Source organism: Ambystoma mexicanum, chromosome 3p (genome assembly GCF_040938575.1).
Source record: "Ambystoma mexicanum isolate Mex_15411 chromosome 3p, UKY_AmexF1_1, whole genome shotgun sequence".
NCBI lineage: Eukaryota > Metazoa > Chordata > Amphibia > Caudata > Ambystomatidae > Ambystoma > Ambystoma mexicanum.
In genome coordinates this window covers 582,168,240-582,240,328 of record NC_090925.1, presented here as the reverse complement: position 1 = coordinate 582,240,328, position 72,089 = coordinate 582,168,240, and positions in this window count along the sequence as shown.

Sequence of the window (72,089 nt, the reverse complement as noted above, 5' to 3'; positions counted from 1 at the left end):
CCCAAGCGAAGCGGTACAGTCTGAGAAAGACCACGAGACCGCCGGTGAGGCTGAATGACTATGTATGCTAAGCCAACAGCAGTGGCAGGAGTTTATAGTTGAGCATGTTGCTTATGTTTGTTTTGTTAGGTTATTTTGAAATAAAGGAGGAATGTTATATCCGCCCTACGTCCCGCAGCGCGGTGACGTAGGGCAGCTTAATAAAAGCCCCGCCCCCTGGAGTGGGAGGCAGTTCCGGGCGAAGTGAAACCAGCGTGTGTGTGTTTTCTTTAGCGCTCCTGCCTAGGCCGCGCTCCAGGCCACGCGGCCTCCAGGACCGGAGCCAGCCCCTCGTGCTGGGCCTCCGGGAACACGAACACAACAGCAACCACCTCACGTTTAAAAAACGGAGACACACTACAAATCACAGAGCTACGACGTGAAACGGCCCTTGGATGCTTCCGTTGAACGGTCAAGAAAAATGTGTCGTATTTAACGATTCTCTTTTCTGTCTCGGACTGACGATTTTTCAGGGATTTTTTGCCCCTCTCAAAACATGGAAAAGAAAAATGGAATGTGGGAAATGTATCATGACGCACAAGGCAACCCATCAGAACATTTTAGATGTGAACTGGTCACTCGTCATCAAGGCGCGGAGGTAGTCGAAAGCCGAGCAGACAAGGACAATCTTGGGCGCCTCGGGTTCTTCAGTGAGAGACCCATGTGGCATGAGGAATCCTGTCATCAGATCTCCTTTGGCAAATCTCGACTCAGAATCTATTTTGGTCGTTGGAGTTTTCGAAAAAAAGTTCAAGTGCCTTGAAGTATCAGATTTACTTGCACAAGCTTTTGTTGACGTCTGGTACACATTAAGAGCATGCTGGCAGATCCAGAATGCATTTCTGATTATATTTGATGGGAAGGTCTCATGTAAGTAGGGTGACATGCCGTGCCTGCCTTCATGCTAAAAGCAAAAACATGTTGGGCGGGATTGACAAAGATTTGCACTGGAGCAAATCAGGAGTTACCTGCGTAGGCCAGTCTCATTTGCTCCTGCTAGCTTGCACCGTATTCACAGAACCAACAACTGCAGAAAATCTGGGCCATGTTTGAGATGCTGATGTGCAAATACGACCCACATACATTTGCACACGGGCATCCCAGCAATGCTGCAGGCAGCTCTGGATTTGCCTCATTTTGTGAATCAAGACTGGGGTAGAACGAGCGACTCCCAGGTGCCAATGGACATCTCCTGAATTGGTCCAGTTGCAACCTTTATGAATCTGGCCCATTAAGTTCAGGGTGATGAGAATTTAGCGTTGGGTCGCAAAGAAATAACTTTAGGGCCCGATGGTTCAAAGTGACTTTGCCCTGCTGAAAAGTGACTTTGCACTGCCAACACAAACCTGTACTGCAAAAATGACTGTGCACTGACTTCACTGCGCAGTTCCACGAATCAGAATTTGTGTCGGCAGTGCAAAGTCACTTTGAACCATGCAAAAAATTCCCCGAACCGGGTCCTGAAACTTCCAAATTCAGAAGGAGGACTTCATGCCTGCACATGCATGCACATTGTGCGTACATTGTGATGGACACGGAATTCCATGCATTTACTTTGCAATTTGCGGTAACTGAACGTTACGTCTGCAAATGTATCCTGATTCACAAGAAGCCTACGAAAATTACTTTCACACGGGAAGGAGAAACATTTACTTACACAATTGGCCCTACATGATGTGCAAACTAGCAGGGAAAGTTAATTGCAGGAAATAATGTTGTCTCTGCACATTTGCTCGGGTGCGAAATCTGAATCACAACTGCATGGACACGGGTTACACTGCGAAGAGGGTGTAAAGGAGCAACCTGCATGTGAATGTGTGTAACTAATGTGCATTGCCTATCCTTGGCCACACCTCCAGCCACACTCGTGTTGCATATGTTAATTAGGGGCATATGCACTTGGCTCAACCTGCTCAAATGCAAGGCAGGAACCTGCACCTGGTTGAATTTGTGGAGTTGTTACATCTATAAAAGTTTGTTTTTTTCAGGGCCAGAATACTTATATTGAGGAGGATTTAGGGCCAATCAAAAAGGCATGCGTGTTGTGAAACTGTTTTGAACAATGTATGAAATGGAACAACTAATGGGCATTGGAGTTCATGCTGTGGTCTGACAATTAGAAGAATCATAGTGATGGTTTTTCCGCTGGCTGTTCTTAGTAAAGGCAAATTAAAGGTTTGATGTAATTTATCATGGGCGCATATTTTTCCCAGCTCTCTATCAGAAATGAACTAGAATACAAATGGAGACACACATAGAAATGCTGTAAATCTTAGATCAGAGTTGGTTTGCAAAATTGTCTAATATACTAAGGCGATAGAGGTGCATATGGCAATAACCTCATTGTCTTTGATAACACTGGAGATTCAGAGATTTTAAACAAATCGGGGATATCTTTTGAAACATGCACCTGCCTATAGGTGTGATAAAGTTGATGATCACACTCAAAGGCAGTTAAAATGTCACCTTCGGTCAGTAAGTGGAGCAATTTATAAAACACACTCGTTCGGAATGAACCACCTTGAGGCACTGATCCTCCTTCCTAGCCTCAGACAAGGCAGCAATTCAGAAGAACAGATTTGTTTAGCTTCCTTCTAAAGGAGTAAAAATTAGTATGAAGCTTCAAATCACTAAAGAGGCTTGCCTACCTATGGGCACTCTGGACTCAACCTCCCACCCCACCCCGCCCCGTCTCTCCTCAGTGTTCAATCTACCTGTACACCAAGAGTTTGAAATAACTAGGCCTTGACCCTGCAGCAAAGAGGCTGACTTGGACTATGCCAGGCTCTGAAACCTACAGCTTTTCTTCAGAGGTTTTTGACGATGACTCTCATGATGCTTTATCTTTGTCTATGCTGCATATGGCTGATGGGACTTGTAGTTCAAAACACATGAAGATGCATTGTACTGAATTCCATTCTGGTATTTGTAGTCTTCTATTCAGGATGGGGAAAATAATGTTACAATCCTACTCACTTTGCTTAAAATATTTCTTTACAGAATGTATCTATTGGTTTGAGTGATTTATTATGATTTATGTACTTTTAAGACCACTCCAAAAATGCAGTATTGCTGAAAGCCTTTATGAGGGTGTGGCGAGTAAAATATGAGAAGCCAGATTAGTCATGATGATTCACCTGTGATGTTGAAAGATATGTCACTGGCCTGGAAAGATTGTTTTCTCTGGTCCTGGCCCTGTGCCAGCACAACTTTAAGATACCCACCAAGAGTTTTCTCTGTTGGTGGGCCTTTGGATGTTCCTTATGTACCCCTTAACATATTACCAGAACAACTCAGTTGGATTAGGGGGAGTTTGAACCTAAGTGAACCACTGCTCCACAACAAGGGCATATGCAGAGGAGAGCTGGGTATCATTGTCCTGCACAATGCGTAAATTGCAGGTCCCGTAGGGTACTTCTCCTTCCCATATAGAAACATCACTGTCATGTTTATGATCTCTTTAAAGTAGGTTGTGTCCATTAGGCGCTTAAAATAAATCAGTGGCTCTGCACCCACCGCCACAGACATGTACTTTAGTTGAATCCCTGAATAAGGGCTTGCTTGAAAGGTGTCTTTTCCTCCTAAATGCCTTCCTGCTGATACTTTCAAGGGCAACTGTAGTCTTGTTGGTGAAAAGGACATCCTCAACATCTTCCATTGTCTTCTGTCCAGATCCTGACGTGAGCCAATGGCTTTTTGTTGTTGACATCACAGATCATAGGCCGGAGCCTATAGAACATCCACAAGATATGGTTGTAATAAACTAAATAAACACTATCATTTGATGGGGAAGAGAGGGGGGGGTGGGTGAGGAAAATTGGGTTGAGAAATAATGGGGTGAATGGGGACGGAAAAGTGGGTAGATGCTTGAAGTGAGGGGCAGTTGTTGAGTGGGGTGTGGAAGAGTTGGTAAGTGGGGTGTCTTGGGCTGAAGGTAGAACTTGGACAACTGGACATCTTTGACACATGATTTTTATTAACAAAAGGAAAGAAAATCCCTCAAGTAGCCCTATTGCTACGAAGAGGTGTCGCTGTCTAAGAAGGCAAAGTCTAAAGGTCCTCATCAGGCTATCTTACATGACATAATAGTGTCCTCTGTCCCAAACCTAAGCTTCCTAACTTGCCTTATAACTATCAAAAACAATAACAAAAAATGTTCAGGCTTGATTGGTTGTTAAGTGGTGCGTGACCCCCTCCCAATCTACATGTTTTACAATGTCCTTATCAGGTTCTCCAAGTCTCTGAGGCTTCTTGACACTGTACCAATAAGTGTGAAAAAAAAGTATTTTACAAAGGTAGAGTTAGCCCTCCTGGCTGAGTCTTTATACTTCTCAGGGAAAATGATTTGTAGACTTTTTTTCAGGCATTCCTAATTCTGATAACTGGCAGTTCTCAGGCGTCAAATTCAGAGGGTAACTTGCAGGCCCCTTTCTTATATGCTTGATAAGACTTTTCAATAACCGCAGATGGAGTAGCTCTGATCTTTCCGGAGTGGGTCCCTGCTTCTGTCATTCCTACACAGGCCTACTCCTCCTTTGAATGCCTGGTCTTCAGTCTCTCTATCTCTCCTTGCCTCTTTCTGACTGTGGCCATGATCTACAGGCCACCTGGCCAGATTGCCCTCTTCCTCTCAGAGTGGACTGACCTCTCCTCTTCTCTCCTTACCTCTAGCTCTCAAGTTCTTCTCCTCTGAGACCTCAACATCCTCCTGGATGCTTCTACTCCCTCCTCTGGGCTCTTCTGCAACCTCTGCAACATTCTCTCTCTCCATTCCGCCTTACACACTCCTCCGGACACACCATGGATGTTCTTTGTTCTCACCTCCTCAGTTATCCCCTTCTCTAACTCTCTCACCAGTCCTCTCTCTTGGATTGACCACTTTCTGCTCCACTCTCTCCTGAAACTCTCTGTCCCTCAGGCTAAGCCCACCCAAGCACTGCCACCTACCTTCTTGGTCATTCGGCCCATGAACGTGTGTCCGTGGATGCCTTTGCCTCTACTTTCTCTGCTCCTCCTATGCCTGTGGCAGACTCAAACTCTGACAAAGCCCTCTCTAACTTGCATCTTTCTGTCTCCACCACTCTGGATGTCCTTGCCCCTGACATTAGAATCTGTCTGAAGCCTACCTCCAAGTGCAACTCTTGGTATGACTCCGACTTCGGCGCCCTGAAACGCAAGTTCAGGGTGGCTGAGAGGAAGTGGAAGGCTTCAGCGCATCCTCTGACAAACTGGCCTGCCGCTGGCTCCAAAGGCAATACAGACTCTCTGCCTTGTCCAAGAAGAGAATCCACATCCAAGCCTGCATATCTGCAGCTTCTAACAACACAGCCACATTCTTTAAAATCTTCAAGGAGCTTGCCAATCTTTCTGCAGTCTACACTTCTCCTGTTCCCTCCCAGGCCCTCTGCAGGGCTCTGGCTTCTCACTTCATCACTAAAACTCCGGTTATCCTATCCAATCTCTCCTCCTCCTCGCCTTCTATCTCTCTCGCCCCCCTCTGGCTGACTCTCCATCTCCTCCTCCTTTCTCCTCTTTCTCGCAACAACACCTGAAGATGTTTCTAGACAAGTACGATCTGAACGTGTCATCCAAAAAGGTGCTCCTCTGCTCCTCCAGAACCATCAAGGACCACATTGACACCCTCGCTCCAGCCTTGGCCGATTTTTGCAATCACTCTTTCGTCACTGGATCTTTCCCCTCTATCCTCAATTAATCCTTTGTGCACCCCCTCCTTAAAGAGCCTTCTGCCGATCCTACCTTTCTGGCAAACTATCGCAGGGTCTCTTTCAATCCTTTTCTGGGCAAACCCCTGGAAATGATGCCCATCTCCCAGCTTGTTCTCCACACTGAATCTGTTGGTTGTCTCCATGACCATCAGTCTGGCTTCAGAGCAGCCAGAGGCATGGAAACTGCTCTCCTGAACACCTGTGAAGATCTTCTCACTAATATTGATTCCAGCCATTCTTCTGTCCTCATCCTTCATGACCATTTTTCTTTTCCATGTTCACACCATCCTTATCAATCGACTCTGTGAGAACCAGGGCATCATGGATCAGGACCCTTGAGTGGTTGACCTCATTCCTCATGGACCGATCCTCCTAGGTCCACTTGGGTCCTTTCTCTGAACCACCTCTCTCTCCACATGTTGTGTTCCCCGGGCTCTATCCTCTCACCCTGGCTCTTCAATGTCTACTTGGCCCCTTTTGCCCACCTGATCTCTACCTTCTTCTCTAACTTTTGATCTTATATGGATGACACTCGTCTAACTTTCAGGGTCCCCTCAGCCTCCTCTTCTATCTCGCTCATTTCTGTCTATCCACGATTCAGGATTGGTGCACCTCCAATGATTTCTGCCTTAATGGTAGCGAGACGGAGATCCTTCTCATTGGGACCTCTGCTCCCGCATTCCCTCTCTCACTCTGGCCTCCCTCTTTGGGCCCTCTTCCTTCGCCTTCCTGTGAGGCAAAAACATTGGTGTCATCTTAGACTCTACTCTCTCATCTCTTCTCACATCACAGATCTTGCCAAGAAGGCCCACTACCAGCTGCACCTCCTTAGAGGTATGCTTCCTTTTCTCACTTTCCTCCATTAGCTCACTATCTACAGAGTCCTGGTTCTCTCGAGGCTGGACTACTGCAACAGCCTCTTTCTCAATCTGCTTTCCTCTACTCTCCCTGTTGTAGAGGAAGGAAGTGCCTTAATTGCACTCCCCCCTGCCCTCTCCCTGGCGCTTCCCCTTTCTACCTTCCCCCTGCTCTTTGCATTGTCTCACCTGCATGATCTGAATGACACAAGACCTAGTAAGATCGTGTGTCTTGTCCTCCCTCTGTCTTAACTCCCTTGTCGTGCCTAGAAACACTTGAGTACAGGCGTGTTATAAATTACATATCATATCATATCATATCAATGTACCTCTTCCTTTTCTCAACAGCTTGTGTATGTCTCAGGGTATTTTGAAAGCCCTTTAGGCTCTTCCCTTCAGATCCTCTGTGCGGGCATACTCACACCTAGGTCTTGGGTATATTTACCAGCTAACTCTCTTGGGGTTTTCTCTTGGTTTCTGACCTCTATCTATACCCTCCGATCTTGGGTCTTCTTGCCTGCTCGGGGTGACTAACATCCAGCTTGCGTGTATATTTCGTCTGGATCCTCTCCTCCTCAAGGATTATAACTTGGCATATGTTATCTATCAGCTTCTTTTGATATCAGGGATCTGGATTGTCCTTTCTTGGGTTTACTCGCCTGCTCTTAGTGAATCCAAACCCAGCTTTGGTGTATATTTGTCTGGTCCTCCCTTTTGGAACTTTTCTCTGGTGATCTGTTTTCTATCTGACCCTTTTGGTATAGGGGACATGGGGTCCCCTTCCTTGAGTCTTTGGAATCTCGATCTTATACTTGTTTGTTTGGGGATCCCCCTAGACATGAGGGGTATTGTTTCCCCTTCTGTCTTACTCTGACAAGTATCTTCAACCATCCCCATCCCTCTCTAATTCGCACAACACGGACCTGCTGTTCCATTGTCTTTTCTTAGTGGAGGGGTGGGTGCTCCATCAGTGGTGGTCTCCTCCTTCTTGGGGCGCTCTGTCAGGGATGGACTGGTCTGTAAGGAACTCTGGGGATTTCCCAGTAGGCCTCTGCACCCTGGGCCTCTCTTGTGTGGTAACCTAGTTTATTTCCACATGTTCTCATAAGAGAAAATAGGGTTTGGCTTGCTGAAAATGTGTAATATAGGTCCACTTTGAAAATTATTTCCAAGGCCACTGTTTGTTCCCAGTCCACCCCTGCTCGCAGTCTTTGTTTCTACTTGTCAGGGCCTATTCCCCAGCATGCTGGTCTTCCACTGGCAATGCAGTGGGTTGGCTCTCGTTGAGAGAGCCAGGACCCTTGCTCCTGTGATGCTTAAGGTCTCTGCAGCATTGTGCGGGCCTTCCGCCGATCACATTCTTTGTGTTCCTGCCTCCAGGCAGCATTGTTTCTGTGTGGTAGTGGCATTGTCCGCTCTGCACGTCATACTTTTAGCTGATTGCCTTCATGTAAGCGCTCCTCCTACTCCAGGTAAGGGAATGATTCTTTATATGAAATGTCTTTGGAAGACAGATATAGTACCATTGGCCCTGGGATCGTGGATTAAAGGGGTAAGCTGCACCCATAAGCAAAGGCCGCATTAAGTCAGCATTTCTCACTGTTCCCTTATTATTATTATTATTATTATTATTATTATTATTATTATTATTATTATTATTTTTCCTATATTTATTGAGCACAGACCTAGCTTCGAGAAGCAACAAAGCACTTTACAATCATAGGCGGAAGAACACGGTTAGGGAGCAGAGAAGCAAGGGAGTGAGGATCTAACAAGAGGGGAGGGAGGGCAATTGTCTGCAATGTATCTACAAGTAACCAGGGAAGGAAACAGTGGGGACCAGATCACCCAGTCACAGGTATGGTGGGGAGTGGACAGTGTAAGGACCAGGTGTTAGGGAGGAGCCATTCCTTAAAGAGGAGGGTCTGATGGGCAGGAGGTTCCAGAGTCTTGGGGCGTAGAGAGAGCAGGCCTGTCTTCTGTTTTGTCCCTTCCTGCACCTGCAGAGTTCAAGTCTGCACATGTCCTGGTGTATCATACGCCTCTGGAAATTCTCAGTTTCTCAGTGAGGTAGCTTGGGGACTTTAGGGTGACAGCCTTGTAGATGATGCAGCAGGATTTGAATATGATACAGGCTTGCAGCAGGAGGCAGTGCAGTTTGATGATGGTCTTTACGATGTGGTTGAATTTGCAGAATCCTTTGATGAGTCGTGCTGCAGCATGTAGGACACATCACAGGGGAGCCATACAATAGCAGTAAGGCCTTCCAAAATTGCCAGAATCCAGGTGAGACAGAACCAAGACTTGGACAGCAGTTGTGAAGGTTTTTTCTGCGTTGAAGGGCTTGATTTTCCCATGTATGCTGAGAATACTAGGGGCATGGTAACTAGCAAGATGTTACAGTTTTACTAGATTGTGAGTCGTTGTCCCCAAATGGGGAGTAACATCCAGTGAGATCCAGCTTGATAAAACCCCTAGGGATTGTTTTGCGTCGCGGACTCATCTCCCTAATCTCAAAGGAGACTGCTCCCCTTTGTTTAGAAGGTAAACATTCACTGAATTCATAATAGGGATGAGGTACAGTGGGGCGAGGAAGAGAAGATTGAGGCAGAGTGGGTCAAGGAACAGTGATGTTTGGGGATGAGTTAGAATTAGGTAATTGTCATGCGGAAGTGTGGGTGAGTACAGTGAGCTGACGTAGGGTGAAGACAAATATGGTTAGGTGCAGAGGGGTGTGGTAGATTGGGGAGAAGAAGAGTGTGCAGATTAGAGCGATGTCGAGTGATATGTTGAAGAGATGGGGGAGTGTGGTGAGATAGATTGGAATGAGCTGAAGTGGGGTGAGGTACAGTTGTATGCGGTAGAGTGGGTGAGTAGTGTGAAGAGGTAGAGTGGGATGAGGAAGAGCGGGTGGGACAATATACAGTGGGTGAGATAGAGTGGGATGGGGTACGTTCACGGGATTTGGGTGAGGAAGAGTGAGGTAGCAGGGTTGAGGGAGAGTGGGTCAGTGCAGTGAGGTAGAGTTGGTTGTGGTACCATGGGGTGAAGTGGATTGGATGAGTTGCATCAGGAAGAATGGATTGGTTGGGTGAGGAGTGGGGTCAGGTGAGGTACAGTGTGTCAGTTGAGTGAGGAAGCGTGGGTGTGTGTGTGAGCTGATGAACAGTGGATTAGTTGTATGAGGTGGAGTGGGTTGAGGAAGGGTGCGATCAGGTACATTGGGGTAAGGAAGCGTGGGATCTATGGGATGGGTTAGAGTGGACTATGAAAGAGTGGGTGAGTGGTTTGAGGCTGAGTGGGATGAGCTAGAGTGGGATGAGGAAAGGTGGGTGAGGTACATTAGGTAGGGTAGAGTGTAGTGAGTTATAGTGAGGAAGAGTGGTGTGAGTTGTTTAAGGAATAGTGGGGTGAGCAAGGGTGGGTGAGAAGTGAGGTGGAGTGCAGAGAGGAATAGTAGGGCGTGTGGTTGAAGGGGAGAGAGTGAGTGGGTTGAAGTAGATTTGAGTGAGGAAGAGTTGGTTGAGTCAGAGTGCGGCGAAGTAGAGTGGGGTGATGAAGGGTGTCATAAGTGGGTTGGGTGTTACAGAGTGGTGAGGCAGAGAGGGGGTACATTGGGGCAAGGTATAATTATTGACAGGGATGAGAGTGCAGTGAGTACACGTGGGTTGGTGGATTGAGCTGGGGAGGAGGAGGAAGCATTTTGCGAGGTACAGTGCATTGAGGGGAGTGAGGAAGAGTATTAAGTGGAGAGAAGTAGAGTGGGTGAGGAAGTTTGGAGTGATGTACATTGGGTAGAGGTAGAGTAGTATGAGGAACAATGTGAGAGTCGGGTGAGATGAAGTGGGGTGAGGTACAATGAGGTGAGTGGAGTTAGGATGACTGGGTGTTTGGTGTGTGTCGGGGTAGGGTGGAGGAGATGTGGTGTGAAGAAGAGTGGGCTTTTCACCCTCGCCGTATCTTTCAAACCCTCTCTCAACTTCTCTTGCCCACTACCCCTGACCCCTCAGCCACATCCTCCCTCTCTCCTTCTGACTTTGCTGACTTCTTCTCCTCCAAGATTCTCTCTCTTTGTCAAAACATTAACTGCTCTCCTTCCTACTCCCCCTTCACCTCCCCCCACTCTCCTTCAGCTTGCATGTCTGACTTCTCGCCTGTCTCCCCTTCTGATGTGTTCCTCCTCCTGTCCAAAGCTCATTCTATGTCGGCCCCTACTCACCCTCTCCCCACCCTTCTTATCCCGAAGAGCTACCCTCTTCTCATTCCTTAGTTACCTCCTTTTTCAACATCTGTCTCTCCTCGGTTACTTTCCCCTCCTCTTTCAAGCATGCCACTATTATACCTATTATGAAGAAACCTTCTGCCGATCCCCTTCTTACCTCAAACCTCTCTACTGCCATTCCTCTCTAAATTACTTGAACGCCTAGCCTACTCCCAGCTCTTAGCCTTTGTCACTAACCTTTCCCTCCTTCCCCCCTCTCAATCTGGTTTCCAACCTCCCCCGAAACTGCGCTCACTTATGTTCTCAACTCCCCCTTCTCTGCTCGATACTCTAAACAATCCTCTGTCCTCATTCTCTTCAATCTCTCTGCTGCCTTCTACACCGTCGATTACCCCTTACTTCCCAACACTCTTTCTTCCTTTGGTTTCAAAGACCCTGTTCTGAACTGGCTCTCCTCTTACCTCTTCTCCCGTTCATTTGCTGTCTCCTGGGGCGGTCGTACCTCATCCACCCTCCCCTTGGATTACGCCAAACCCCAAGGTTCGGTTCTTGGCCCTTTCCTATTCTCTCTTTACACCTCCCTCCTTGCCACCATTATCTCTTCCTTCGGTATTTCTCACCATTTCTATGCTGATGACACCCAACTTTTCCTTTCTAACTGCCATTAAAAACTGGATGTCATCCCACTTTCTTTCCCTCAACACTGATAAGACTGAAGTCCTATTCTTCCCCTCCAACACACTTCCCCCTCCCTCTCCTCCACCTTTTATTCACTTTCCCCCCTCTAATCTCCCCATCTCTGCCCATGCTCGCAATCTAGGTATTCACTTTGATTCCTCCCTCTACTTTTCCCACCATATTTCTCTTACCTCTCGCGCCTGTCGCTACCACCTTTTCAACATTTGCAAAGTCCACTCCTCTCTCACCTTCCATGCCACTAAACTTTTATTCTCCTCCCTCATCTTCTCTCGCCTCTTCTATTGCTCCTCTATCCTCTTTGGACTCCCTGCATCTCATCTCGCTCCCCTCAAATCCCTCTACCACTCAGCCATCCGTACCCTCTGTCTCCTTGCTCCTCACGACTCCATTTCCTCTTCGCTTTCTTACCTTGGTTGGCTTCCCTTTCACTCACCACTTAAATTTAATTTCCTCTGTCTCGTCTTTAAATCTCTCCATGATCTCTCTCCCCCTTATCTCTCCTCTCTCCTCTCTTTCTACACCCCTTCCCACTCCCTTCGATGTGCTGATCTCTTCAGTCTCTTCTGTCTCAACGTCCCCCCTTCTCCATGTGCCTCCTCCCATTTCCGCTCCTTTCAACTCCTAGCCCCCCTGCACTGGAACTCTCTACCTCTCTCTATCTTCTCCATCCCCACCTCTTCCTCCTTCTGTGCTTCCTTGAAATCTCTCCTTCTCCATTCCCCACTCTGACACCCTTTACCCCCTCTCATTTCTCTCTCTCTTCCCTCACTTCTTCCCATCCTCACCTCTCCCTACCCCACCTTTTCCCCAACCCTTACCTCTCCCTCCTTACATCTTCACCCTAATGCCCTTTCTATTTCCCTTCTCCTTTCCCTTCCTAACCCCCTCCTTCCCATACTTAACCTCACAGGTTAATTTCTCTACTTACTGTTTTATTGGTTTGTTTCATGTCTTGTAAATTGCTTCTACTGTTATAAATTTCTATGTATCTTGTTATAATGTAAAACGATTTGGATTAAAGCGCTATATAAACACAATAAATACAAATACAATATGGTACAATGTGGTAAGTAGCATGGTGCGAGGATGAGGGGGTGAGTGGGGTGGAGTATGCAGAGTAGCTTGAGGTATAAAATGGGGTGAGGAAGTGTATGATGAGGTATGGTGCGAAAAGGAAGAATGTGGTGAGTTATGTTGATGAAGTGAGTAGTAAGTGGGTTGACAAGTTGTGTCAGGAAGAGTCAATAAGTGGGATGAGGTGGAGTGGGAAGCGGAAAAGTGGAGTGAAGAGTGGGGCAAAGAAGGGTCATTGTGTGAGAGGAATTAGAGTGAGATGAGGAAGAGCAGAGTTAGGTACAGAATGGTGAGGGAAGGGGTGAGGAAAAGTGGGATGAGCATGCTGGGGGTGAGATAGAGTAGGTAGGAGGGGTGAGGTAGTGTGGGCTTAGTAGCATGAGTTCAGTGGGGTGATGCAGAGTCTCATGAGATAGAGTGGGATGAGGTAGAGTGGTTGGGTTAGTGAGGTGAGGTAACGTGTGGTGAGTGGGGTAAGGTGTATTAGGGTGAGACAGAGAAGGTTGACTTGGGTGAGAAAGAGAGGAGGAGTAGGATGAAGTATTATTGAGTAGGAAAGAGTTGGTTTAGGCAAAGTAGGATGAAGTGCAGTGGGGAAAGGAAAGGTGTAATTAATGTATTGGGTCAGGATGGGGTGAGTCAGGGGCATTAAGGGACAATGGGATGAGGAATAACGAGGTGAGTAGGGCGAGGAAGTGTGGGGTTGTGCGTTGAGATGAGGAACTGGAGAAAGAATGTTGCGGGTAAATTTCTTTGAGTGGTTTGAGGAAGAATTTTTGTGTGAGCTAGAGTGGAGTGAGAAAGACTGGATGGTGCACAGTGGGGCATGGTAGAGTGGGATGAGGAGTAATGGAAGATGTGGGTGAGATGAGGTTGTGTAAGGAAGAGTTGAGTGAGGTACAGTTTGGTGAGTGGGTTGAGCAAGAGTGAATCTTTGGTGTGTGGTGGAGTGTGGCAAAGAGAGTACAGGTGGTGGGGAAGAGGAGGAGGTGGGTGAGGAGAGGCCAAGCAAGGCGTGCACCTAACCATTGCCCTGATACAAAATGTTAGTCCATTATCACACATTTCACAGTGACTGATGTGTGTGCCTCTCCCCATGCAGGTGACTCTGGATATCCGCAGCTGGCCTGGCTGATGACCCCTGTGCGTGATCCACAAACACTCCACAACATGTCATATAACCATGCACACAGCAGGACCTGTATGTGCAGTGAGCAGACTTTTGGACTCCTGAAGGCACATTTCTGCTGCCTAGATCGCACAGGCCTATCCCTTATGTACGCTCCGGAAAAAGTAGGCAAGATTGTGCTTGCCTGTGCTATGTTGCACAACATTTTTGTAAGGCAGAATGTACCCCAACCCTCTGATGTGGACATACCACACCCAGAGGATGATGATGCAGTGGCTGAGGCAGGTGCCAGACCAGGCAACGTCAGAGATGACACGAGGGAAGGGAGACTGGCTTGCCAGACACTGATTGACAATTTATTTTGAATCAATTCCCTTGCACAAGCCATGCACCACTGTGTGACTGTCAAATTTGTAAATAAACTCCGCAATGACACAATCAGGAACGTCCTCACATTGGTGCAGTTCAACTGTGTTATTCTAGCCATGTTCTCAAATGATCCCCCTCCCACCACCAACTCCCCAGGACACTATCTCTCTCCTCCCTCCCATAACCAACTCCCCAACATACTATTCCCCCATCCCACCGCCAACACCCCAGCACACTATCTTCCCTGCCCCCTCCCACCACAAACTCCACAGCATGGCCACTCATTGCAATTGACGTCACAACATTTTTTTTTTCTTTGTGTCCTCTTCCCTCCTTTCGACAACCAGTGATCTGGACTGCAGATGTCACAGGGACTGCCACCTTTGGCATGCTCTGCTGGGAGTCCCCTGTTGGTGTGGTGGAACTAAAAGGAATGGAATCAGGCCCCAGGAGCTGTTGACATATCAACTCATTGCTTTAGCGGATTGAATCAGCAAGTGATGAGATGCCTTCTGTCATCTCGTGGACCCTCTGAAATAATGTCGTCAGTGCTGATGTACTGCCAGTCCACCCAGGAGGGTTGCTGGCGTCCTTGAAACACAATGCATTCTTCGATATTGGGATCTGGCCTTCTTAACATATCTTTCGCTGCCTTGTGGAGGCAACAACTGCCTGTAGGGAATATTTCTGGTGTTTACAACCCACCCCTGTCAACCTTTGGTCCGTTGCTCTGCTCCAATATGTTTGCTCTCGCCCCAGAAGCTCTGCTCATAATTGTGTTCCACCTTGCTCAGAGTGTGTCTCTAAGTTCTGCCATTTATCTGTGTGAGGAGAGCTTACTGGAATCAGGTGCATGCACTTGAAGTCAAGTGCCTGACTTTGATTGACCGAATTAGCGGGACACATCCAGTACAATGTACACAAGTTAGTCTTGTTACTCTCAGTCACCATATTTCTTGGCCTAGTGTTGTGCAGAAGGGGGCGGGGGGGGGGGGTTTAGGACATTGAATCCTAACAAATATGAGGGGTTGGATGTACAAAAAAGGAGTGAATACCATGTCTCACCATCAGCTGCCTCACACCCACTCCCCAAATACTCCTCACCCAGGTGATCCTTCCGCTCTGGTACACCCCCAGGGTCTGGATACAAAGGCGATGGCCGTGCCCTGGCCGCCTTAGAGAGAGATCCCCGGGGACTAGCGGGTGAGACACCCTCTGGTTTCTCACAGTACCCTTAGTAAGTCCTCATGTAAAGATACAGGCATGGGTTTGGCAAGAAGTATGGGACAAGGGACATTCCTATGTTACATCATTATTTGGCATGGGATACAAACCTTCAAGTATCATCTCACCATCATTATCAGCATCTTCAAACAGCTGTCCATCTGGTACGCCACTAAGTGGCTGTGCCAGGTCAATACACAAAATTGTGTGTCACTCATCTCCCTCTTTGCCAGGTCTATTTAACACTATTTTGTAGTCAGCAATCGACAACCCCTCCAAACTTAGAGTGATGATGGTACCTAAGGCATGGTCTTGGGGAACTGCTGACCTTAACAAAAATTCAGTTGGCACTTTCCACGGTTTGTTTATAAGTCCTGGAACCCAACTCAACAACACTGTCGCCCCATACATATACAAATCTGCATGCAAAGGTATTCCTCTTGTTGCAACCCTTGTGTTATTGCCAGGACCCTTGCATAACAAATTCCTGGTGTGGAACATACTTCCCCTCCTTCAGTAAATGAGATCATCATATTTAACTTGCTTAGCAGGTCCCTACCTAACAAGTTCACCAGTGTTTCAGATGAGAACAATAACAGTGCTTACACTTCTCTAGTACCTACCTTGGTTGGGAAGTCTTCCATAAATGGAACCAATTTTACTGCCTCAGAGAACAAAGACATGTCCATTACTTTTCCTGATCAGGGGAGGCACCCTTCCGTTATACATGATTTTGTTGCACCTATGTCAACCAAGAAAACTATTGATTTGTTGCCTATCTCCACACCTAACACTTCCTCTTCCGGTTCTGCAGTGAATCACAGGACAGGGCATGTCAGGGCTCGCTGTGAGCTGCCCTAATCTGAATGTGTGTTTGACCCTGGGAAAATGATTGGGTTACTATCCACCACACTCGACCCTTGATACTGCATCAATGTGCCCTGCAGCAAAGAATATTTATCCCATACCTGTGGCGGTGACAGTTGTGTTTGTTGCTGCAAATACACTGGCGTGCTATTGGTCACTTGTGGTTGCATATGCTGTGGTAAGGACATGGTGGTAAATACTGGGGCTGTTGCCCTTGCTGAGGCACTTGCTTGGGGACTGTGCCATACGGGGAACTGGGTGGCACCATGCCATACTATTGTGAATATGTTTTCGAGGCTGCCAGTCTGCTGGGATATGCATGGGGATCATACACATATGCTTGCCTGCTCCTACACAATCACACAAAATGGCCTATTCTCCCACATGTCCAACATGGCCCGGTCCAACAAATCTTGACCCAATCCCTCCTTATTCTCCTCCTCTACCCCTGCATTCACCCCCAAATCCCCCTCTCCTTAGTGGGTAACTTCCTAGAGAAGCTCCCTGCTAACCTTGGCTTGCTAGATTGCCTGGATCCCTTCTGTCCACTCCAGTAGCGTTCTCATTTCCACCAGTGCCATTCTTGGTTCTACCTACCTTACAGGTGGGCCTGTAATCAACGCTCCTTCTATGCTCAATTTCGCTAATTTCTTCTGTACTAACTTCGCTTCAGCCTTCTGCGTGTTATCCACCACTTCCTTCTCTTTCTCCTGACGTTGCATGCAATGGTGCACTATAATTGGCTGAATATCTGCCGATCCCTTAGCATTGATCCCCACTACCATATCCAAATTTTTTTGCACAACTTTTGGAGGCTAAAATAAATGTCTATGCAAATAGGAAGAGCATACTTCTCAGAATTTAAGAGATTAACATTTGATAGAAAATTGTTATAGTCTTATCCCATGGCTCCCCTGACTACGCCTTACACATTTCCTGAATCTGGAGTGTATATTGTGCTGGGTCTTCATATTCTTACATAGTTTGTGCCATAATTGAATGTATGTCTGGTGTGTCAGGATATGCTGCCCTTAAAGCAGCCCACACTTTCGCCCGACAATCTTTAAAATGTGCACCATCATGATCGACATCACCCATTCGTATCTCTGGGTAACCCGCTTTTTTCCAAATATCATCCGCTTGATCACATAACAATGCGGTGAACAAGATTTTCATATCTCCTACCACTAATGTAATGCCTGCGGTCTGTTTCTCAAATTATTTATTTATTTATTTATGTATTTATTAACTGCCAAAAAGCCTGCAGGTGTTATACAAACAAGGAACTGACCATATCCCATCAAAAATATTACTCTTTTTACACACACTGTTTTTTCGTGTGGTGCTCTACGAACAAAGGCTGAAAACTAGTACGCCTATAAAACAATAAATGTTGGACCCAAATGCTCTGGATATCTAATTAATTTGATATCTCAGGCTACCCTGGAGCATCGAGTGTTACTACCTTGGAGCAAAAGAAAATATATAGAAAAAACTGCTGTGATAGCTTAGTGGCTATTTTTAATTGTACAGTTGTTGTTTAACAAATAAACATGATCTCCCAAAGGAGCATTTACAAAAAAATGGTACTTTCAAAAATCGAAACCATGAACATTAAAATGCACAGTGAATTACATCAAATACTATGGAACATACATTCTGGTATTTGACAAGAAATAAACATTTTCAAACAAAATACCATCCACACAATGTGTGATTGAATCCACAGCCTATATGATGAGTTGAAAAAACAAAATGAAGAAAATAAAGCAACAAAGAGAAAAATCCTAACACATCCTGATTTTGTGTGATAGGGCAAAGCAACCAAATGCGACCCCCACCAGAGTCTGATGTATTGGTGGCCTCGGCCAAAGGACCGATTGTAAAGTCCTCAGGTTTGGAGCCCAGGGCATGTGTGGTTCCAAACTAATGCCAGAGGTCAGGTCCTCCTGATGACTTGGAGGGTCAGCTGGTGAGAGTTTATCAAGAGACCAATCCTAGGTCAACGTCGGTGGTTATATTCCTGCTGATTTGAAAAATGGGCCGTATAGCAATTACGTGTCCAATAAGACGTTTCGGCGGGCAGTGAAGGCTACCTTCATCTGGACCTGCGGATGTCGCTCTACATGGGAAAACAGAGCAAAGGAAAGAAATCAGAAAGGGAGAGTGGGTAAGAACAAATCACCCCCAGCATCTCATCAATCTATACATGCCTAACAATGGTAGAGCACGTGAAGCACAAGTATTAAAAAAGGGGAGGGTTCGAGAAAGAAGGAGACATTAAGCTTTAAAAGGTTGCCAAAAGGAGAGAACATTTGGCACCTGTAGGCTGGCATTACCCACCTGAACAGAGAAGAGGGGGAAAGTGGAAAAAAGCTCCAATGGTCAGGGTGACCAAGGAGACGGCCCGTGCCAAATTAGCACAGGTACTGTATGGAACCGTGGTTCCAAAAGGCTGGTGCCTCCGTGGGGTCCCGGAACCAGTCGAGCAGAGGGTGAGTTAGAGACCCGATGTATCAAAGCTGGGAGGCCTATCAAGGGAATACAAGAAACAGAGGAAACAGGATCAGAAAAAACGGAAGCATCTCTAAACTGCATCCGTACAGGTCAAATAATGTGTAGCACCGAAAAATAGCAGAAAGGCAACACTTACTACAGACATGTTGTGATTCGTGTCAGGATCCGGTGTGTGCGTCAATCAGTCAAACCTTGTACTTGCAGGTAAGTGGATCGTTCCAAAGAAGAAATCAAAGTGTAGCTGGAGATCCTACAGCAGGAGCAGACCAAAATGTTGAAGTGAATATGAGGCTGCTGGCGATGGCTATATGAATGCTAACATAATTAAGAAGCAGATTGGAGCAAGTAATGGCTCAAACGATGTATAGACCACATCCATGGAGGGGAAAGGGTCTGTGGTCCCAGGGACTAGGATGGATAAGGAGAGGGAAGGGGCATGTTCACTCAGTAAGGGGGAAAGCAGGGTGACCCCATTAAAGAGGAGAATGCTAGAGCCCTAGCGGTAAGGTGCCTACCCGTCTTCAAGCAGCGTGTTGAATGAAGCCGTCGCTGTGAAGAAATCTCGAAGATGCGCGCCGGTCCGCATCCCGTGTCGCAAGTGAGCAGTGCACAATGAGAAACACTGCTAAAAATGCTGAAGCGCGCGAGATTCGCTTAAATGTAAGGGGAGAGCGCGCATGCGCGGGTATAAAGACACCGGTCCCGTAAGTGCGGGCACCGCGCATGTGCGGGAACAGAACCACTGATCCTGGGAGGGCATGAGCACAGTGGCGAGCTCCTGTATCGGATGAGTGGGCGCATGCGCATGGCACAGTGCCGTAGTGTTCTAGTCGAGCGCATGCGTCCCAAGGGGCAGCGCCCATGCTGGCATACGAGTCAAGCCCGGAATGAAGTGAGGGAGGAAAAGGAAGAAGGGTAGGGGGGGGGGGGGGGGGGGGAGGGGGGGAAGAGAGAAACTAAGACAGCTGCCACGAAATGGTCAGTAGAACAGAAGGTAGCTCCAGTATAAAGCCAACGGGAATCACTGAGAACAGAAGGAGGGTGTGTGCTCAACTGGGTACATGAAACTGGTGAGTGCCTGATGTGAGGAACTGATCAGAGGGCTGGGTCTGTACAAGCAGAATAACAATGTAGTGGAAAATCCACTTTCTTAAAAAACAAGCACCATACATAAAAGAGGCTTCTGGTAATTTAGCAAGGTTTGTATCAGAAATGATCAACATTGTAATGCAAATTCGAAATTACAAAGGAGTCTCACGTTGTCAAGTCACAGTTGATACACATGTTAATGAATTCAATCATGCAATAAGTAACAGTGAACAAGAGGTCGGAGACACATATCAACAACAGCACATGGGTACATTAGGAACCAATCCAAACCAAGAAGAGGGGAGGAGAGGAGTAAGGGAGTGGTGTGGGTCATGCGTGTAGTGGAGTGGCCTCACTGAAGGCCCTGGCCCCATACATCCACACCCTGTATGTCTTGTCACAGAGAATCCAAAAGGACAAGATCAACATTATATATCAACACTAAGGTCTATAATCCACAACATTGGCCTCATTCAGTCCGTGTTTCACGGTATCGAGTTTGAAAACCCACCAGGCTTCCTTGTGGTTCAGTGTATTAGCAGTGTTGGTGTTGCCTTGGACCATATCCACCACCCACCATTTCATGTCATCATGACTATGTTGGTATTCCACATAATGACCAACTAATGGGGATGTGTGAGTTTTACATCTGATCCGTGAGCGATGCTCCACTATTCTTTTGTGCACCGGTCGGCTTGTCTGGCCCACATATTTAAGTCCACATGGGCATTCGATAAGGTAAATCACGTTCTGGCTTTTGCAGTTAGAAAAGTGGCGGAACACCCACTGTTTCCCTGCGATGGCAAAACTTTTGAGTTTGATGGTGAACCTACATATGGAGCAGTTGCCACATGGGTGGTGCCCAGTTAGATTCCGTAGATTCCAGAGTGTGTTTCGTGAGGTAGCGCTGGTAAATCTGGCCTTAGTAAGGTGTTCTTTGAGATTTTTGGAGCGTTTCAAAGCCATTCGGGGGAATGGTTCGTGTTCCAGATTTAATTGGACTAATGGCCAGAATTTTCTGATGGCCTGTTTTATTTGTGTAGTTGCCTGGCAGAAGGTGGTAACACAAGTCATTTTAACCTCCTCTTCTGATCTGGGTTTAGGTTGTAGTAGGACCTCCCGGGGGGTATTCAAGGCTCTCTTGTAGCCTGCAGGTAACAGGGTGCTACAGAACCACACAGGACAATAGGAAAAAGACAGCACAACCATGGGAAAGAAAAGAAAAAGTAGAAGCCAGCGGAGCGCAGTACAAGAGATTTATTCAAACAGGAAGGTTTTCAGTTGTTTCCTAAACTTTTGGTAGTTTGTTTCCAGACGTCTATTTGCTGGAAGTGAGTTCCAGTGCAAGTAGGTCCGAACGATAAAAGGGCGCCAAGGCCTCTTGCTCTTTTGGTTCTAGGTGCGGACAGTAAGCCTCCTGATCCTGAGTGGAGCGGACACTCTGAGGACTACTGTTTCAAATTGTCCTTCAAATATGCTGGAGCATTACTGAACACACATTTATGGGCCACTGACAGTGCCGTAAAGTGGATTTTGGCTGCTTAGCTCATCCAGTGTAGTCTCTGTCTGGCCTGTGTAACATGCTCTCTTCTGGGAATGTCACAAACAACATGCACAGCGTTGTTCTGTAGTATTTGGAGTTTCCTTAGGCTATTGCTATTTCCACTAACCAGAAGAGCGTTACAGTAGTCAATGTGTGGCATAAGAATTGCCCTTACCCGGGAGGTGTGGATGGTTTGGGACAGAAAAGATTTGACATGCCTCAGCACTTTCAGATGTTACTGAGCACTTCATATAATGCCAACCACCTCATCATTTGAGCATAACCAAAAGTCCATATATACGCCCAAAAATTGAACTTTAGTTAGGATTTGTATCTGATTATTCTCAATGGTCAAGTGAGAGTAGTGTTTACACACAGCCACTGTTGGTCCATGCAGCTTTTAACATGATTGTAGATGATTTCTAGCTTGTTGGCATCAGAGGAGTGATTATGACTCAGTTCCAGAAGGAGTTGGATATCGTCCACGTAATTGCAAAAGTGGATTTTGGATGCCGTGAGAAGATCACAGAGGGGCCTGAGGTATAAATTGAAATGGATCAGGGACAGGCAAGCACCCTGGGGAACCCCAAGTTGAATTTGCTTAGTGCTTGAAGAGTCCTCTGCCCAGCTCACACGCGATCTTGTGTTACTCAAGCATCATTCAATCCGGTCTGTGGCCTTATTTAAACAATCTCCGTAGGAGAGGAAACAGTCCAGTCCAGTAGGCGCCCATGATCCACCAAGTCGAAAGCCGTCAACAAGTCCAACAATACAAGTAGACCGGGTTTGCTCTTTTCCATGATGTTCAACATGTGGGTTTGGAGTTCTAGTAAAGCACTTTCTGTGCCATTATAGAATCGGTAGCCATACTGTTTGGGATGAAAGATTTTGGCTTTTTCTAAATGTTGCTGCAACTCGAGGGTGGCCAGTTTGTCAATAACCTTTAATAGAAACAGTGAGTTTGTGATTGGGCATAGATTGCTCAGATCTTTTTGTCATAGACCAGGTTTTTTAAGCAGAGGCATAGCCGCCACCTGTTTGAGACAGTCCGGTATGTTGCTGTTGACAAAACAAACCAGAAAGGGATGTGTATCAAGTGTATATATCCACCTGCCCACTCCTGCTGCGAGTGATAGCAGCGCCTTCATCACATTGTTTCTATCCATGTGTGGCTTTATCCATGTTCTGGGACCTTTATGTAACAATAGAATCTACGTTCCCACCTGCTTAGGCAGTAGCTTTCTCTCCCCTTGCTTCCCCATTACCACCACCATGTGACCAGGATGCGCTCTGATTCTTGGAACCCACAAACTCGCTATGTCACCCACAGTGGCATTTCTTTCCCCTGCTCCTCATTTGTTCCCCATTCCTCTTCTTTTGCTACTGCTGCATCTGTGTCTGACCTAACTGACTCGTAATCTAAACTGTCTGCATGTTATAATGCCCCTTGATCCGTCTCATTGTTGCTGCCATCATCCTTCATCTCAACATGTATGTCCTTAATCATGGTACTGTCATATACAAAAACTATATTCAGCCACATGGTCTTTCACAGTTCAAACTCTCCCAATGAACTCATTCTACTCACACCCTCTGCCCGTTGTTTTCTTCTGCAAAGGTGCGCTTACATCCATGTATTCTCCCATGTTCCTCTGATGCGCGGTTCTGTCAATGGCCTGCAAAACTGGGAGCAGCACCCCGCTCCAAAGTGCAAGCACGCCTTCCGGCAACATGGCACATGTGAACCTCTCCAATTCATGTACAGGGTACTGGTCACTGCAGATGGGCGCTGCACCTCAGGATGTGTGGCTGGGACACCCCGAACGCCACGGAGAGTCTGGCATCATGTTGGGGTCACCAATTTGTAAAGAGAATAACAACCTAAAACCCAAACGATAAAACTAATCCAAGAGACTAAAAGATCATTGCACCAATTTGCAAGGCACAACAAGATGTATTATGTGTAAACAGGTCTCAGATGGTCCCGTAAAACCAAACTGACATAGAGCTTATCACGCCCCAAGAAGTTAGAGGTTATATAGAGGAAAACCGCAAATTCTGCATACATAGGTTACAATATTATCCCCCACCCTCATTTGCTTCCATCTATCTAACATGCTAATGATCCGCTCTAGACCCAGGATCAATTGACCACACCTTATCTAAGCCCATTCCCCTATACATGTTGTCTACTACATGGTCATTGTTGAATCCAGGAATGGGATTAGTTACTAAAATACTGACACACTAATAAACCATCACCATCACGTGATGTGCACTACTCTGATCCCGACATGTTCAAAGTAAACTGGTGAGGCCAACTCTGCTTTGATAAGACAATAGGGCTTCTCATTATCCCAGACACCACAGAACACAGAAGATGCACCCCCAACCTTGTACTGAACTTATTGGAATCACCTCTGCTCCTCCTTTCCCAAATTGTGGAACATTCCATACACGGCTCCCCCTTATCTACCTCAGACCCCATGGGCCCAGTAATGAGACCAGGGCTACACTCTTGGGTCTGAATTTCAGGGATTTTTTTGTTTTAGCCGTGTGTCTGCTTGTAATTCAAATGGGATGACGTCTCATTGGGGAGGACAGCAGTGCGCTAAATCTTCACCTGGCCTGTTGGCATCACAAAACCTTGTGCCCTGTTCTCATGAATTGGACCTTCAAAGGGTGCATACCTACCTGCCCTTCCTTCAACTAAAATTCCATTCCCACCACATTCAGAAACTTCAGCTGGATACAATAAACATTTATCGTTGTACCATGGGTGCCTCTCACCTCAGCTTCTCTCCCTTGGGGATTGAAAGGGGATTTGCCTTGGGACTGAGCTAAACATCAGGGCCTTTGTACTGCTTATCGTGTGAAATTACTAAGCGTTCAATATGGCAGCACTATGACCAAGTTAACAAGCTGACTTCACTCTTACCACAGTACCTTCCTTACTCCAACTTCCACCTACTTTTATCTCTTTCCTTGCACCACACTAAATGAAATAAACTACCACATCTCCTGATAAATTGACGCAGTGCTCTACGTAATTCTCTGCTATGTGTCTGGTCAAGATACCCCAGACTCCACATTCCTGCTCTACTCTCATTATCCTTTGTTTTGTAATCCCATTCAATCGGTCAGTCTGGGTATACTTGTATTTTGTGAGAGGAGGAGCTCTACCCATTGATGTTCACACCATCATGTTCATGCTCTTTGGCAGGGTATTCATGCAACATCTCAGGATCATCTGACTCAAACAAAAAAGTACAGGCAGAAAAACCATGATAGGAACCAATCATTTTATGGCTTTTCCAACCACAATGGAGCCACAAGAACATTGAATTGAACCAGTCATCCACATTTACTTCTGCTTCTTATTCCATGGCAATCCTCAAATTATGAAGAGCCTCTATCGCATGGGTCTGGAACCCATTATCAGCGACATTTGGGGGATGCACATGCACCAAGACAGAACAATTTTCTTGCACACTCTCCTTTCCATAGCCATGAGCAAATCCAGAACATATCTGTTCTGGAGAGTTATGAGTCTGATTGCCCGTAACTCTGTTTTTATAGAATTAAGATCCTACTCCGTTTGGTTTGCCAACTGGAGCATCTCCAACCTGGTAATCTGAATCCTTTTAGCATTGGCTGCTGTCTGAATACGTGGCACCAGGAGGGAGGAAAAATTAATTTGGTTTTGCTGATTTATTTAAACTGGTCTGGGATTGCCTTCAGTTTATTACATGCTTCTTTGGACTGATAACTGCCCGTTTAGATTCACTTTTGAAATTTAGCAGAGAATGTAGGGCATATGTTAAAGTGGAACCTAAATGGTGTAATCTATGTGGTGAATGGAACCATGGGGAAATTGGTTGCATTTGTCAGTTCTCCTCAGAGTACACATACAGAATATATTTTGGTTAAGTTTGATTATGAAGAGGAACCTCACTTGATTTGTCGCAGTTCTGCATGCTTCATGATTTTTAAAAATATGTTGTGAAAAATATCCAATGTGCTCTGCATATGCAATGACTGTGCATGGATCACATGGTCTGACTTTAGAATCTGCACTGATAGACATACGGTACACAGTGTTCTAAGAAGGAATGCCATATGTGGCACTGTCATGAGTAAAAAATAAAGGATTGTTTTTAATAAACATTGACCAGAGAAAAATGACAGCTGATATTACATGTATTAAAGAATACAATAGGTTATGTGTACTATATGTTCCTCATGTTGGTTTATTACCAACTCCTGTAGGACTTATTTCAGCAACAAAACTAAGCAACAGGTAAATGCACACTCAAACAAAATGGTTATTGTACATTCTGTAAAGGAAGGCAATCTAACAGTTTTGGAAAGTAAAATATATTTGAAATGCTTCCACTGTAGATTTGCTAATGAAACAGGAGGTGAAAGCCACTCAAATGCAGCTTTGTGTATGTTGTTTCAAATCACACCTGTTGGATATATTTTCTGGAGGAGATGCACCTAATCTTGTGTCATTTTTGTTATTGTGGTAAAGTGTGATATATTTTGGGCACAATTCATGGAATCCAGCGCAGATGCAGCGCAAGCTCCTCGGGCAGAGAGGGAGAGTGAGCTGCGCGTGCACCAGGCACAGCGCCAAGCAGCATTTTCTTGCACCGTGTATTCATGGCTTTCCCGAGCCATTATCAGCCGTGACGCAGTGAACATCCAGCAGTGCCAGTTACACCCCCAACACCGCCCTTTGCACAGGAAAAAGCCAGTGAAATGTTCAATATGGTGCAAATGCACCACGCTATCCTTGGGCCAGCACACATCCCCCCTTCATCATAATCGCGTGAGAAATCAGAGCGTACCCCGCTCGCAGCGGTCAAATCGCATGAAAATGGCCTCATGTACAACCGTGACATCCCGTACCCTACTCGCGCCAGTCAAACCGCACGAAAAGGGCCTCACGTACCCCTGCGAAATTGTGTACCCCTCTCGTGCCAGTCAAATTGCGTGAAAAGGGCCTTGCGTACCCCCGTAAAATTGAATAGCCCGCTTGCACCAGCCAAATTGCATGGGAAGGGCTGCGCGTGTGATGATGGGTGTTGGGGGTCCCATGTGGCGTGGAATGCCTGTGGATCATGGGTGTTGGGCAGTCCCCTGTGGTGTGGGCTGCTAGCGGAGCATGGTCACGGGTAATGGGGGGTCCCTTGTGGTGTGGGTAGCCTGCAGGGTATGGCCACAGGTGATGGGCTGCCTGCAGGGCATGGTCATGGGTGTTGGGCGTTCCCCTGTTGTGTGGACTGCCTGAGGGGCATGGTCACGGGTGATGGGGGTCCCCTGTGGTGTGGGCTGCCTGCAGGGTATGGCCACGGGTGATGGACTGTCTGTGGGGCATGGTCTCAAGTCTTAGGGGGTCCCTTGTGGTGTGGGCTGCCTGCGGGGTATGGCCACGGGTGACGAGCTGTCTGCAGGGCATGGTCACGGGTGTTGGGGGTTCCCCCTGTGGTGTGGGCTGCCTGCGAGGCATGGTCACAGGTGATGGGGTCCCCTGTGGTGTGGGCTGCCTGCGGGCATGGTCATGGGTGATGGGCTGCCTGCAGGGTATGGTCACGGGTTTTGGGGGGTCCCTTGTGTTGGCTGCCTGTGGGGTATGGCCACGGGTGATGGGCTGCCTGAAGGGCCTGGTCACAGGTGTTGGGGCTTCCCCTGTGGTGTGGGCTACCTGCAGGGCATGGTCACGGGTGTTGGGGGTTCCCCTGTGGTGTGGGCTGCCTGCGGGTCATGGTCACAGGTGATGGGGGTCCCTTGTGGTGTGGGCTGCCTGCGGGGTATGATCACGTGTGATGGGGGTCCCCTGTGGTGTGGGCTGCCTGTGGGGTATGGCCACAGGTGATGGGCGGTCCCCTGTGGTGTGGGCTGCCTGCGGGTCATGGTCACGGGTGATGGGGGGTCCCTTGTGGTGTGGGCTACCTGCGGGTATGGCCACGGGTGCTGTACTGCCTGTGGGGTATGGTCACGGGTCTTATGGGGTCCCTTGTGGTGTGGCCTGCCTCACGGGGTGTTCGCGGCTGCGACTCATGTCCTCCCACCCCCACCATTGACAGCAACCTGCAGGCAGGCCCTGATTCATGTCACCCCACCATTGACGGAAACCTGCAGGCAGGCCCGACTCATTTCCCCCTACCCCCACCATTGACGGCAACCTGCAGGCAGGCCCCGATTCATGTCACCCCACCATTGAGGGAAACCTGCAGGCAGGCCCCGACTCATTTCCCCCCAGCCCCACCATTGACGGCAACCTGCAGGCAGGCCCCAACTCATGTCCCCCCCACCAAACACATTGTCCCAACATATAATTATGTAGCAAATGTCCACCCAAATGCCACCACACGCTGCCCCCTCCCCAATGCAACTCAACACCCATCCATTGGCCCCACACCCCAGTGCATGCCCCGTGGCATGGGAATCACAAATGCATACATGCATGCACCCAAAGACATGACCAACATTGTTCCACAGTAGTGACACATGACAGAGCCAATGGCGACTGATACATACATCAAACCATAGAGAGCATTTGAATGAATGAAAATTTATTAAAATTTGATAAACACACCAAATGAAAAATTAAACATGAAAATGAAAATGAAATGAATGCAAATGAAAATGAAATACACATCAAAAAGGAATCCGAAAATCCAAAAAAATGCAAATCCAGAAAGTGGTCCATGTCCAAAGTCAGTCCTCCTGTTCCAAATGTAAATAAATTTAAAAAAAAAACAATAATCCATGGTGAAAATAAAAAGAAAAAAAAAGCAACGAAGTCCAACTATATATTATAGATGAAGGGTCAATGATTCCAAAAGTCAAAACACGATATCCCAAAAACTCTATAAAAAAGAAACTATGTACAAATTGTGGAGCAAAGTCCATGGACTCCAAATAATAAATAAATAAAGGAAACCTAACACTACAGAACTACATACAAGGGCAGCGGGCTAGTCCTACGGCTCACCGATGTTACCAAGAGTCTGGGCCAGGGCATCTTCAAACTCTGTCAATATCCCAGAGGCAGGACTCAGCTCTATCCTCAAAGGCTTGCAGGGACTCTGTCATGCTCCTCTCCAACTCCATGCGAGTCTCTTCGAGCAACAACGCCCGCCTCTCTGCCTGACGCATGCAGATCTCTGCCCTGGCCATGGTGAGTCGTGCCCTCTGTGACCGCCGCCACTCTGCATCTATTCGCTGTGCCATCCGCTGCCACAGGGAAGACACACTTGTTCCTAGGTCCTCCTGTCCGTCGGCCGATGCCTGCCCACGTGATGTTGTTGGACCCGATTCCTGATGCTGCCTACGTCGAGCCTGCTGCTGCTTTGAAGCCATGTGCCTGTGCCACAGAACTGCCTCCGGGTTGATGACACCCCCGGGGCAGTCGTGCACGTGCCCTGCTCGAAAGTGCCTGCACAACCTCCATTGCCAGTGGTCCTGTTGCTGGGGTGATCACCTCCGCTGAACCTCCGACTCTTGTCTGTGGCAGGGATGTGATCTCCACTGGCCACGGTGGCAGGGACAGGTCCACAGGGGTTCCTGGTGGCATCTGGGCCGGATGACGGTGGGAGGACGACTGCGGCATAGTGGAGGAAGAGAATGAGGGGGTCGCAGCAGGGCCCAGCACATGTAGCAAACCCGCAACAATGAGCTGTGCTAGCCAGTTCAGGATGGCACAGACCTCTTTGTGATGATGTGCATGCACCTGCCAGGAAGCACACACATCATCATGAATGACGGCTGTGCGCATCGAGACACCGACTAGCATGGGCTCAACCCTGTCATGGATTGCCAGGTCCACAGGTAGAGGAGGGTCAGTTGATGTGGACCCATCTTCTACCTGCAGAACGGCTTGGACTGAGGCATGCCTGCAGGTACCCACTGATACAGTCGCAGGATCAGGGACAGGATTAGGCACAGGCCCCTCCATGGTGACATGTGCTGCCTCCTGCCCCTGCTCCTGGACTGCACCATTTGCACCTGTGGTATCACCCCCTCCAGGCCCCATTTGCTGGTCTGATGCGAATTCCTCCTCCCCCTCGCCCACCACCGACCTGGATGCCTCTGCACCATCTTCAGCACTGGATTTCCCCTGTGTGGGCTCATCTGTCCCATCCACTGCTGAGGAGCCCACCTCCAACCTCACCTTCTTGGGCCTCCCCTCAGCAGCTGCGGCCATAGGCGCGGACGCGGCACCAGTCCCCTCGCTCCCGGAAGATGTTGTTACCTGTGAGGGTGACTGGGCCTTGTGTCTCCGCCTGGTGGAGGCATCCCCACCGCTTTGCTCCACAGCGCCGTCTCCGCCCTCTTCCTCCATCAGCGCTGTAGATAGGGAGACACTGAACACAAGCATCAGGGTACTGAGCAAATGTCTGCTAGACACAAAGCAAATGCACATGAGTGGCACTGTCAAACGTCATAACCATCATCACCCTCCACAACACACGGGTCAATGCAAGCAACACACATGCACAAACAAGCATGACACGTGCAACAGACATTCGCATCCATGTCCAAGGCACTGCAGGAACATCAGAAGGGGGATTGACCCTCACATGCATCATGATACATGCACATCACATGCACGCACACCACCGGACAGTCATGCATCTGGCCATGTCTACCTCCCATCACAGTGCACTCATGGACAACTGGGCCGCATCAGTCAATTCACACATCGTGATGGTCAAGTATCCACAGCCTTTTTCAGTCACACACTCACTACTCAAACACACGCACATGTACACCATGCATGTCCATGAAGGTGACATAAGCATCCATGTCTCACACCCCAAACATGGCCAAGTCCAGAATAAGGCATGCAAACATGTGTGCATCATCACATGCTGGTGCACATCATGCATTGCAACACAGACACCATTGATGTGGAACACGCTTGACTTGACTCACATGCAGCACTGTCATGGCCCTGCACACAGACATCCATACATGGGGCATGGCAGACATAAGTCCAAAGTGCACACTCCAGCCACACCTCAACATGCACTACGCTGGACAAGAACACATGGATATTTACCACTCAACTCCAGACGGAGCTGCAACTGTAGGACCTGGCGGTAAAGCATTGGGTGTATGCGCTCCAGGACCCTCATCTGGTTGTTGCTCAACTGGCCCCAGTGCCCCTCTTCATCATCAGCCGTGACAAGGCGCCCGGCCTTGTTGAGGGTCCTGGACCTGAAGTTCCTTTCTTGTCGAGACGGGATGTTGAGAAGAGGGCATCATAATGCCCCAGGACTTGCTCCACCAGGATGCCAACTTCATTGGGACTGAAGCTGGCAGCCCTCTGCCTCTTTGCCGGGGGTTTGCCACTAGCCCCAGATGTTGCTTGGTCTGACATGCCAACCCCAGAGGCAGGTGTGGGTGGGCAAGTGGGTCCTGGGGCTGGGCTCTGGAACAATGGTACAGCAGTCGGGAGTCTTCTGTGTCATCAGAGGTGGTCTCAGCAACAGGATTCCTGGCAATGGCTTCTGTGCAGGCACCAAATTGCAGCGCAAGTAGGCAACAGGCATACTGTGTGGGCTGGCCGCAGCAGATGGCTTGTAGGAGCCAACTCGGGGTGCTGGGTGGCAGTTAAATGGCCTTGTGGGTAGGAGTGTGGTCTTCCATGTGTTGCCGCGTGGCCAGCTTGATGAAGAGTGACTCCGCACATGCAAAAACAGCACATTAGCATGGAATTCGAGGAAAGGCCCTTAGCGCATAATCGCGTAAGTGGTGAGCATGGGAGTTTCTTCGGTACAGGTTAAAGGTCTGTGTAGGACACCAGTTCACTGTACGTGCTTTTGGTGGGAACCGACGCGTGTGATTCTTCTTCTTGTTGCTACACACGTGATATCGATATCTTCACTACGATTACAGTGTGTACTTCTTGTTTTGGTTGGGGAGTTGCCTACACGTGTGTTTTTCTTTTTCATTCAAGGCAGACGGTGAGTCGTGCATGCTTTGTTTCCACTGTGGGTGCCCCTGTGTGTCACGTACCTCATTTTCGAATTCAGGGCCTGCGTACGCATGTGTTGTGTTCCTGGGTGCCACAGCGTACTGCAGGATGTTTATTCCACGCACGTGGGCTAGCGAGGGGTCGCAAGCACGTTTTTCTTTGTTTTTGGGGTGCCTGAGCATTGTGTGACCCGTCATTTTTCCCCAGGGGTCACAGAAAGCCTCGCAGGAGCACAGGGGTATGTTTACCATCACGTACCCTGCCCCCTTTACCCCAATTGCCCAGGACAACTGTTGTGTGCACCTCCCATTCGCACTACTCCATCAGTGCCATGGTTGGGAGGCCACCAAGTGGTAAGGTCAGCAAAGCTGGGTGACCTCCCAGAGGTGGCCGTGGTGGGGCACATGGCCCGGGTGGCCAGGGAGTACAGGGAGGCCAAGCTGGCCGTGGTAGGGGATGTGGGCAGGGTGGTCCACGAGGGCAGGATGTCCAGGCACATGCTGGGACAGCTATGCCCCCCCCAGCAGGTCAGGGTGATGCAGCTGCTGGGACATCCCCAGCGCCCGTCTGACCCGACAGGCAGTGTCATCTGCTGTCATGAGCCCCCAGGTTGTGGAAGCTGCAGGTGCAGCTGTGGCTTCCACCACCCAGGCTCGGGGTCAGCCACCACGGGCTGTATTAGCACAGGCATAGGAAGACTCCCAGGCATATTTCCGTGTCGGGGAGGCCAAGGCACGTGTGGCTAAGGTTCCTGTGACCAAATCACGTTTATATGGGGCAGTGGAGACATCTGCTGCCCCGAGCAGCCAGGTGGTGGAAGCTGCACGGGCAGACGCAGCCGACACCACCCCGGCTGTGAGTCAGCCAGCCAGGACTGTGTTGGTCATGGCTCTTGGCACCGAGGCAGTTGTGGTGCTGGGTCCTGGCAACAGCACCCAGCAGCCAATCCCTCCAGTCAGACCTTCTGTTACCTTACCATTGCCTGCTCCCATTGGCCAGTCCACCTGCACTCCTGCCCCTACTGACCTGAGTGGCAGAAGCCACTCGGGGCCTGCACCACCTACCAAGAGGAGGAAGCATGTTCCTGCGCTAGAGGTTGGGACCCCAGATATGGCTCAGTCCTCCAGCACCTCAAGGAAGAAGCGTTTCAATGAGGTGGAACTGGATGCACTTGTGGGCTACGTGTCGAGACACGACCACAAAATGCTGGTGACGGCAGGGTGCACCACTACGCCTGCCAACGTAAGGCCCACTGGCAGTGCATCATGGAACGTGCAGCGCAATGGGATTTGGGAAGCGCACGGCTGATGATTGCTATAAGTGTCCGGGGCCGAGCAAAATGAACAAGCAGGCTTCTAGTTATGCCTCTACTCTGGTGACAGCAGTGGGGCGCCACCAGAGGATGATGAACTCACTACGCACGGGGAAATCGCTGCAGGCTTTATCGATTAGGGTCGGACCCAAGGAGTGGGAGACATGATGGATTATGATGCAATGTCCGGTGAGTGTTGATGCGTGTGTGCCCAGCCCATGTGTGTTTTGATTGGGTGATGTGTTGTGATTGACTGCCAGTTCAGGCTATGTAGCCGTGACTGCAATGTGTGACCCATGCGATGCTTGACTGATACGTTCTTGTTGTGATTTAGTCTGCATGCAGGCCATGTGCTGCACACACAGCCAATTCTCATCATCATGCCTGCACCCTCCTTACTTGCCAAACACTTGGCAGCCTCTCTTGTCCATATCCTTGCTCCCAGACATGTTTGCAGATAGCCTGTGACGATCTTCCAATCAACACTTGGCCTATGTCATCACATGAGTGACGTCTCTGTGAGGTCACCCTGCATGCTGGTCCCCTGAAGGGGCATGCTTCCTTGCTGCTCTGTCCCCCAGCAGCTCACTGTCTCCATGGTACTGGTGATTCACATGTTGGACTACTGCACCGGCATGTCCCCAAATTCTGTGTATATGCACACTTCCTTCTGCTACTCTGCCAGACCTGTACTGTGTGGTACATTATTTTTCCTTGATGCAGGGTGTCTCACTTAGACTGTGCAGATGTCACAGGCTCACAGTGGGCATGAGTGTTAATTCATGGACCATGTGCATTCCCAGTAAGCCCCTATGGGTCTGTGTCAAGCTAGTCATTCTACTCCATCTCCGGTAGGTCATCCATCTCATGGTATTTGGTTATCCTTCTCATGCTCACTCAGGGTCAGTTCCTCATCATGCCCATATTTTGGCTGTCCTCGTCTGTGTTGAGCGGAAGCCTCCCTCTGGTAAAGCCTCCCTGCCTCTATGCCACTGGTGTTGTGTCTTCTCCGTGTCTGGGTGAACATGTGATGATTCCTCATGTGTTGTGCTGTGTGTCCTACTCTCATCTGCTGTAGTCTCAGATGACTGAGATGATACAATTGACACATGCCCAGACTGTCTGCTACAACAGAGTGCTCTGATCCACCATCCTGAGCCATGCTCTGCCTCCCAGCCATTCCCCGAACTTGGCGGGGGGGGGGGGTTACTGTATCCCTGCAACCCACTGCCAACACTTGGCACATGATGACTGCACTTGCCCTTACACTGCCATCATGACACGACATTGACATTTGTGATTATATTGATGGTTGGGGCTGTACACATGTACTGCAATGCACCCACACACTTCTGAGCCCTGTTTCACCTTTCTACATGTCTATTCACTTGTGTGATGTCAAAGTGACCTAGCATTAATGTATCCATGTGCCTTCCTTCACTGTACTGCAACACACTAGCGTTGTTGCATCCTGTGACACATGTGTCTTTTTTGTCATAGTGATTTGCATGTATTGCATGGTGACATGGATTTTACATTTGTCACAGACAGTACTCTTTAACTTCCATCTGGTGCTGGTTGACATTTCTGCATTGGCTATGTTACGTGACATGTTTTTGTTAGCATCTGTCATTTTTGTGTTAGGTCTATGACAGACAGAAGCTTGTGTGTGATGCACTTGCTATGCAACATGCAGTACATGTTTTGGCTTCACATTTGACATGCATCCATGTCTGCTTTCAGGGTCCCCTTCCATTTCATAGACACTGCTTGCATGCTGGAGTTTGTGTCATGTGTGACATGGCTGCTTCATATGTTGGCTGTAAACATTGTAATGCCTATGTGTGTGGTATATGCTGTAGACATGTGTGCTCATGTGTTCTTTTCTTTTTTGCAGGTGATGAAGCACTGGGAGCAGAGGAGGAGGAGGAGGAGATGGCAGAGAGGGCGGAGGGTTCAGGGCACCAACCAGGCACCAGTGGAGAGCGTGGTGTGGTATCCCATGAGCATCCATTGGTGCTCCAGACCATCCTGTCCAGGGTGAGCTCTGGGTACACCTCTGAGAATCTCTTTGCCTCTGATGCTGAATCAGATATTGATCCATCCATGTCGTTTCAGGTGAGTGATTCTGCAGTGGATGCTGTTCTGCCTGACACAGCTGCAGTAGGGGTATACCCCTCAATGGGCCAGTCAGTGTTGGTATGTCCACCTGTGGTGGTTACGGATGCAGGGTCATGCTCCACACCGGTTGCTCCTGTTCCTGGGGCAGCAGATCAATGGAGGAATGCAGTTCTGCAGCCACAGGGAGCGGCAGCACAGCAAGGACCAGGTCTCCTTGGGCCCAACAGGTGTGCTGTCTGGCAACACAGTGTCCGTGCACCACCGGGGAACACTGTGTGGGAGAATTCCATTTATGCCATTGCACAGCAACAAGGGGCAGCATGTGAGATGATGGCTCAGGGCATGGAACGTGTGGCCGATTCCATTCTCCCCCTGAAAGGCAGGAGGAGCTCCAGCTGCAGGCAACGCGGTCCACGTGCCGCTCACACAGGCCCTGAGGGAAGAGAACATCTCCCTCAGAACTACTCTGGCTAGACTTTTGATGAGCCAGGGTACACAGGTGGAACAGCCGATGGAGCAGCTGGAACGCACCATCTCAGCTGAACTCCATGCTAGCCATGAGGCAGAACTCTGTGCTACATGTGAGACCTTGCAGGAGGAACTCTGTGCTACACGTGAGGTGCTGCATGGGACCACCGTGCCATCTTCCTGCAGGACCAGGCTTACCAGACCCTCATGCTTGCTATCATGGAGGGGCATGCTGGGGATATGCGTGGGCAGGCATCCTTACCACGCACACCTCCTGATATTCAACCAGAGGGTGACAACAGCAACGACTGATCTCTCACTATGGCCTAGCCGTGCAGACCATGAGCCAATGGAGGATTTTTTTTTTTATCTCAACATAAACGCATGTGTGTGTTGATGAGGTGCACCCTGCACCTCCTCCCTCCTTGGAGAGTGTGTGATCGGAACGGGTACCGCAGGCTCTTTAATTTTTATTATTTTTTTGGGCAGGTGCAGGGAGTTCCACCCCACAACCCCCGCTCACTATACTGTGTAGTGTAGTGAGCAGGGTGTTGTGGGGGACACCCACGCAGCACCCACATCTGTTTTTTTCTTTTGTAATTACCTGAAATGCATGCACCAAAGGTTCTAACTCTGGGTGTTTGAACCTTTGGTGGCATGCATTTACATCCTTTTAGTATAGGTCGGACATTTTTGGTTGGTCAATTCGTCAGATTCCGTGTCAGAGGGAATTGCCTCTGGCCTGTTTCCATTTCACGGCGCACTTTGTGAAAGTTGTGTCATGTGTTGTGCATTTGTTTCGGAGTTTTCACATTGCATGCCATGACATGATGTGTCGGGCGGGTGACATGGGGTTTGGGAGGGTTTAGGTGACATATCAGGATTTGGATGTGCTGTTTTGCATGGGGTGGTGGATTATGCACCTTACATGTGTGCGTTTTGGTCACACAGGAATGTATTTTCTTTAAGTAGCTAGGGATGCACACAATGTAGCACTTCCAAGGACACATGTTGGGACATTCCCAGGGTGGTAAGGTTGTGACAGTTGTCTGTCCATTTGTCATCATCAATTGTCACCTGGAATGTGCCAGGCCTGTGTATACTCTGCAGGGGTGGGATTTTAGGTGAAAAATGCGGCCACAAGCTGGGTACGGGCTGCCTCGCCACATGCCCTTTGCCCTCCCATTAGCAGCGGACATGCGTGTGGTTGGTGATGTGGGGGCACCATCATGTTCATTGGTACGCCCCGCCATGTTGCTCGGTTGTGCAGGACACATGCTGCCACAATGATCCTGCACACTACCTTAGGTGCATATAGTAGCTGTCCACCAGAGCGGTCAAGGGAGCAGAAACGTGACATGAGCATTCCGAATGTGTGCTCCGCTATGACCCTGGTTGCAATATGGGCTGTGTTGTATCTTACCTGGGGTGGTGTAGTGGGGTTCCGTATTGGCGTCATCATGTAGGTGCTCAGAGGGTAGGCACTGGCCCCTGGGGAGTTGAGTATGGTTGTCATTAGTTGGGTTTGTCTATTTGTCTGTGTATGACATGCATGCATGTGCACAGGCATTTATACTCACCAATGAGCCATGAGTTGCCATGCCTCCCATCTTCCAGGTCCCGGTTTAGGGCTGACATTCTGAATATGAAACTGAATATAAAACTGTCATGTGTGCACCCTGGATAGTTTGCATAGACAGAGGTGATGATTTCCCTTGGCATTGCATATAACCTGCACGTTGATGGAATGCCAGTGCTTGCGGTTGTGATGGATGTGCTCAGTTGCCTTAGGTGGACCTAGGGCCACATGTGTGCAATCAATGGCACAGAGCACTTTGGGGAAGTGTGCCACCCCGTAAAAGTCTTGGACCACGGCCTGCCTTTCTGTGGGTGCTCTGGGCATGTATATGTGCCTGCGGACTGATGGGCATGAAGTCATGATTGCCAATGCCTGGTTTAGGCAGCGTGACTGCGTGGGCTGTGAGACGCCCCCAACTATAGCAGTTGTCCGCTGAAATTACCCAGTGGCCAAAAAATGCAGGACATTGAGCACCTTTTCCAATCGGCTCAGTGCTTGAGAGCACAGGGTGGGTGATATTAAGTCATCCTCACTCAGTGACCTGGTCTAGAATGATATGAGGTGGAAACCTACACCTGGCATAGACCTGGTCATCAGGCATCCCAAAAAGGCTGGTCCTGGGTAGAGAAATGCAGGGCCTGGCTATCCTCCTCCTCCTGCGGTATCTCACGATCACTGCTGCGAGAAATGGTACTTTCATCTTAGCTGTATATGCTTGTTTGTTGTTTGTGTGCACTTTTATGCTGCACGGGGCGGTTATTGCAGCTTTTGCCTGGTGTACGTGTTTCCGGCTTTGCAAGTTTTTTGGCACGTACAGGTTTGCCCTGTTGGATTCCATGAATACGTGTTACTAGCGCACGTGTGGGCGTTGCGAGGATTTCGCAGCTGTACTTCCCCCGGAACGCCCACATTTTTGCGTGTGGTTCCCCATTCCATGTTTTCCGCCCCCTTTTTAGGTGTGTGCACTGGACGGTGTCCGGCTTCTCTGGGAGTCTCGCGCAGGGCTTCTGTGTTGTCGCAATGACATGTGGAAGCCGGGCGGATTTGGCGCAGGTCGAGGGTAATCCACACGCAATGTGTTCTATGAATAGGGAAACGACGCTTGCATGCGTTTCGCACGCATGCACTGCGATTTTCATGCTTGTGCCCCCATTTTTGGTGAACATTTATTCCATGAATTACCCTCTTTATTGTGGTAATGCTCCCCTACGAATATACCCTAACACCTGTCCTTTTTCTGGGGTCTTTTCACAATGATAGCTACTAGACTTATTACACTTATATGTGACAGTATCACTTTTTTCTTTACAACTTATCTACAATGCTGAGCTGTGCCCAAACAGGCAAACTGCAAACATTTTATATGGTACACGGGTGATTGAACACACACACATGCTATACATTTCTAAACTCAATTACTAGGAGAACTGACAGCTCACTTCAGATTTTACCACCTGTGGTAAAATGAATTACCACCTATAATAAACAAGGCTAGTCCCTTTGAACTCTCAGTATCTGTGCTAATGATTGCAGACGTGCAATAAAATCCAACTCAAGATATTCATTTCCTGATTGTTTTATGTACAATAATATTTAGAGTTATTCAGATAAAAAATGTCATGCGGTATAAGCCTTGTGTACAAAAGAAAACATGGAAGATTATGTTACATTACACAGTTCGCACTCATCAAGAGGCTCCCTCTGTCTATGCTTACCAATGTCCTTGTACACAAACAAAATTGGCAGCAGATGCAGTTTGAGACAGAGAACAGAAAAAAATACAACAGCAACGCAATACTTTTTTTATGAACTTCCAAAACTGTGTTTGTTTCAAACATTAATGAACATTATACATGAAAGCAATCTGCTGACCCTGACTAGCTATTAAAGCTGCATCCATGCAGCCAAACCTCACTTATGACCCAGATTCACTATAGAAGATGTTGAGGTTCCTGCAGTGCTAGCTCTGAAAAACTCTTGTCTCTTGGTTTGCCACCAATAAGAAATATCACAACCTCATCAGCTCTTCAGCACTAACGCAGGCTGGCAAAAGCGTCTCAGACTACCTGTCACAGACCAGCACCCGGGCAGCCCACAAGAAGGATAAGATTTGATTGCCAGTGGATCCCTGCTTCCCAGTGATTGCTGCACTTCTCCTTGCCAGTCAGCCTGCCTGTCTAAAATCACACCCTCTTGCTGCTACTTTTAAAAGCTACTACTGTTACTAAAAATAAAGGACCTGCCTCTCTACCTGAACATGCCCCCATCACCCAACCTGCTCAGTATTTTTCCAACACCTGCTAAACTATAAATGTATCATCTCTTCCTTTTGTTTCCTACAAAAACACAATGGTCTTTTTGTGATGCTGGAAATGCATCGGAGGGACAGGGCCTCCGCATCCTTGTCGTTTACTGCTTTTTATCGTGTGTTCTGTCGTGTTTCCCGTGCAGGAGTTCAAATGGGACTCCTGGCGGTGTAGCTCGCTCTTTTGGTTTGGTGTACAGACCCATGGGATACCCTTATGGCACCCATGGGTGAGGGTACAACCCTATGCCCCTAGTGTATGGTTTTAGGAACCTGTGTCTGGCTCACAGAGTAGGGTATGGGCTGTTGGCAGCTCCATGCTGAATTTGACAGGTGCTCTGAGTATCCTCCATTTTGGGATACCCAGGCCCTGCCATTGGAATCAGTTGATTCCTGATAGGAAACAAGATGGCCTTTGTGGCCTCTTGCTTTCTATTGCCTATTACCTTGTTTTCCCAAATTCCTGGGAACCCCTGACTCCGTCCCTTCCCCCGACAGGCTGTTGGGTGGAAGTTCCATTTATGGTGTTGTTGTGAAGTCCACGCCTTCCCAGTGACTGTATGTTGTGGGTACACCATGTGGGTGGGACCTGGGTGAATGGAGTGTGTGACGAATACACATTCTGTGTTGTGGGTGTCTAATATCCGGTGTTTGACACAATGGGCCTGATCAGGACTTTGGCGGTAACCCTTAAATCCGGCGGTAGCGCCATTACCGCTGGATTTAAGGGTCCGCCAAATCAGGACCTCAGCGGATTTCACCCCAGCTCTGAGCTGGGGGGAAATCCGCTGAAAATTTGCGCTATTACGGCCAATCTGCCGGCGGTAAGAGCGCGAAAATTCCCCATTGAGCCCAATGGGGAATGGGGCATTCCCGAATGGGCTCAATGGGGAATGGGGATTAACATTACCGCCAAACTCGTGATCCGGCGCTATTAGCGCCAGGGATTTCGGCGGTAGGCCTAATACCACCAGCGGTAATACCGCCGGCGTTACCGCCAAAGTCGTGATCAGGCCCAATGACTGAGACAGCCCTGCCGGAAACTGGTATGAATGCAGTGTGGAGTGTTGAATGGCTGGGTACTTGTCCCAATACACATAACTTGTTGTGAGTGTCTGGAGAGGAGCGAATGGCCTGAATGCACTATGCACCTGATTGGATGCCTGCCTGCATAAATGCCCCTCTGACCGATTGGTTACCTGAGTGTGACCCAGCAGAATGAATGGGAGATCAACTAGTATATCTGGGGGCCTCTCACTGCTAGAATTCATGTTCAGAAGCTGAAGAGTAACTGCTGGACAAGAAGAATTGCTGTTGCTCTCCTTCACAATCTGAAAGCTGCTGCGTCTGCAAGGACTGACCCGGAGAGGACCTGGCAAGGCGCCCTCTTCCCGAGCTACGAGGGACCATCGTGCACCAGCTGATCTTTGCCAAAGCTCCTTGGTAGACAGACCTACGACAGGCTGCCGACCAGAGACAGGGGCTGCCGCGGAATCCCAAAGAGAAGCGCCCGGACTGTTGTCCGCCACTGTCGACGACCTCCGTCGCCGATGGAGCGCCGTGCTCCCATTTGCCTAAGTACTTCATTGTATCCACGAACGCTCTCATCTGCATCGCCACCCGCTTTATCCTGCTGGAGAAGGCCCGACCATCGACGCACCGAAGAGCATCCGCCGGTGGGTTTCCCACCACCTAAAGACCACAGAGAAGCCGACGACTCAACGCCCTTGCTGTGCCACAGTTCTTCATCATCTCTTTGCGGTCCAGAACTATCGTCACCGTGGTGTCCCTCACGCCTCTTCCTTGTAGGACGCCAACGCTCCACCATCGACGAGCACCTCTAGGAATGAAGCTGACACTTCACCACCGTAGTTCACCCTGTTCTCCATCAGACGTTCGATGACCTGTGACTCCTGCCTTAAAGGGAGGGCACTCAAGAAGGGCCGTCGATTCCCCGTCAGCAAACGCTACGCTCCAGGTACATTGGGGCTGTAGAACTATTGTAGAGAGAAATAAGACTCGTAGAACAATATACGGACTGGGCTTGAGATACATCTTTGCTTTACAGGTTGCCCAGGTGGGGGGATCTCCACACAGAACTGTGCCTAGTTGGTAGAGGCCAGTATTCTGCCAATTGTTCAACCACCTTGCTTTCCTTTCTCTCTCTACTGCTGGTTTCCTCTTTATTGATCTGTGTGACATTTTGACAGTATAGTTGATGCACTTTAATGGGATCTGATAATATTTGTGATACCACTTTAGAACTGTATATATTTACCATTGTTGATTTTCTGAGCACAAAATGAGTTATTGTGATAGTGTACATAACCTTGAATAATAATTATATAAAGACTGTGTTTTAACTAATACAGTGTGTGGACATTCCTTTGTGAGGGCTTGGGGACTACACTGTACTTAAGAACCAGCCTGTATCACCTCCTGAGAAGCTAGGCCTTGATTGCTCGGCCATAGCTACCGAATAGAGAATCTTGGCTGGGGTCCTCTGTGCCTCTTCTCTACCATATAGAGAGCAGAAGTACAGACACCCCCCTCCAATCTTTACGCTTTTTAACAGTGCATACTTTATCTTCGCAGTGTGTGCCATGCTGAACGTTTAATGAAACCACCCAGCTCATAACTCATTGCATGAAGGCATTTAAAAACAATTTCCAATTTATTCCATCTGGACCAATTTGCACTCCATGTTAAGGATAGGGATTTCTGTTTGTTTTAAGGGAGATTAAGTCAGTATGTTAATAAATATTAGTTATTACATTTGGTGCAAATTCAGTCACATGGAACATTTTCTTGAAATGAACTAATTTAGCACATGCTCACTTCAATGATGTGTGCATTTCCATCTGATGCATGCGCTGTTCATTTATGATGTTTGCATTTTCTACATGAAACCACTAGATATGTATGAACCCCTTTACTTCACTATCCGCAGTTACCCCTACACACCACTCATAATGTCAATTCAACATGTAGTAGCTGTAGAAACTGGAAAAGAGAATGTTTCTGAAAACTAGCTGTTCCCGGCATAACATACGCCATTCTAGAATATCTTCAAGGTCAATATTGGTCGGTAATTCATAGGATCATTTCTGTCCCCCTTTTTAAATATTTCTGTGACGTATTAATGGTCAGTGAAAAAGCTAAACATATCAGATGGAATGAGAGGTATTTGTGGTATAACAACAGTATCTAATTTGCATCAATCACACAAGTCTCTAGAATGTGTCTTTGCAGACATGGGATTTTCAACATTGTTCCATTGCAGAGTTCTTGCGATGGCATAGGATTGCCTTGCAGCATAATTACAGCACCTACTTTCAGTTTTAGCTCGTAAGGAGGTATTTGTCCTACAGCATTTCACTCTTTACAGACTGAAACCTTGATCCAGTAATTAACTGTTCATTGATACTGGAACCGCTGTGCCCTGTATGAAAAGAAGTTGGGGTGGGAATAAGAAATTCTGAAGGTTCTCTGATAATGGACGCTGAATGAGACCGTACTTGAACAGCACCTACTTTCAGTTTTAGCTCGTGAGGAGGCATTTGTCCTACAGCATTTCAGTCTTTAGAGACTGAAACATTGATCCGGTAATAAACTGTTCATTGACACTTGAACCGCTGCGCCCTGTGTGAAGAGAAGTAGGAATGGAAAGAAGAAATTCCAAATGTTCTCTGATAACGGAAGCTGAATGTAACCATACGTGCGTAGTAGCATAATTACGGCACCTACTTTCAGTTTTTGCATTCATCCTACATTGTTTCATTGTTTCACTCTTTAGAAACTGAAACGTTGGGCTGGTAATTAACTGTTCATTGACACTGAAATCTCCAAGCCCTGTGTGAAGAGAAGTGGGGGTGGAAAGAAGTAACTTCTGATTATTTGCGATAGTTAAAGGTGAAGGTGACTGCGCATAACCGTGCTAATTCTGTTTGTTGAAATGGTAGCTCTTGTTGAAGTTGGTGCACTTTGCCATTTGGACAGCAGAGGGCAACCTAACACTGACAAATTGCATACATATGTTGAAATTATAGCTGTTGTTGAAGTGGGTGCACTTTGCCATTTGGACAGCAGAGGGTAACCTAAAAATGATAAATTGCATCAGCTGAGTACGGAAACACAGCTACGCGTTTTTATATTTAGATACTCCACAAGATGCTCAAGAATATTTTGTGAGTATTTTTGAGGAGTTAGTGAACAATGTCATAAACAAGAAATGAGTGTTGGTTCTCTGTAACAAGTTTTTATATCTTCCTGTACTTGAGCAGACAAGTGTAAATTATTCTGATCTGGTAATACAAGCTTATCATGATATGATATGTAGTCAGTCAAGTTGTTATGTGCAATCAACACTTCAAAATCTAGCACATATTAGTACCTTTTAGTGATGTTACAGAGATATTCAATAGATGGAAGGACGAATAAAACTCCCATTTTAAACTTTAAAAATGCTCAGATATTGATTAGCAACAACACTTTTAAAATGTCTGCAATTATCTTTCATGAGTGTGCATCCATTGATAGTCGTCATTTCACGAAATTAGTGCACAGAGAAGTTTATTGGCTTGTGTGCAATGTGGGATATATTGACGCACTCAACGCATTGCCCCACATCACTAAGCTGCATTTGTGTAAGAGGCAGCAACCTGGCTGCGCTGGCTCCTGTGCACACCAGGACCTCAAAACTGCATTTTGGCAGCAACAGAAAAATGGCTGCATCATCATGCCACCCACATTTCAGGCGGGGTGGAACCGGGGACACACTGAAGGGGCATGCCAGTGTGTTCTGAGACAAATATATGGAATCAAGTGAACCGGCAGCATTCCATTGCTGCAAAAGCCAAAATTTCCACTTCAGAATGAAACATTTTCACCCTTTCAAAATGCTGTTTTGCTGCTAATTCCACCTGTCATTCTGAAACCACTGTCAGTAAAAAAGGCCTAGTCAAACCAACTCTCACAGAAATCAAAAGCAACTTAATTTTTCACTCGCACAGGAACACACGTTTATTTCTTGACAAAATGTATCCAGGCACAGCAGTTCAAAGAGACGTTTTACTCTCTGAGCCAGGTCAAGGATAAATGTATCTATGCTTTAGATAATAGTCCTGCTGCAAGGAAAATGACTCCAGCTGCCAAGACAGTGGCAATGTGAGGAGCTTGAAACCGAATTAAGGAAAGAAATGATAGCAGTTTTTAACACATGTGTACAAATGGGCTGTGCTGACTGAAGAGAAAAAAATGACCTGTTTAAAACTCAATTGTTAATGAAAGCCTGCTTACTTAGCCATGTAGAGGAGTTATGTTAGTGGTGATAATACACACATAGGATATCTTCTGTCATAGGTTTGTTTAATTCAAGACCCAAAGTAGGAAATTAAACAGTTTAAAACACATAGGCTGGATTTGCAAACTCTCAGGAAAACCTGTTATTCTAGTTGCCAGCCCTCAAACTCCTCCAAGGAAGGAAGATACACCCTAAATCCAGGCCACGGAGGCACATTCCTGGGGACAATTCGCAAGTATGTATGCATAAAATTGTGGAATTTTAGGCCAGGTCTTTAATGTGTAAAATGACCAAAATGTGTCAGAAAGGCGAAACAAGGTCGCACAGACTCGAGGTTTGGACTAATCTGTGCTGCACATTATATGTAACATGTGTGTATAATTTGCAAAGAGATTTCAAGTAAAGAAATGTTGGTTTTTTCACATAATCAGATTTTAAGTAAAGTAAATGTGGTAACTGTTGGGACATTGTAAACGTTACCTCATAAACCTGACATCATCCCCTTAGAAATACAACCAGCAGAGAGCAAGGCGGAGATTACTACCCTTGCCCAATCCTATTGTTAGGGGTGTGTGTAGTAAAGCCTGCCCTTGTCATATACTGTAATGATGTCACCTGGCATTATAAATAAGAGCCCCAGACAACACACTGTTCCTGTATTCATCTTACATGTATTCATCTAGAGTCCAGATCCCAACCACAAGATCAAACCTTGCTGATCTTGTTTCAGCTAGGCCTCAATTCTAAAATAATCCCCATAATCAAGGGAAACACTGTGGTGTTTTGGGAAGCATCCTGAACTAACCTGGCTTGCCACTCAGTGCATGCTGCTGCCATCCTGCTCTCCTGATGCCCTATCTTATCCAGTAACCAGAAGTGCTACCCAGTAACCAGTCCATGCCCAGCTGTTCCATGCCCGCTGATTTTGTCTGGCCATCCTTTGTTAGACCAGATTTGTGTGGCGACCAAGATCTGACTGTCCAAAATCCAAACTAAAGTGGATTGTATCAATAGGAACCATAGACCCATAGAAAACCTTGCCTTGCTTTGTTCCATCCCAATCTCTAAGTCAATCCTTATCCGGATAATTGTAATATCGTCAAAATCATTCTTGCTACCCTGCTTTGACTTCTTGTGCTAGCGCCAACATCTTTAATAATCTTGCCTTGTAAAATCCTGAACTATTAAACTTGTTTCGAGTGATCGGACTGGGTCCGCCAGGGCAGGCACAAAAGTGCTAGGTTTGAACTCGCGAGTCAACCCCGGGGTTTACTGTTTCTCAATCTGGTAGCCTAGCCTGAATGCCCTAGTGTAGAGTAAAACTGCACTTGTCAAAATTGATTTCTGTTCCTTTTTCGCACCTTCATTTTCTCAAGAACGCACCTCACTAGATCTTGCATAACTCATTCAATTTAACAGCTAGAGACCTCATTTCACTTTCACTTACCACATTTCACCTGTTTTTATTAAAAACCATTTTGTTAAATTCAGACGGGATTTGCAAAAGTGTTAATTTTACCACGTGTCATTTTGATTATAAACTGTTGTCAATCTTCCATTCAATTTCGAATTGTATGGTTTTGCTCAATCCATTGCTTGTGATTGCTAGTATCTTTCCAGTGTTGCTCCAGTAAAGAATTGTGTTTGTTTCAAGAGTTTTTGACACATTCATTCATTTATTCATCCATTTCCGAGTGTCATTTTCGCATTGCCAGGGTTTAAAATCTGTTTTTTCTCTTTTGTTTGGGGAGTGATGGTCAAATTTAAATGATGTTTCTTGTCTGCCGTTCCTGATTACCCGCTGATTCTGTTCATCCATTTAAAATTGATTATTTGTGGGTCGAGGGAACATTGCAGGGGGAAATTCTAACTGAAGTGCTATCTTACCTAAAATCAAAAAGTGCTCCTATTCCCTGGTGTTTTGTAGTTGTGCCAATAGAAGGTTAAACTAAGTGCATTGCTTACTTTCCTGTTGTTCTTATCACCCCATTGGTGATTGCTGCCCCATATTAAAAATTGTATGATTTCTTTTCATTTTCAAATAATTAAATAAATAAATATTACATTTTATCAACCAGCCTGGTTCATGGTCCATTTTGACCCAGGGTATTTGAAAAAGGGGTGTGATATGAGTGGTGCATCATCTCATTATTGAATCTAATCTAACATAAGCATTTCAATTGCGCGCTGTATACTGGGCTGAGACTAAGGTGTGCGTCGCCCGATTGAAATCCTTAACAGCATTGACTCTACACTATCACAGAAACTAAATTGCCTAAAGGCTTAAAGAATGCCTACTTAATATTATTAGAACCTCGTAACACATTGCATCACCTATAAGCTTCTAACATTGGCCAACAAATGCTGGAATCTTAAGGGAAACAGTTATCTCATAGACCGCCTAAAGGCGTGCCAGCCCATACGCACCCTACGGTCCAAAGATCAATCCAGGCTCATACAATCTAATTTGGCGGTACCAGTTTTGATGTCCAGGCCCCTTTAGCCTGCAATGCTCTTCCCTTGAGAAAGAGTCAGACAAAGAATTTTGAAAAAACGATCAAGACCCACCTGTTTAACCTTAAACTAGGCTAACTGCCCCCATTGGCTGACCTTTCTCTCCCCCCAGTAAGCCACACAACTTTGTTGTCTGTTTGTTTCTGTTACTTGTGAGTCCTACGGGTGTGTGGTGCATTATAAAAATAAACAAAAAAATATTAAAAAAATGAAAACTATTTTTGTATATCTGCAATGACAGTGTAAATACACATTAAGTAGAGCTAAAAAGGAGAAATGTGTAATGGTATAAATATTGTGGTCACTGCCCATGGCCACAGGCTATACCTCAGTCGCCAAAGATATATCACTATTTTTTTTACATATATTATGACACTTTTCAAAAGATAAAACCTGGCACATTTGCAAAAACAATGCTTTCAGGTCCTTGTCAATGCTCCTTGCATGGGTTTGCTGCAAATCTGTCCATGATTTATGTTTTGAAAAGTGTCAAAATGTACATACAAAAAATAGTCATATAAATTAGACTTGAAAAAGTCCAATCAGACTTTGCACTAACATTCAAGGTTGGGTCTATAATCTTTCTGAAAAAATGTGTGCAGATTTGTCAAACAGAAACAAAGTTATAAGCCATCTAATAATGTTTAGACCCCCTCTCGTTGTGCTCCCTCTTGATAATATTCCACCAAACTTTGCAAAAACAAACACATCTAGGTCTACAATCAGTTTGCAAACTTTTGTGCAGATTCGTCAAATGGCACCACATGTATAAGCCTTTCAAATATGTGAGACCCCCCTTCTAATTTTGGCCTTTCTTGATGAAACAGTACCAAACTTTGCAGACCCATTGAATGTCAGGTCTAGAATGATGTTGCAAAAAATGTCATGCAGTTTCATTGAGTGGCGCCAAAGTTACAAGCCTTTCAAAATCTGCTTTTACTGACCCTGTTATGCTGAAATACACAGACCTTGGAGTAGATAAAATACCAGATGTTTGGCTTTTTATGGCCCTATCTCATCCCATCCCCATGACACCTCACATCGCCACAGATTTAATTTGTCTGACTAGTACAATGTTGTGTTATTTAATGTTTTTACTGCGATGTCTGCAGACTACGGGCGGACACATTCTATGGGCAGTCACATTTCACACTTTTCAAAAAATAAAACATTTGCAGATTTGCTGCAAACTCATGCAAGGAGCATTGGCAAGGACCCAAACGCATGGTTTTGCAAATGTATCAGGTTTTATCTTTGGAAAATTGTCATAATATAGCTAAAAACAATATTATATATATCTTTGGCGACTGAGGTATAGCCTGCGGCCATGGGCAGTGGCCACATTATTTAGGTACTGGCCATGACCACGAGGCACCGGCAATGGTGTTAAAGTGGACATGGCCACCAGTGACCAGCTATGTGGTAAGTTTTTTCAAAATCGGGATATGTTTGAATGGGAAAATTAACTCTGCTTGTGGCTGCAGCCACATGATTGCAGCAGACATTCAGGAGGAGCATCAAAAAGGATCTCAAAGCATGGGTTTGCTAATCTATCCTGTGTTTTACTTTTTCTAAAGTGTCAAAATGCAAGTACAAAAAAAAATTGTGATATAACTTTGGTGCCTGGGCAATGGGCTTGGCCCTGAGCAAGGACAAATGTGTTCTGTGATTTGTTTATTGGGTCGTGCGGCATGGACAAAGCCCTAGGTATGATAGGGAATAAAGATTTCCCATTAAAACGTTTTTACATTTGTATGGGAGGATAGGTCTGTAGGACCCCCCTCCCATGCATTGCCCACATATGTGAGGCTCATGACTCGTCGGCGGCCCCCCATGCACCTCGGCCCGGGAGGCAGGGCGGCTGCGGATCGACATGTGAGGCGCACGGCCAGTAGACTGGCCTAACATAGACACCATTTTATAATAAGCAAGACTCAATTTTAAGTGTGCTGAACCCAGGCCCATGCAGAATAGCCAGCGTACTAAGCTGCATCTTGGCCCCTACTTGGCCGCACACAGCGAGGCCTGCACTTCCCCCAGCCTCCACCCCATGGCAGATCCGCTGAAATCCCACTCTCACGAGCAACTAGACATGAACAAGTAACAGAACAAACACTATCATTTACCTTCCGCAGTACATCATTGCCCTAGGAGTGACCGGACTTGTAGTTGGAGTCTGGAAAAGAACAAAAACCATCCCTCTCAAACATACCCCGACCCCACGCCTAACCCCTGCATGAGTAATATATGGTGTCCTTGACCCCCCTGCCCAGTTCCCTAGATGAAGTGTTAACCGTACATACTAAACCCTCGAGACTCTCAGCCTTATTCCTGTTGTTAAAGAATGTGTAGTAATTAAGGTTAAATTTACAATACATACTACTTATATTAAAGCGAAGTGACCCCGCACCTCCTCAAATGCCTTCATGTTCCAAGGCTCAGTGTATAACTACTCGAATATCCACTCTGTGCCAACCAATGTTTGCTGCTATTGTAAAAAGCGTAATTGAAAAAGCAATATATAAAATGCATGTGTATGATGTAATGAAATATGTCGTATTGCATGTAAGATAATTGAAATATTAGATTAACATGTTGCTTTCATGCTCCTGAGTATATGACCCAACCTGACACTACCTCATGTTTGTTATTCATTCGCCTTTCTCATGAATTGCAAGTATTAGACCGTCTAACGTTATGTACTGCATGTGATATTGAAAAATCTCCATTGTCATGAACTTAGTAATGTAAACATATGTAAACGGTAGAAATGTGTACTGTCCCTAATGCTCCCAGCTTTAGCATGCGTCCCCTCCAATGGTATATTGTGCAGCCCCGTGAATAGACAGTTGCTCAGAGTTACAAGGCCATCTCCCCCTCCTCCCGACCAGGCTTGCAGGGGTTCGCTGGTGTTCGAGCAGCACAGTCTCACCTCCCCACATTCCTGCTGGACCCGCTTCAAGTATTTACCTCCCCCATGGCGGAGACCGCCATGGCCAGGCCAAATGAATTATGAGTTACCTGGTCCTAAATCACACCGCCTTTGAGGTGCCGGCTAGGTGCCCCCTCTGACCCAATGGTATCCCAGTTCGCCCCAAATCCAACAGACCACAAAAGGCAGTTATCCGTCCTTGTGCAAACATCCCCCAGAGTCATCATTTACTGCATCAAACAGAGTAAAATGATGAAGATAGCCTGCCCCATGCCCCATGATAAGACACCTGACCCACGAGACTGGACCCCTTGCTACTGACAACTTTATGATGATGTATGGAAACAGCCTCGTATTGCATATTGTTTTCCTGTGTCCCCACCCAGGTATTAGATTAACATGTTAGAGGTTTTAAATAACAACTTGGTATAGATGAGTGTGATGAATGGGTATGAAAGGCCACAAGGGCAAGTTTCTAGAACCACCATGGCGAATCTCCATTGACAGCCAGCTCCCAAGAGCTCCACCCCGATGAGCCCAGCTGACCCAAGCACGTCGTGATGCCACCACGGGGAACTCCTCCAATCATGGAGCACCAAACCTATATTCTACATAGTAGCTAGACATCGCCATTCAATCCCCAAGACTGTGTGGCCCCTATAGCTTACCTCATGCATGACGTGTATTTGTAATATAACTGATTGTCTTTGCGATTGTCAGACAGAGCGCTCTCGGAGTTAGCAGAGTCCTTTGCATGCCTTATTTGATTTAGATAAAAACCTTTTAACTTCACCAGCACTTGGTTGTGGTCTCATTCCCTCCTGGGGTGTGTCCTTTATTGCCTCTCAGTAAGGGGGGTTTTCTGCCTGATTGGGGGACGCTTACTTTCACATTTCTGACACTTATGGTGCACAAGTAAATAAATCAAAGCAAATTAAGCCGCTAAATGGTCATCAGAAACGCTTTGTCTTTCAAAAAGCCTGCCTATTCCATCCTACTGAACAATTATGACAAAATGTTCTGAGTTAAAGTCACAGTTCTCTTTTACAAGGCCATCCTGAAATTCCAATGAAACTCACAGACTGCAAGGAAGCATTCATTGCTGAATAATGTGGTGAGCTATGTTATCAGATGTGAAGTATGCATATACCTCATCGTACAAGACAACCCCATCAGGACACCAGCTTCCATTACCAGTGGCATCAAAACCTTAGCATATAGTAACTAGGGACCTTATAGTGGAGTTGCCATGTGATCAGGAATATTACACCATCTTGGGGGTTCTAGATGTCCTGACCATTTGTTAAAATCAAAGAAACACTGCCAGTCAGATAGCAACTCCTGCTTTCGGCCATAGTTTAAGACATGTGAAAAAGCTCCCTGCCTGACCTTGAGTAACCACATGTGCGTGTTCGGGGTCCACCCGGTCTAAGTTGATACTGGATACAAATATATGGGGATACCCAGATCATCAAAACTGGCTCTCCAATCTGTGACTCGGGGCAGTCATATGAACACTTACACCCACACATTCTCTAGACACCGAGTGACAAAAGGGTAAGAAAGGGGGGAGAAGGAACCGTGAAGATGCCCTTTCTCATCAGGTTGACTGCCACAGATAGCCATTACCGCTCTCGGTCAGATCTAGACACTCATCTTAGTGAATTGAGCCAGGTACCACTGCATAACCCTGCCATTGATATATGTAGGTCTTGAGCACTACATAAGGGAAGTATTTGGTCAGTAAACAGAGTACATTTCCTGAAGGTTAGGTGGTACTTTAAGTAATCCAAACATTCCAACTTGATTATGGCTTAATTCTTCTCTCATATTTATAATGGTCTACTGGTGAACACAATTGGTTGTTCTACCCTGTCCCTATTTAGTGAGAGGATTGCCCCCAATACAATTCTTGAAGCATCTGTTTGGATTGTAAAGAGTTCATTCGAAGGCCCTCTCCATACTATCATTCAACTGGATCCTGGTAAGTTTTGATAATTTGTGATGGTGCAGGAAATACAAAAGACTTGTTCGCAACATATGACAACAACAGAGAACACACATAACTTGATGCATTGTGTGTTGGCCTTTAATCTCAGCCCCTGAAAATAAGGCAGGGCAGGACCTCCCACTACCTCCATGGTCGTCAACTGTAGCTTTCCAGGCAGACTCCCTGACACCCTTGTTCAGAAGCAGGGACATCACCCACAACGTGAGCGCAGGTATCACCTGAAGAAGGTCTTCTAATAGCACATTAGGACCCCAGCAGTGACTTAATGGCCACGTGCCATGGGGACAGTGCTAGTGCTGAAAACGTTAGGTTAGTAACTAAAATGGGGCACTATATAGCACATAGTGGTACATTTAATTTTCACAATTACAATAACACAGGCAGTTGTTGCATTGTAGCTGTGCTTTCTTTTTTGCCGGCTCTGCAGCATATAACATTGTATTTCTTGCATGCCTTACACCTCACAGAAAGGACACTGTATATTAGTTTTTCAATTGGCACATTGCTCACAGAGGACACAGTACATCACCTCATGTCTGTGAATGACACGCAGCACCCTGCATGGCATCACACTTATTATACTTCCCATGCATGGCATGATTGGGCGAAATACATGGTGCATGGCACCCCACAAGCACCACACTTCACAGAAAACACATAGCACATTGCATAGCACACCTGCCCACATTCAAACGCATGGCACTACATTTTTGAGTTACATGAGAGCTGGATTGATGGTGCATGTCACGCACAATTACACACTCATCATTTGACACAAATAAATGTACAGCTAACCAAGGTATACATGTTTTCCCTCTGTACTTTTTAGAGAACATGGTGTGAAACACATAGCACTGCATTACTGTGCTTTGTGCCTGCAGTGATATTAGATATAAGGAACAAGAGCTTTGCCATTTGTCAGTAGGCCTCAGCCAAAGGTGCAGAGCTGACATTATAGTGTATTAGGCCATAGTTGTTAGAGGGGAACACTTGATTAAATGTTGTCCTGTGCTGCAAACAGGCTGAGGGCTCAAGGACAGGTGGGGAGGGGTATGAGGTAGTTGCCAGTTTATTATTGTAATGCAAGCTTTTCTCAAGGGTCGAAAGCTGAGTCCCAGGCAGCAGATGGTGCATCATCAGATAGGAGAAGAATACATAAAGTTTTTGAAGGCCACGGTGAGGGGTGGGATTGGTTCTCATGCATCAATAGAGTGAAATGGGCTGACTGATATGGGGGAATTAGCAGAAATGATGGTCCATGTCATGTTTTTACTTGAAGGCCATTCACAGCAGGGAGGTCATTAGAGGATGGTGTACCAGGATTGGCAACATGTATCAATGGCGTCCCTGGTGCTTGTTTCCCCGATCGCATTGGGGCTTGCCCTGGCACCTACAGGCACACGGAAGTGCCATTCTTCATCGCGGGCGCCTATTGGAAACAGCGCTTCACGGGTGAAGGCCATGTGATCCGGATAGCAGTCATGTGACCAGGAAACTACACAAAATGCGGTCAAGTAACCAGAAGGGCAGTCACGTGACCCGGAAGAACGGCATACAAGAGGTCCATCCTTCTCTTTCAGTGCTTCTCAGCTGTTCCTATGGCGTGTAGCTATTCTTGTGCTTCCTGTGTTATTGACTTTGACCCTCTGGATTTCAGACCCCGTTCTTCTCTTGGATTACGTTTTGGATTTGTCCCCTGGATCTCTGTTGGACTGCCTACTGGAATTGACTAGACCTCTGGATTGTGCTATTTTGGATTGCCCTTGGTTTTGCCCTTTGGATCTGGTTACTTGTGGACTGGCTTAACTGAACTGCTCAGACCTCTGGATTGTTTTCCTGGACTGCCTTGTTCACTACCCCTTTGGCTGAGGTCATTTGCATCTGGAACTAAGTACTGCTTCTCTTGTGATACTCCCTGACCCCCCACGACCCCATTGGACCCTACTTCATTGAGGTTCTTTTTCCTCCTATAAGCCAACTCACCACATCTTCAGGGGGAACAGTTAGGTTCCAAGCTGTCATTGGTCATCCCTAAGGAGAAGAAAAGAAAAAGAAAAAGAAGAAGAAGAAGAAGAAGAAGAAGAAGAAGAAGAAGAAGAAGAAGAAGAAGAAGAAGAAGAACAACAACAACAACAAGAGGAACTAGTGCATTGTATGTAGGTGTTTTTTGCCTATCTACTTATGCTTACTTGCAGATACCCTGTACCTGCCTGCTAACCTTGTGTTTTCCTTAAAGCCATCCGGGACCCGGCGTTCTCTGTTCCTGCCACCTATGGCCCCCATACCCGGTCAGCAAGTTAATTGCTCTTCTCTGACTGGTACTTGGGGACGGAGGTATAATAATCCACGTGGACCTCAGATCCTGACAAATTAAAACCAAGCCCTTTATCAAACTATTCCCTGAGAGGGGATTGATGCATTTTTGCTGAACGGGAGGTTGGGGGGTGGGGTTGAGATCATGTTGGCTGGCTTGCGTCCTTTCTTGTGACGAAAAGGCAACTGCTAGTAGTTTTTGAGCAATGCATAGGGTTCTTTAGGGGACTGGTGACCAACAGCCAATGATAATGTTAGGATGACATTTTTTAGTTCATCTTCCCGTCAGTGATGTGTGGATACATTTTGTGTTTTTTCCTGTAAGTGGTGCACTCCTTCTTTGAGTTCTGTGGACTAATTTATTTTACTTTCTGGACTTGTTCTGGGAACGCCCCTAGCTCAACACTCTGAACGCAAAGAAGCCTTCAAAATCATCTATTTCACCAATCCTGCTCCTGTTTTAGACACCGTTTTAGGCATGGCTTGCCCAACACGGACAGTGCTTAGACTGGTAACACTATTAGCATAATTGTAGCTAGCCTAGCAAGTGAAAATACTGTTTGGTGTTAGATTACTGCCATCTAGCATGAAGGTGTCCAATTATATAAGGACAAAAGTAGACACAAGTTTAGTGTTATTCAATACCACTAGAAACTTTACAAACAAGAAGTGTAGGCAACTCAGCAAGAGATAGATTAATTCCTTCAACTATCCACATTGACAGAGTAGGAGCAATCAATGTGTAGTTCCTTGGGGACTCTGGAGGAAGTTCAGACATCAGTGACTGTTTTCTCTTGTTTTAAGATAGTAGAGCAACACAGAAATGTGCTTGTTGTCTACTCCAATTATTGGTTAATGTTATCACTGAAATTTGGGAAAGCAGATACACCCATCACTCCTAGGATAATGCCAACATTGTTTTATTTAATTTGAGGAATAGGAGGTTAGTGTCTTCCTGCAGACCTGTTTTCTTTTAGAACACTGACAACAATGTTTTGGTATGGTTTTTGCCAATAAAATATCGAGGGTTTTAAGCAAAGTTATGCATAGAAACCAGTATAATTTCATCCCAGGCTATAGTACTAAGGAGCAAACAAATTTTGCAGTGATACTAATTAATCTTTTTACCAAGATCACGTCCACCGTTTGGAACATGTATTGGTCCTGAAAGGGAAAATGACAGGGTGGAGTGGAATTTATTATGGTCCAGCATGGACATTATGGTTTCCTTTTAGTGAGCCCTCTGAAACCACGAAGGGCTTTGGTATATGGCAATATACACTGCACTAGTTCCTCTTGTTGTTGTTGTTCTTCTTCTTCTTCTTCTGCTTCTTCTTTTTCTTTTTCTTTTTCTTCTTCTTCAGAAGAAATCTATTATCCCTTTGATATCCCTAGGGTCAGGAGGCGTAGTCTACGCCTCTGACCCTGGCATTCTATTCCTAGCCTATTTTAATGTGCCTGTGAATATTAGAACACCTATTTGGTCTTGATACAATCACAGCATTACAACTGCCAATTATCATTTTCATTTTCAATCCTAATTTGATATAACATCATTTAGGCATGACAATCAATAGAACGTGTGCAGCATAAAACATGCTGAACAGTGGTTGAAATAATAACCATAGCAGTACAAGTACAAATAAACATGAACTTATTTATTTATTTTATTTATTTATAACATGCCGGGACAAAGCCCGAACCAGTCTGTGTTCATTGAAACATACACGATACTCACTCCCTACAGCCATACATGGAGACCCAGATCTCCTTCTTCCAATGTGCAGGCCTGCATCATCAACATCATTTATTTGATCAGCATGCCAAAGTGAGAAAAAAAACCTAATGCCAGCATGCAAAGAGGGCAGCACATTATGCCATCCGAAACACGTGGGGGAGTGTATCAGGGCTTAAGTGTGCTAGAGTGTTTCATTGCAAATGAATCATCATTTGATTAATGCATCAGAAATGTGCTCTACAGATAGAGTGACTTTCCTCCATTTAACAGTGTGACTACATAACTGAAGGCACTCAAGGTAGACTCGGGATGTATGGATCCTAGAGGAAACAGCCACCCTCATTCATAGCCACACCGTCTTTTTTTGAGCTCCTGATCAGAGCTCACTTCAGCAAATGACCAAACATGATAACTTCTGGTGTCTACCCAATTAAACAATGACAAGCATGTACAGTTCTCAAAGAAAACACGTGTACAGTTGCCATGCTTTTTGAATTCACAACCATTAGAGACACTAGTTTGAGAGCCGACCGAAAGAAAAATGCTTCCTTTGAGATAACGGGGCTCATTATGAGTTTCCCAATATCCAACCGGTAATTTCGGCGGGATACCGGGAAACTACTGTACCGTCTTCACCACCCGATATCCCGGGATTACTGAGATATTGTGGGCATAGGACTTCATGGGATCGGTTTGCTGAAATCACCAGCACTGTTAGTATCACTGACAGTGATTCAGGCATTTACCTGCTGGTAGGGGTCTGATCTACCGGCAGGTCAAGCCTGCCGGTAGATCAGAGCCCTTACCGGCAGACTCAGAGTTAGCTGGTCCGGAATGGTGCCGGTATTCATTGTTGCTGGCACATTATTTCCAGACCGGCCACCTCATAATGTGGGCCTTGTGTAACCACTTTTTAAATATATGTTTCCATCAACCAGAGCCAGCACAACCTGGTGGTCCTGGTTTGCTGATCAAGAAAGCCAACGAGCAACCTTAATGGTAGCCCACAACATTTGGTTCCTTGGAAGACCCTAAAGGAACGCATGCACTTAAAATAATTTCATCCACACTAAGAATTGGTGGGGAGAAATAGTCATGCAAGACAAACTCATCCTTCAGGGACACAGACGAACGTGGATTTTCGTCCTCATACTGGCCATAGAAACTTCTTCCCACCTATCACTCAGCAGGGGAACCTGCCAACAAGAATAAGAATGATGTGACTAGACACTCAAAATGTAAGGCTGCCTCAATCCCCTATCACCCTCAAAATAGGTCTAATTAATACTGAGTTGGCCATCAAACATACCCTGAGGGTTCCCTATTATTATGAAGGGCGATGCATGTTCTGGGTTTGACGAATTTATGGATTTCTGCCCATGCAGCCTCTTCATACATGGACAAGCTTCCACCACATAATTGTACATACGAAACAGAGAGATCAAAAGCATACGTAGACAGTTGTTTACACAAACAGGCACACGTGCACTTAAATCTCTGGACTCGTCTACTCTGGATTTGAACACCAGATCAAACTCTCATCCACTAGTCTTATGAAAAGTAAATACCATACCACTTTGCTGGAAGTAACTGTCAACATGCACTGTTTAATCTATCACTATCTGGAACATGCCTCCTGTTGTGTGACTTCAGCCTTTGTGCCTACAGACAGGATAACAAGCAAGTCACAGTGAAGGTTTCAACTCATAGGGCAAAGCATACACTGTGCCTGGTTCTCGCCTGTTGTTCTTTTAATAAGATCGACCAGTCTGTGTTCATTGAAACATACACGATACTCACTCCCTACAGCCATACATGGAGACCCAGATCTCCTTCTTCCAATGTGCAGGCCTGCATCATCAACATCATTTATTTGATCAGCATGCCAAAGTGAGAAAAAAAACCTAATGCCAGCATGCAAAGAGGGCAGAACATTATGCCATCCGAAACACATGGGGGAGTGTATCAGGGCTTAAGTGTGCTAGAGTGTATCATTGCAAATGAATCATCATTTGATTAATGCTTCAGAAATGTGCTCTACAGATAGAGTGACTTTCTTCCATTTAACAGTGTGACTACATAACTGAAGGCACTCAAGGTAGACTCAGGATGTATGGATCCTAGAGGAAACAGCCACCCTCATTCATAGCCACACCGTCTTTTTTGAGCTCCTGATCAGAGCTCACTTCAGCAAATGACCAAACATGATAACTTCTGGTGTCTACCCAATTAAACAATGACAAGCATGTACAATTCTCAAAGAAAACACGTGTACAGTTGCCATGCTTTTTGAATTCACAACCATTAGAGACACTAGTTTGAGAGCCGACCGAAAGAAAAATGCTTCCTTTGAGATAACGGGGCTCATTATGAGTTTCCCAAAATCCAACCGGTAATTTCGGCGGGATACCGGGAAACTACTGTACCGTCTTCACCACCCGATATCCTGGGATTACTGAGATATTGCGGGCATAGGACTTCATGGGATCGGGTTGCTGAAATCACCAGCACTGTTAGTATCACTGACAGTGATTCAGGCATTTACCTGCTGGTAGGGGTCTGATCTACCGGCAGATCAAGCCTGCCGGTAGATCAGAGCCCTTACCGGCAGACTCAGAGTTAGCTGGTCCGGAATGGTGCCGGTATTCATTGTTGCTGGCACATTATTTCCAGACCGGCCACCTCATAATGTGGGCCTTGTGTAACCACTTTTTAAATATATGTTTCCATCAACCAGAGCCAGCACAACCTGGTGGTCCTGGTTTGCTGATCAAGAAAGCCAACGAGCAACCTTAATGGTAGCCCACAACATTTGGTTCCTTGGAAGACCCTAAAGGAACGCATGCACTTAAAATAATTTCATCCACACTAAGAATTGGTGGGGAGAAATAGTCATGCAAGACAAACTCATCCTTCAGGGACACAGACGAACGTGGATTTTCGTCCTCATACTGGCCATAGAAACTTCTTCCCACCTATCACTCAGCAGGGGAACCTGCCAACAAGAATAAGAATGATGTGACTAGACACTCAAAATGTAAGGCTGCCTCAATCCCCTATCACCCTCAAAATAGGTCTAATTAATACTGAGTTGGCCATCAAACATACCCTGAGGGTTCCCTATTATTATGAAGGGCGATGCATGTTCTGGGTTTGACGAATTTATGGATTTCTGCCCATGCAGCCTCTTCATACATGGACAAGCTTCCACCACATAATTGTACATACGAAACAGAGAGATCAAAAGCATACGTAGACAGTTGTTTACACAAACAGGCACACGTGCACTTAAATCTCTGGACTCGTCTACTCTGGATTTGAACACCAGATCAAACTCTCATCCACTAGTCTTATGAAAAGTAAATACCATACCACTTTGCTGGAAGTAACTGTCAACATGCACTGTTTAATCTATCACTATCTGGAACATGCCTCCTGTTGTGTGACTTCAGCCTTTGTGCCTACAGACAGGATAACAAGCAAGTCACAGTGAAGGTTTCAACTCATAGGGCAAAGCATACACTGTGCCTGGTTCTCGCCTGTTGTTCTTTTAATAAGATCGACCAGTCTGTGTTCATTGAAACATACACGATACTCACTCCCTACAGCCATACATGGAGACCCAGATCTCCTTCTTCCAATGTGCAGGCCTGCATCATCAACATCATTTATTTGATCAGCATGCCAAAGTGAGAAAAAAAACCTAATGCCAGCATGCAAAGAGGGCAGAACATTATGCCATCCGAAACACATGGGGGAGTGTATCAGGGCTTAAGTGTGCTAGAGTGTATCATTGCAAATGAATCATCATTTGATTAATGCTTCAGAAATGTGCTCTACAGATAGAGTGACTTTCTTCCATTTAACAGTGTGACTACATAACTGAAGGCACTCAAGGTAGACTCAGGATGTATGGATCCTAGAGGAAACAGCCACCCTCATTCATAGCCACACCGTCTTTTTTGAGCTCCTGATCAGAGCTCACTTCAGCAAATGACCAAACATGATAACTTCTGGTGTCTACCCAATTAAACAATGACAAGCATGTACAATTCTCAAAGAAAACACGTGTACAGTTGCCATGCTTTTTGAATTCACAACCATTAGAGACACTAGTTTGAGAGCCGACCGAAAGAAAAATGCTTCCTTTGAGATAACGGGGCTCATTATGAGTTTCCCAAAATCCAACCGGTAATTTCGGCGGGATACCGGGAAACTACTGTACCGTCTTCACCACCCGATATCCTGGGATTACTGAGATATTGCGGGCATAGGACTTCATGGGATCGGGTTGCTGAAATCACCAGCACTGTTAGTATCACTGACAGTGATTCAGGCATTTACCTGCTGGTAGGGGTCTGATCTACCGGCAGATCAAGCCTGCCGGTAGATCAGAGCCCTTACCGGCAGACTCAGAGTTAGCTGGTCCGGAATGGTGCCGGTATTCATTGTTGCTGGCACATTATTTCCAGACCGGCCACCTCATAATGTGGGCCTTGTGTAACCACTTTTTAAATATATGTTTCCATCAACCAGAGCCAGCACAACCTGGTGGTCCTGGTTTGCTGATCAAGAAAGCCAACGAGCAACCTTAATGGTAGCCCACAACATTTGGTTCCTTGGAAGACCCTAAAGGAACGCATGCACTTAAAATAATTTCATCCACACTAAGATTTGGTGGGGAGAAATAGTCATGCAAGACAAACTCATCCTTCAGGGACACAGACGAACGTGGATTTTCGTCCTCATACTGGCCATAGAAACTTCTTCCCACCTATCACTCAGCAGAGGAACCTGCCAACAAGAATAAGAATGATGTGACTAGACACTCAAAATGTAAGGCTGCCTCAATCCCCTATCACCCTCAAAATAGGTCTAATTAATACTGAGTTGGCCATCAAACATACCCTGAGGGGTCCCTATTATTATGCAGGGCGATGCATGTTCTGGATTTGAAGAATTTATGGATTTCTGCCCATGCAGCCTCTTCATACATGGACAAGCTTCCACCACATAATTGTAAATACGAAACAGAGAGATGAAAAGCATACGTAGACAGTTGTTTACACAAACAGGCACACGTGCACTTAAATCTCTGGACTCGTCTACTCTGGATTTGAACACCAGATCAAACTCTCATCCACTAGTCTTATGAAAAATAAATACCATACCACTTTGCTGGAAGTAACTGTCAACATGCACTGTTTAATCTATCACTATCTGGAACATGCCTCCTGTTGTGTGACTTCAGCCTTTGTGCCTACAGACAGGATAACAAGCAAGTCACAGTGAAGGTTTCAACTCATAGGGCAAAGCATACACTGTGCCTGGTTCTCGCCTGTTGTTCTTTTGATAAGATCGACCAGTCTGTGTTCATTGAAACATACACGATACTCACTCCCTACAGCCATACATGGAGACCCAGTTCTCCTTCTTCCAATGTGCAGGCCTGCATCATCAACATCATTTATTTGATCAGCATGCCAAAGTGAGAAAAAAACCTAATGCCAGCATGCAAAGAGGGCAGCACATTATGCCATCCGAAACACGTGGGGGAGTGTATCAGGGCTTAAGTGTGCTAGAGTGCATCATTGCAAATGAATCATCATTTGATGAATTCATCAGAAATGTGCTCTACAGATAGAGTGACTTTCTTCCATTTAACAGTGTGACTACATAACTGAAGGCACTGAAGGACTCATCAAACAATATCTTCCTCTCGTGTGGAGTGGAATCTTCGAAACGTGCAACTCTATTCAAAGCAAACACAATACAGCTCCTTTCTTGGGACAAACTACCGGCAATACAAGCTACACTAAATTAGTTTGACTCAGTTAGCTACCGGTCGACGGGAGTAAAATGCCAAACTCTTACATAAATGAACAAATGGAGTTAGACAGGGCCAGAGGCAAAACAATCAATGCTGATGGATACGTGTTAACAGGCCTTCCAGAATGCTGCATTTTCGAAAAGTTCCTTCTTTCTTTTTTGTTTGTTTGTTTTTTTCCTTTCTTTCCATAAACAACATATTTTGGCATCACTGTTTAAACTCAGAGAGTATTCGAGTCTTGACTGCCCTAAACAACATCTGGCTTAGGATAGAGGAAATACTGGGCATCAAGATATGAATATGTTGTGCATATCACAACCTTAAACTTTGCCTATGCCAAGGAACATTGAAGTCCGTGGCTATGGGTATACTGTAATGTTCTGATACTCCGAATAGTGTTTTAATCTATGTCATCCCTCTACTCCTTGTTAGCCAAGGTGGCATACTTTGGACATGTTTTAGGTTTCAGGTAAGATTGTTATTGTTATTTTATTTCGAATTCCCTATTTTTTTTCGAAAAGTAGATATTTATTGCTATTTTATGGTGCTGTAATTATCCTATGTTATGTTATAGTATTTGATTTTTGAATTATTCTTTGTTTAATTATTACTTGTTATGTGTAAAGTTTATTAACTAAACTGTAACACATTAAATAAATAAATAAACAACATTCTACAAAATACTGTAAAAATACATACTTTCACGAGGGAGAATGTTTAATTTCTGGTAATTTTCTAAAGGATATCTCTGATCTTGCGATGCTATATCTGCAAGTGATAGCAGGGCATGAATTTGGTGAGCATGGATATTATTCATCATGAACGTCTGAAGTAATTACAGCTGATTATTTTAATGATGCAGCACCATTAGGCAAAGTAGATTTCCTATGCATGTAGTTACAGTGTAAATTATGTTTAATTCGTCTTTGCAACCTGCTGCCTATTAAGTTAAAAGGGGGTCGGTGGATTAAGATAATGATTTCTGATTTACTGCAAAATACAGCCTATAGCAATTTAAAAGATTGCCACTTCCTATTGCTCATGGAAGCATTACTAAATTAGTGAAGTCAATTATTCATGGGTAGCACAGTTAAAATTGTTGTTTGCTAACAACATGTAGGGCTGTGTACCACAAAAAGGTATTTATAAATGATTTGTTGAACAACAAATAGGTCAGTTTGGATGCATATTATTTATAAACCATTCAATTAGTATCCTTAACAATTGATTTGGTATCATGTTAATGTCAGTAAGTCTGCATACTGCCTGTCATTAACGTGGGAGTGCCTTGAGGTATTAGGAACCTTTCTAGTTCAGGTTTGGGAAACATTCCGCCTGATGAGGCCAACGCATTCATGGTTATACATCGCCGTGAGGTAGTGCACGTGTGCTGTTGCTTTGTTTCGGGGAACATGCTTTTCCTTCGCGACTAAAGGCACTTCCGTCACAGGTTTGGAAAATGTTCGAACTCAGGGTGTGTGGATTAGTCCATGGGCGACTTGGTGGGGTCCTAGATTTTTGTAAGAGACCAGAACATCCAGATCACATTCATCCAGTAGAGCTCATGCTCTGAGAGGTGATTTCCAAGGATCCTACTGATGTTGAAAGCTTCTCACACTACACATGCATTTCCCTAATGGGCTGGCGAAGGGTGCACTTTTGAGGTGGGAGAAATTCGAGGGTACTTGGCCATCCCATCAATTTGCAGCTGCCAGGTCCCTTTCATGGCATTGAGCAGCAGCATTTTGTCAATTCGTATTTACAGTTGGGAGCTGAAACTTTTCAGTTTATTCGCCACAAAGGGCTTTAGTGGCCCACCATGAGGGAATGTGAAAAAAAGGATAAAGTATGCTAAAAAAGTATACCTAGGCGAACCATTTTAGTTTGTACAGTATTCGTAAAGCTAAACTAGGAACAGCCAAGAGATATTACACCTTTGCTTTTTGTGGTAACGTGGACCGAGGGAAGGCTATACTCTCATAAGGGATGAGAATGTGATCCAGTTGCAACCCAAACAGCAAAGCATAACAGTCAAAAATAAAGGGAATGTCCAATCAAGGTTCTATAAATTAATTAAACACATCACCGTACAAATAAATATAAAAACACTATATATACCCATCCATGCAAGTGAACATCAGAGAAATGCGGAAGATAGAAAGATGCAGCACTCTACATAAAGAAATGGCTGAAAAGGTGTTGCGGTTTATTACGAGGTCACACCCAACTTATGAAGTTCCTTTCTCCACAATTAATGTGGCGCACAAGAAAGCACTTTGAGTTTTGTTTGGTTCACTTTGGTAAGTCCTCCAACCCATCTCGCACCCAACCCCTACTAGTACCCAGAGTCACAATGGACTAGGAACCAGGCCGGTGTGTATTCAATATATATATGGCTCGTTATTAGAACATCTGGCTCAATTTATTGACAAAACGCTGTTTCCCTTTGTATCAGCGTTGCCATCCTACCTGAGGGATACTAAGGATTTTTTACAACATATTACTAACACTGCTTGGGAAGAGGGTCTTATTCTGGCAACACTGGATGTGGTTTCACTATACACTTCTATTGACCACACAGTCGGAATTAATGCATGCAAACACTATTTGGACACTCGTTCACTTAATCACTTTGGACACAGCTCTATGATTTTGGATATGCTTTCGTTCTGTCTGAGTAACAATGTGGTTCTGTTTGATGGGTCTTTTTTTCGTCAAGTCAGAGGCACTGCCATGGGCAGTACATTTGCCCCAGTCTATGCTAATCTCACGATGGGGTGGTGGGAGTCTACTTTTTTATCTGACTTACTTTTGTCTAGTTTTCCCACCCAGATTGTTTCTTGGTGGCTGTACAATGATGATGTTTTTATAATTTGGAAGGGCTTGGAAAGCGATTGGCTATTCTTTGTCAAGAGTATTAACACCAACAAGGCCAATATCAGCTTTACGGAATGCCACAGTCACATTGAAATCATCTATCTGGATGTCATTGTCATGCTTGATAGCTCAGGTACTCATACCTCCACAAGAAACCCTCCAGTACTGGTCTGCCCAGTCATGCTAACAGCTGTCTCCCTCCTTCGTGTAAAAAGAGCATTCCTTGTGGTGAATTCATCCGTTTCTGTCGAAAACTGTACTAATATTACTTGCTTTGATCACCATTGTGCGTTGGCAGCTGTTGACTTTTTGAAACAAGGGTATGACAAAAAACTATCAAAATGGCCTATATTAAGGCACGTGGAATGTCAACAGATAAACTTCTGTATGACATTAATTCTGTCAAATCTATCATCAATGACAAACCCAGATTGATTATCTCGTTTGACACTGCCTCTAATAACATCTGCAAAATTGTTGAGAAACATTGGCGTATTCTTACTCTAAACAATGTTTTAGCCCTATATTGTCTAAACGTCACACTATGACATATAAACGTGTACCATCTCTTAGAGATAAACTTGTCTCTAGTGTTTTGTCCCCAGCAGAAAAAAATTCTTCTGCGACGACTTGGCTTTCCGCATCATCCATGGGTTTTACCAAATGCATGAAATGCAAAGCTTGTGCACATGCCACTGTGTTGAAATCATTCATACATCCTGTTACTAAAATCAATCAGAGGATAAGATACTCGATTAACTGTGACACCACTTTTGTAGTGTATGTTCTCTCTTGCCCCTGCATGAGATGGTATATTAGGAGTATGACATGCAAACTTAAACTGAGAATTCTTCAGCATCTCAGAGCGGTCAAGAACTCTGATCCTGCGTACCCCATGGCCAAACATTTTAAACAGGAACATGAGAATAATTTCAATTTGCTTACCTTCTTTGCAGTGGCACATGTGCTTACTCACCCCAGGGGTGGGGATTGTGTTCTCAAACTGAGACAACTTGAAACAAGATTCATCTTGGACTTTGATACCAAGCATCCAAAGGGTCACAATGTAGCTGAGGAACTGTATACATTTTTGGGCACTTAGCTCCATTTCTGTGTGTTCCTCTCTATGCCTGGTTTAGATTTTTCCCTCTTCTTGTCTCGTTCCCTTTTGATTATGTTTATTAATGACATTATTATTTTGTTCCTTGATGGATATTTTTGGCTTTGGGTATGATTATTTCATGTCTCATTTCTCTATATTATTTTTTCTTCTTTATGATTTGGCTGCTTACTTTTGCTATCTGTGGGGGAGTGGCATTTATCTCTTGCTTTGCCCTAGCTTGCAGTCCTTTACTCTCTATCTCCTGGTGGTCTGTCCTGCCTGCCTCATGTAATGGACCTTTGTATCTGCTTGATGTCATTTTATCTTGGTCTTCATATTCATAGGTGTCTACATGACTATAGGGTTTTGATAATTGCCATTATGGCATTTTATTGTCAGAATTGTTCCAGCTGGTTTGCACTTGCACTTTATTCTGGCCTGGATAATTTGAGGCCTTGATGACATACCGTTGTTCTGCTGCTACTCATGCACCTTACTTTTGGGACATCGCCTGTACTTGTATTATGTATTATATACCATATGCCTTGGTTCCATTTTACAGAGCAGCTACTGCCATGTCATCTGCTCTGGTTGGATATTCTACAATGGAATGAATAATTGCTTTATTTTATACTATGAGGAATTTACCATTTTTACTATTACCATTTGGTTTTGTTACCTTCCATACAACCGTTTGTTTAATCAACTGTTTAGATTTTTAGTATCTTTGTTATAGGACTTGCTATGTTTTTCTTGTCTTATGCTTGGGTATGGTCTGTTTCTATGTTGCCTCTGCATTTTGGGTCATTATTGTATTGCCCCCAATGGCAGTGATGTCATCTCCATTCCTGCACTAGCACTTTAGCTCTTTGCACATTTTCATAATCTTTGTGACCTTGCTACTTATCTGCTGTTGTATTTTTATTCGGTTGTTATGATTTGCCCATCTTCATTGTTCTCCCCGTATGTTTTTTAAACTGCTGCACATTTATGTGCCCATTTTAATATTTAATATTTGCAATTTTTCCACTTAGCTATTTTTCAACAGGTAGCATTTATTTACTGTGTGCATGTTTGTTAGAGATTTGGGGGCTACACTGCAATATTCGATTTTATACCTGCTTTTGTTGATTATAACGTATTTGTGGTATTCTGATGTTCATTTTGACATTATTGGTATGCAGATCTTTTTATGCTGTGTTTCTTCCAAATTTAGCAGTATAACACACTATGCGCTAATTTTGCCTTTCTGTCCTCCGATTTCATGTTTGGACAGGCTGGACCCCAATCTCCCTTGCACACAATGCTCCCGTTTCCATGCCAATATGGCTGCCACTGGTTCCATCCCATGCTATGGCTGTTCAAGAGGATGACTGACAGAGTTGTAGGACTGTTTGTTTTGAATGCATTTATGCCGAGCAACCCACTTCCCCCCACGTGTGAAATGTGTTGTGTTGCAGGTCGTACACCACGGCGTCCTGCCTCCGTCTGTCTATGTGCTGCTGCGCTTTGCTACTTGTGTTCAATTTTTGTATCTTTTATCATTAAAAACATCCATATTCATTACACAGTTTTTTTTCCTTTGTCCGTACTGTGGAGTTTATATTTGGCCTGCGGGAGTGGGGTTCCCTTTTACTCCTTTTTTTTTGTATATATATATATATTGATTCATGTCGACCAAATGTCGCAAATAGATTAAAATCAGTCACCAATGCTGTGGCAACACAAGAACAAAATTACTTCCATAAAGGCACCAACACAGGGATATGCAGACACAATGTATTCCTTTGAACTCACCCACCAATACAGCAAAAAATCAATTCAAGACACACAGTGGTTTCTGATGTAAAACACAATGGGCCTCATTACGAGGTTGGAGATAAGGGAAAAACGATGCCGGTAATCTTTTAACGCTCCGGGCTATTCTGACCTGTCATCCTGCTATTAGCGGCACTGTAAATAATGGTGCCTCTAATAGCGGCATGGGCACGCTACCCTTAATGCCGGCAATACCGGAATGGCGTAAAGAGGAGGACATCACAAATCAGGCGTACATGCAAATACCGGCATGAAGAAGGCGCTAAAAGTGGATACCGGCATGCCGACAATACCAGCATCGCGAACCACCCGTAAACTGCCATGTGCAGTGTTCTCAACTGTCACAGGTGCACACAATCAGCACAGGTGGAGTCAATGTAGACTTGGCCAGCACAAAAGGAGCACACCACACCCACAGCAAAATTATTCCAATACTTGTAGCAATTCTGGGGCTGGAGGACATGCTTGCATTGCTACAACAGCAACAACAACAACAACAACAGCCAGCACAGAGGAGACGCAGGAGGAGAAGGAGGGTGAGACAGGCACAGCATGCCCCACCAGCCCAGGCAGTTGTACCACACCGGCAGCCCCCAATCCCTCGCATCAGAGCCAGCCCATTCAACCTAACCCTTGAGCAGATCCACTCCCTCTACCGTCTGGACCGGGATACCATCACCACCATTGTGGACATGATACACAACGACATCGCCAGCCTCGTAGACATCCTACCGCCATACCCCCTCTACTGAAGGTGGTGTCTGTGCTCCACTTCCTGGCCACAGGCACCTACCAGCACACGGTAGGGCAGATGAATGGCATAACACAACCATTATTCTCACGCACGCTGAACCAAGTGCTCAATGCCCTCCTGAAGCACACAAGTGACCACATATCCCAACCACGGACCTCCCAGGAGATCTCCAACACCAAAATTGACTTCCATTCACTGGCAGACATCCCAAATTGCATCGATGCCCTCGAATGCACCCATGTTGAATTGGTGGTCCAACATGCCATGGAGGTAGTGTACCGCAACCGTAAGATATACCACACCATCAACGTGCAAATGGTATGTGACTCAAACAAGATCATTACACATTGTTGTGCCCAATATCCCGGATCAAACCATGATTCAATGGTCTTGCGGAACTCCACAATACCACGCTACATGGAGCGACATGCAGGACAACGTTCCTGGCTACTTGGTGAGTTGCAGGGCAAGCACATGGCAGTGTGATGGGGGGAGATGCATACTTCACCTGGGTGAGATTTGGGGGGAGAGATGCATACTTCACCGGGGCGAGATTTGGGGGGGAGATGCATATTTAACCTGGGTGGTATTAGTTGAGAGACTGAACAATGCCCATACTGTAATACACTGTGACCCAAGCCAGCCCAGACTGAACCTGACACCAGAAACCAATATGCACGACGTAAGCTGCACAACAATAACAACAAGCCAGTACAGCACCCATACCATATCCATCCACATGTACACTGCACTTGATCAGACCGTACCCTCTGCAACACAATGCAGCAACATGCTGTCAGTATGCCCAATGTAAATGACCGCTGAACAGCATCACAACGGACATGCGTCCATGAGTGAGTACAAAGGAATCACATGAAGCCAATACACAGAATGTCTCTGGCACACCACCACAGCAGTGCAGCATGCCAGCATGAGGACATCAAGCGTGGAATGGCAGATCATTAAGAGTCTGTTTCCAACTGTGACAGGATCAAAGCATACGATAAACTACACATCACCTAGATCATGGCAACAACTGCCAAAAGGTCTTTGTTGAGTCAATACCATGTTAGCCTGGTAACAGGCAGTCTTTAATCTGACTAATTAGAATGGGAGCGGTTTTGACACCGCAGGATACATCCAATATGCATGGAAGGGCTCTTTTCCTCATTCAGGTCAGTAGAAAAGACACCTTATTGCGAGTAATGATCACAGCACAACATTTACGTGGTGTCCCTTAGGGTGATGGGAGTGACTGGATTGCTGGATCACACCATACTCACCTGATGGTCACTATGACTATTTTATGGGAGTTTAGGGGCGCGGAGCAGTTTTTTACTGCCATACGCCGCTTCTCCCGCCCTTGAAAAACTTTACTTTCTATTTATATACCAGAATCGACAGTGATACGTGGGTTTACCATGTGGCTTTATACTGCTTAGATGCCCCCCCCTCCTAGACCCCCCTTTTTTCAACCTCCCCCTTCCGTATTGAATTTTTCAGGGTGAGGTTCCGCACCATTCATACCTAGATTCACCTATAGGTACAGTGACACTGTTACTTTCTCTTCATACACTCTCTATAGTTACACCTGTTAATATTCCCATTATGACAATGTTTTAATACTTAGCTCCGTTTCCACTTATGGACACGCGCATGTGGACAGGCGCACGCTGACGTGCTACATATAAGTCACAACGCGCATACACGCATTAGCCGGGTGAACTCGAACATCTTGCCATTTAGATTAATGTTCTACAATAAACACATGCGCACTGACGTGCTAAATACAAGTCAAAACGCACATACGTGCATGAGCCGGGTGGACTCGAACATCTGGCCATTTAGATTATTATTTAACAATAATATGGGCGTGGAGCCTAAACCCGAACACGTGTTCGGCAGAATAATGAGCTGATACTGTTGGGAGGGGCGTTCTGTGAGACGTGCGCTTCAGTCGCCCAGAGCTATACCAAGATGGAGGTCTGGAGCGTAGACGCGCATGCGCACCGCCTCCATGACGACCATGTAAACAGGACACTTGCGAGCAGCGCATCTTGGCGACGGTCTGCTCGGTCGGACTGGGGGTTACGTGATTCTGAATGGTAAGTGTCTTCAGTGAGATATCTGAAGTTCCCATAGCTTTGTGCCCATCACGATGGATACTTCACGTAATGTGATGGTCAGTGTGATCATCAGCGCAGCAACATAGGAGAGCCTGGGCGAGTTTTTAAGCTCATCCTTGAAGCTTATGTTTATGCGTAATTTTCGAACCTGCACAAGTGCTGTATCCCTTTTGATTTAGGGACATTATCTCAGGCTAGCAACTGGGGAGGAGCACAGTAGTTATGGCCCGACATGTTCTACACCACGGTGTATGCCCACTTTGTCGTTTTGAAATACAATTTGCATTGTTAAAAACAGGCCGCACAATTGACTCCGTTCATTTCGACAGGCTCTCCTAATTGGAAGTGATCTAGCTTATCCTTTACTCCATTTAAGTTTAAAACATTTTTTGCAATTGCAGGGGGACATTTCTATAACGTATTTAAGGCACATATCTGTTTTCTTCTAGCCTCTATCCGTCGTCCACTGAAAACACAGCCCATCACCTTTTATTTCACCCGGGGAGAGGGATTGGTCTTCCTTCCGGGTGAGTACATTTAACTCTGTCTGTACTACTTAAAAAAATGAATCGTGCTCTAGAATAAATCTTTATGATGCACTCTTGCACATTTCACCATATAGGTTGACACCGGGTTTTTGCTACATACAAAGGAATAAGGTCAGTTTTACTCTACGCTTTACTCTTCACTTGAAAGTTAACTATTTAATCTCTCTGTTCCCATAGAGGTCTAATTAGGTTATCCTTCCCTTTTGTAAGAATTAATGAACATTGTTGAAACTATAACACACCCCGCCCTGAAGAAGGATTGTTACGTAATCTGAAACGCGTCGGCACGCATTGTTGTTACGAGCGTGTTTAGGAAGCTCTGAGCAGAAAGAATCATACTGCCCAGAAGGATAATAGAGTTAATGTGGTCACTCCTGGTTTAATTTAATATGTAATTTCATGTATAATCTTCTGAGTACATTTTGGTGCTTTTGAGGACTGTCATTCAGCTCAGAATACTCTCATTGTTTCAGAGTTTTGTCAATGTACAATCATTAGTTTTTTGTTAATGATTTCCCACACTATTAGGTAATAGTGTGGCTGCAAATGTATAAATTTGAACGTGTCTCGGTAAAATTTACACATTCATATATCTATGAAAAACACTTTATCTATTTAAATGCTGTTGTGTCGCAGTTCTGTGGTGCTTTTCTGTAGACGAGCAGATAGACAGATGCTTTATATACCTTGCTATTTATATGAATAGATTATGAATACAGTGAATGCCAACTGCATCGAAAACTAATTTAGATTGTGGACTCCCGTGACTCAAAACTTCTCCTGTCCGGAGTGGGATTGGACTCACGAGATTCTAATAATGATAACGGGGACCACGTCCGATTAGGAGTGCAGTTTAGGGCTATCAGCTGGCAATGGCTGGTGTGTGTCTGGTGCTTTGTTTTAACAAATCTCAAGTGGCCTCGAGATTCTCCCTGCTGCACCTGAAATTTGGTATGAACTTCCTGCAGTCTTACAATCTTATCCTAGCGTAATGACTTAAATATACAATTTTGACATAGTTGTGCCTTCCACCATATACTTTGTTCTCATCTAACAACTGCCGTAGGCAACCACAGTGCATGAACACTAGCAA